The 54,732-nt window shown below is 47.8% G+C and overlaps 1 protein-coding gene across 1 annotated transcript; it reads left to right on the forward strand.

The window, feature by feature from the left end:
- Positions 1 to 1,742: 1,742 nt before the first annotated feature.
- Positions 1,743 to 52,007, forward strand: Btbd16 (BTB domain containing 16; the record flags this gene model as incomplete). Its single annotated transcript, XM_051145428.1, has 14 exons — positions 1,743 to 1,909; positions 7,090 to 7,163; positions 9,152 to 9,295; positions 11,833 to 11,922; positions 13,346 to 13,460; positions 19,219 to 19,288; positions 20,962 to 21,092; positions 30,514 to 30,633; positions 42,444 to 42,535; positions 46,626 to 46,708; positions 48,131 to 48,208; positions 48,982 to 49,080; positions 50,179 to 50,367; positions 51,860 to 52,007. Coding segments are annotated over 14 exons (1,521 nt in total), but the record flags the coding sequence as incomplete, so codon positions are not given.
- Between the last annotated feature and the right edge of the window lie 2,725 nt (positions 52,008 to 54,732).

A 54,732-nucleotide genomic window follows, 5' to 3' on the forward strand; every position in this document is an offset into this window, starting at 1 on the left:
ACACACACACACACACACACATGCAGACACAGAGAGACACACACACACGGCACACACACAGACACAAACGTGCATGTCACGGGAAGGCAAGCAGCTCAGGGCTACAGTGGGACTCCCGTGCTTTCATCAGGGCCAGGACATGCAGCACCACTGAGGGCCTCAAGCTTCGCTGGATTACTGCTGGGAGGGGTGAGTCCAGGCAGAAGCCAGAGAGCAACCCCTCTGCTGAGATGCTTGTGCCTCAGGACTTAAACTCAATACACAGCCTGACCACTATTAAACTCAACCCGCAGCTTACAGTCACCTAGCTAGGCAATGTGCTAAGACACGCTTCCCGAACTGTCTCATTTTATCCTCTTAATAACTCCAAAAATAAGGTGGAATCACCATGATCACCATTACTACTGCCACCACCAACACCAATGCTACAGCGTCATCACCGTCACTGTCACTGGCATCGCTCCCATCACTTGTAACACATCCCTTTAATCATCATCACAAGTGTCACTACCAACGTCACTTTTACCATCATAACTACCGTTACCACCACCACCATTATCATCATGACTACCACCGTCATCATTAGCACATCATCACCACCACATGTACCACTACTACTAGAGCCGTCGTCATCATCATCATCATCGTCGTCATCATCATCGTCATCATCATCATCATCATCCTTTGTCACCGTTCCCCAATGAAGCTAATTCCAATTTTGAACAAGGTCTGAGGGGCTCAGTCAAGTGACTTGCCCGAAGTTGTCATTCAGTAAGTGACAATAATAAGAATCAAAGTCAGACCCCACAGCCCATATTTCCACTATTCTCTTGGTGCCCAGATGGTTTAGGATTGATGGCTTCTAGTCCCTTGTGGCGCATTTTTCTTGCTAAGTGTCTGAGTCATCAGTCTGGGGGTTGGAGCCCTGGTGTTCCGTTTCCTTAATGGAAGGACTATCCCTAGCAGCACAATTCTTAACAGCTAGAGGCAGAAACGGCTCAGATGTCATCAGCTGATGGAAGGATAAACAGATTGTGGCATGATCACACGAGGTGACCTCATTCAGCCTTGAAAGGGAGGGGAGAGCCGAGACATGGATGGACTTTGAAAAGACGCCAACTGAGAGGAGTCAGGCACTGTGAGATCCCACGCTTAGGCTGTCCACATAGCAAAGCTTTTAAAATCAGAAGGCAGCTTAGTGGTTGCCAGTGGTCGCCAAGGGGCAGGATGATGGACAGGGAGCCTGATGGTCCCTTTGATGGGTAATGAAGATATTCAGGAGCTGGGTAGAGGTGATGGTTGCGTAAGCTTGTGACCTACTAAGTTCTAATGAGCTGTATACCATGAATGAATAAGATGGTGAATCTCATAGTCGGTGTTTTACCACAGAGAATGTTAGGCTAAGTATTCAAAGAACAGCACCAGAGGCATCATAGTATCCCTATTTGTGTATTCTTAGCGACCTACAGAAAACAAAACAAACAAAAACAACTGGCCCCTAGCAGCTCTTGTTCCAGACCCTGAATTCTGAAGTGCTTCATAGTCTGGACCACGGAACACAGGCAGCATCTTTACCTCGAGAAGATGCCCCATGACTGACGCTAGGCAGGTCTGAGAATCCACCAGCAGTTTAAAATTTGCATTGATTTTCTTTGTGCTGTGCAGTCAGGGAAATCTGGCATGTGGGTGAAGTTAAAGGTCTCTCTCTCTCTCTCTCTCTCTCTCTCTCTCTCTCTCTCTCTCTCTCTCTGATCAAGCATTGCAAGAAGCGGCTGGAGCGCCGGATTGTCGGTGCGACCAACCGATGGCGTTTTCCCCAAGAGCATTTCTGTGGAGACCTGCTGGCACTCTCCCAGATGTGCAATGTTCTAAACATAGACCTTGATGAAGCACTGAAGAAACCAGACAGGTGAGTGGGGCCAAAGGTCCTTGACAGGGAGGGAATGGCAGCCCTAAAGGGAGAGGAGACACTTGATAACCAGACCCTGCTGACTAGATGGTTCAGGACTGCTACAGGCATGTCCATGAGGAAGCGTCACTGGAGGTCTATGCCTAGGACTGAACAGGGTCTGCAGTGAATCCTTGCTTTGACAAGGTCTGTTGGTGGTGACAAAAGAGCTTTGGACCCTCACAGGATTCTAAATTTATCATCCGGGGACCAAATGATCTCTTGAAAAAGCTCCATGGCTAAGTGTGCAGATGTTTCTCATAAATTCCCATTTCCTCCATCTGTAAGTAGCCTCAGCCCCAGGCTAGACCATCACTTCTCTGAATCATGAGTTCTGCCTGTTCAGAGGACACAGCAATGGATTGGGTGCTTCTGCCCTGGCTTGATGCCATTAATATCTGCGGTGGCGTTGCTTGTCCCATGAGTTCATGACTAAGTCCAGCTAAGCAGAGGTTACCCCATGGTGATCCTCCATCTTCTGGAATAGAAGATCTGCCGGTCCCATGTTTGGTGAGTGACTGGTCAAATGTGACTTTTAGACAGGGCTGAACCTCACTGAGTGTCACTTTTGTCATCTGTGGAATGGTGACGATGGACACTCCCTTGAAAACTCACTGGGCGATTAAACTCACTGGGTGCATTCTATTGGGCTGTATATTAGAAATGCTTGGTATTATTCTTATAAGTAGCAGACTGAATAAATTGAGCAGTTATCTTAGTGGAATCTGCCACAGTGTGGGGGAAATGGTTTTACTTTCGTGAACACGGGATCCCAGTTCTGTCTTTGTGATGGGAATCTATTCCTGGGGCTGTGAGAAACTCTTGGAAAACACCGTACAGGTTCTATGTTTTTTCTGTTTATTAATGTTTTTATATTGATAGACAACATTTAATTTGGGTAATAAAAGATGTGTTCTTAGTAACACCGCATGCCTTTAGATACCGGGAGACTTTCAGATGTCACTCTCCAAGGCCAGTTTGTGTGGCAGTGTCTGGATTGTACTGTGTAGCACACACATGCCTCCCAAAGCATGCACAGTTCCCCAATCCTGGCAATCAGTAAGCCCTAGCCTTGCCTCTGGTGTTGTAATCATGGCTTCTCCCACATGGGGTCACTGTCACTTTGACAGAAGCCAGATCAAACCATAGTAAACATGTCACATCAAGGGTCACTCAGCTCCCAGCTTCCAGTTATTTTGGGTCTGTAGTTGTGCCTTAGACAGGTCAATGCCCTGGGTGTCGTCCAGCTGGCCAGCTCTGTTTGTTGTGTCTGTGGGTTTCCAGGGCGTTGGGCACTCTGGGGCTGCTCACTCCTAGATATTGTCTGGGGCTTTGTATATGGCTTTGCCTAGAGTCCAGAGTGGAGTTAGGGGCTGAAAGACACAGAAGGGTTGACTCCCTTCAGATAGCTATAGTTTCTTATATGCAGATTGAGCATGCTCTCTTATATGACACTGTTCATGGAAAAACCTTGAACAGACACACTGAGTAAAAAGTAAGTCAAGCTATCTTGGGGGTGTTCTGGCGTATGTAGATGTACACCATCACTTACCCAAAGAAGCAGCACAGCAGAAGTGATGTCCAGCCAAGGCATAAAGGAAGAATCCTCCCTCTAAGGATTCAAGCATGCTAGAAAATGGTGGCCCTGGCTGATGTTTTCCTGCTGAGGAATTTTTAACCAGAACATGGCTGCCCTGGCAAGAGATCACATCCAAAGGCCTTCTAGGCCTGTGTGATCCAGCTGGAATACAAACACGCCTTTAATCTAGGAGACAGAGGCAAGCAGATATGAGTTCAAGGCCAGCCTGGTGTAGAGCAAGTGTCAGGCAAAGAGAAGCTTAGGTCCAGGCTTGGTGGGACATGCCTTTAACCCCAAACAGTGAAGGTAAAGACAGTTTGTAGAAGGAAGCACCTATCGTTGAAAGCAGTGTCTAATTGAGGGGCAGAAAAAGTGACTCAGAGAAACATATGCCGGAATAGGATACACCCAGCAGAGAAGATGGGGAAGCTAACTGAAGGGAAAATGCAGGGTGGGGGAGGGGGAAGCAGTTTCACCAGGAGTTTTTTACAGAGAGAGGTTGAATGAGAGAACAATCTAGACATAGGCAAGACAGAATGAGCCAGAGAATGAGAAGGAGCCAGGAGATTAGAAAAGACTGCTGAAGTCAGTTTGAGGCCAAGCAGAGCAATTCCAAGGCCGAGAGAAAAAGCCGGTTTAAATAAGTCAGCTGGGAGAAGAGTTTGAGCCAGAACAGCTGAGTTGAACCAGCCAGCCCAGAGCTTAGTAAGAACAAGAAAGGGTGAGCTTAGTAAGCAGTAAATGTCAGAGGCTGAAAACATTCTAGGCCTAGGTTAGATTGGATGGAGGCTAGAAGCTTCCAGGACTAGGCTTAGGTTAGCAGACAGAGCCAGTGAGCCTCCCAGAGAACAATCGAAACAGGTAAGTAAAGCTCCTTTTACATTTTCCTTTCATCCTGCCTGCAGTGTCAAGTCTGTGTCAAAGTCAGGAAGGGTAAGCAAAGACAACAGGAGACTCCTTGACAATTTATCAGGGCACAATTCTGGGAGAGGAGGGATTTTAGAGATACAGGACTTGCGTTATAGGGAAAACAAAAGAGCAAATAGCAGCCAAGTGCAGGCTTAATGGTCGGCCCCTCAGATATTCACTCTTCTGCTCTGCCCAGGCATCTTTGTTTTATAGGGAAAAGCTCTGAGATCAAGAGGCAGGTCCTAAGGTCATGTGGAGGAAAAAAAAAATGACTGTACTGGAACCCAGGTCTGTGCAATTTTCCTCAGGTAGTCAGAATGGAGCCCTTGACACCCTAAGTATCAAGCCAACATCCCCATATGTGGCTTGTTGCAGGACACCTACACATCCATAAGAAACTTCCTGAATTCCCTTTTTTTCTTTCTGCATCATGGACCACAACTTGAGGGAGCAAGTGCCAGCCTGGGAGCACACTACCATTGCCTTCCACCACGACTTCACAGGGCAGTTTCCCTCCCGGGGATCCTACTGTGAGCCAGCATCCCGAGGTCTACTAAGCCTGTGCAGTAAACAGCTGTCACCCTCAAGAGAGACAGTGTGGCCATTTTGTCACCCGGCATCTGCTGGCTCGGCTGGTCATGGGGATGTTTGTAGGCGGGTTGAGCTCATGAGCAGTGCTACGTATTTTCCAAAACCCATCACTTCCATTTAAGGTGATGGTCTGAACTCTTAACCTCGCCAGCTCCTCTCAGCCATGCCACCTAAGTGATTGAGGGCGGGTATGAGGGTGGTTGAGTTCAGCCCATCACTCCTGCTGGGTAAACAACTCAGCCTCCCAGTACCTTCCTGAGGTTGAGTCATTTGCAGCCACCTCTCTCTTGGAAAGGGTGGCATGCTGTCACTATTATTCCAGAAACAGGCTCCCGCCCAAAGCGCCTCCACGCACCTGGCTCATGAAGGCTTCTGAATCACTTGGGAACAGCCCTGCCAAGTGGACACGAGGTTACACAGACCAGATGTGGTCTCCAAGTATCCCTTGGCTGGTTGGCTTTCTTGGGACAGTCATCTTCTTACTGAATATGTGACTCACGTTTTCGTTTATTTCCACACTCCGTGTGTGGAGTACACAGCGTCTGTGAAAAGCATTATTGCTCTTGTTATTCCTACTCATGGACTCAGCAGACATTGGCCGAACACTTACACAGTGACTTGCGCCAGGGCCTCAGCAGTAAACAGACACCTGGTCTGTTGTGTAGAAGACACAGGAGCAGGGCAGGCAACCAGAAGACATTGCAGGAGTTTTAGTGAGAAAGTCTTGGAGGTATGTGTGGGGCTCGGGGTGCTGGCCCAGAGACAACAACAATGAAGCTTTTCCTAAAGAAGGTAGTAAGAGCCCCAGGAGAATCAGGAAAGCCCATACACAGGTATAGGGCTCGTGGGTGTGTGAGGACTGCATCCCGGAAGGCAGGAAGGACTGCAGTCTGAGTAGGAGGCACAAGCCCACATTGAGATGGAAGCTTGTAGCTTTGCCAAAGAGTCTATGGGGACACAATGGTGGATCCCCCAAGCGGAGAGCCAAGGCCAGTTCTGTATGTTGTGTGGGGTGTGAGTCCAAGGAGAGGATGTGATACAGGCTGGGAGGGTGGCCACATTGGGGAGATGAGAAGTAGCCTGGACTAAGGTTGAGCAATGAAGGCAAAAACACGTGAGCGTTTCATCAGATGGAGGCAAGTGATCAGACGTGACTGTGCCCAGTTTGACTGCCTTGGACCTGGGAGTCCATTTCCTGAAACAGCATGTGGGGTAGAAGAACAGGGTAGGGTTCGGGGTAGACTATGAGGCTAGTTTTCAGATTTCCTGAAATCCAGATGTCCAGATGATTACAGTTAGTATCCTAGAAAAGACCATCCTATGCTCTTCTCCAGAAGACATTTATTGAGTGCCAACTGTATGCCGTTGTTTTAGAGACTTCCCAAAAGGAAGTGCCATTCCACAGGCAGGGATAGCCTAGAACACCTCCTTGGTAAGGCATGCTTAATAGAAACAGACAGGGATTTGTATTTTGGGTCAACCACATTGAGAGTTGGGGAAACTCTCACACACACACACACACAGAGAGATGTGATAAGGTAATGTTTTAGGGATGCATGCTCTAAGGATAGATGACACAGGGATACTGTACTGATGGATGCTGTGGGGGATGGATGCTATAGAGACAGATGATGTAGGGATACTGTAGTGATGTTTGTTGGGGGGATGGATGCTGTGGGGATGGGTGATGTAGCAACTGATGTTTAAGTACAGTATACAGTAAGAGGGGTTATGGTCCAGTGTCTGAACCCTGTTATGAAATACTCTCATGAAGTTGCCAAATAACTGTAGTCATATCGGGAAGAAGAAACAAGTACCCCAGGTCACACAGCCAAACTAACAATAAACCCAGAAATAGCTAGATGGAGCCACATGGCCATCTAGGTCCCATCTGGTGCAGAAATTTCAGGATTTGCGGCTGGTGTCCTTCTTTCTCCAGCTGCTGGTTCCAATGATGGGTTAAGGCATACAGAGCCCGTCACCCATGCTTCTCGTAAGTGTTATAGTTAGAAAAACGACTTACTAGTAACTGGCAGGTCTTCTGTTTGTGTTTTCCCTCAAGATTATGCATCTCAAAATTCCAAAAGCTTCTCTCTGAGAACATCATGAACGGTGGCAAACGAAGCGGGGAAGCAGGTGAGTTGTCTCCCATGGATTCAAGAAGAACTGCGCTGGCTTCGTGGGCCTCCCATGGTCCCCGTGGAGAGGAGCCATCCAGTGGCAGATCTCTGTTCTGTGAACCACAGGTCTTTTGCATCATGGTGTCTGACATGAAACGGGTGTAAACATTCCTGTATGTGTGATGAGTAGAGCCGTACTCCACACACACAGATACATGTGACAACGGGCGCAATACAGACAAGCACACTAACGTCAGTAAGTAGCCTTTAGCGAAGTCCAAGCATAGCATTCGGGCACAGGTAGCTGGGTTTTATCCCTTTGGAATTTGGCCAGTCATGATTGACATGGAGCTTAACAGGAGAATGTCCACTGAGCCAGGTAAGGGAACTGGGAAGATAACTATGGTCTCTCTCTTTCTCTGTCTCTGTCTCTGTCTCTCTGTCTCTGTGTCTGTGTCTGTGTCTATGTCTCCGTCTCCCTCTCCCTTCTGCTCCCTCTCCCTCCCTCCCTCCCTCTCTCTCCTGTATTTTTGTTACGTTGGAGATTTGAACCTGGGACCTCATGTATGCCAGGCCTGCACAGTGTCACTGAGCCACACCCCTCCTCCAAAATCAGCCTCTTAAAGGAGCGCTTTGGGATTAAACATTGCAGAATGGTTGCCTGAGGCCAGAGTCAACCTCATTTCTAAAGGAAAACTAATAATTTATTCTCATCTGCCTCTAATGGACCTAAAGAAGCAGTCTGAGACTTTCTTAAAGTGAGACTTTCTTAAAGAATTCCAGGACTGATTAGTGATGTCTGACATGCAATGGCCATCTTCAAATTAAGATTGATGTTCAGAGAGGGAGAATGAGGGATCTATAACTTTCTTCCTTTCTATAATCACCCCACATATATGGAACTTTTTTCCTAACCAAGCATAAACAAAGTGCCCGAGGTCATCCAAGATTTAACACGCAAACTCAGTTTCTTAACTTCAACATGAAGCAATATCTTAAGTCAGTAAAGAGGAGACAGGGTAAAGGAAGAGAAAACAGGGACCCAGAGTCATACCGTTCAACTTTCTTGCCAAGAAACAGCAAGAAGGTTGGGCGTGGTGGCCTACACCTTTAATTCCAGCACTCAGGAGGCAGAGGCAGGTGGATCTCTGTCAGTTCGAGGACAGCTTGGTCTACAAAGTGAGTCTAGGACAGCCAGGGCTGTTACACAGAGAAGCCCTGTCTCAAAAACAAAACAAAACAACAACAACAACAAAAAAGAAACAGCAAGTAGTCCTCTAGATCATGTCTGGCTTGAAACAATTGTCCCCTTCCCCAGCCTCTCCCCCAGCTCTGTGCTAACCATAAGAATTAAGTCATGCTGGGTGTAGTAGTGCAGGCCTTTAATCCCGGCACTCAGGAGGTAGAGGCAGGTGGATCGATGTGAGTTCAAGGCCAGCCTGGTCTACAAAGTGAGTCTAGGACAGCCAAGGCTACTCAGAGAAATCCTGTCTCGAAAAAACAAAAACAAAACAAACAAGAATTGAGTCATTCAGAGTCCTCTCCCCTCATGCCTCACCTTGGCCTGCCAGCTTTGCATTGGTCACCTGCTTTCCTATCAAGACCTCTTCTTAACCATCTATGGCAGACACAGGCCAGACTGCCCCACATAAAGCATGCCACAGTTTGCAAAGGGCTTTCTTTAGAGCGCCATCTTACTTCAATATAAAGCGCCAAGAGAGTCCACCCAAGAGGTTTCCTAAAGGTCCTTCTGAGCCATTTTCCAAGCCCCTGAGTTAGCAGCTCACATGCCTTGGAAATCTACAACGTTGTCAGCGACACTAGGAATGCTGGCTGCTGTAGCATTGCTCATGTCATGCCCACTCAAAGCCAGAAAGCACTTGGGACCACACTACACTATGGCCTCAGGAAGCCACTTGTCCCCACTGTCTGCTTACTAAGTCCTATGCATCTTCAGGGAGCAATGTTCTTGAACTGTGACTTGGCATCGTTTTCTCTCCTCAGATGTGCTTCTAGAATGCCTCGGCTTCAAGTGGGAACTCCATCACCCTCAGATTTTTCAGTCTGAGACATTGGCCAGGCTTTACCTGGCATCCCTGATACAGAACACAAAAAGCCTCCCAAGGGACCTGGACAAGATTCTGAAAGGTAATCTCCTAGGGGACCTGGGACTGGAGCCACAGATACCCTCGGCATTCAGAGAACCTGGCTTGGCACATAGACATCCTCATTAGTGACAGCTCATGCTCTGTGATGCAAGCTCAGCGTGTGCTGAGCCTTCTTCCTCAGCTGTGAGGTGGGATGTTAGTTCTCACTGAGTGACTCCGGAGCCCAGAGGAGGTAACAGGTGTGGGGTTCTAGGACAATACCTGGCACACAGCAAGTTCTTAGTGCATCTCCCATTATTGTCTGTGCAATCAACATATCTTATCCAGCCACATATGAAATAGATTCTACCTACTTAGAGTAGACAAGATGGGCAATGTTAAACCTCCCAAAGAACTTTCTAGAAGGAAAGCATAGTTCTGAAATCTGTGACACATTTGCCCTGTTCACGAAGGTTAGAAGTTTACACGTGTGTTTTCCCCCTCTGTTCCTTTACCTGATGTTCTTTTTCTCAACTTATCTTCTTCCACAAACACTTTAGGCCACTTCTTTTATTCTCTCCTTTTTGCATCCTAACCACCTTGGGCCTCTTCTTTCCTAGTCCATAATGTCTTCTTCAGTTACAACATCAACTTCTTCGGGCAGCAGCCTGCCCCCCACTCCAGACTGGTTCATAAACAGGTCACATGGAAAATCCACAGTCCCCAAAGCCAGCCAGCATGCTGGTCAGAGTCGGATTGCATTTCCAGGTCATGGAAACAATGCCTTGTTTTGGAGCCAGGCAGGCAGCCAGAGCCCCCAGTCCCTGAGCCTGGAGTGACTCTCCAACCTGCTACACTCCACCTGGTTAAATAGCATCTGACACGGCATAGAGCCCCTGAGAGTCCCCGCAGAAGATGGAGGCCTGAGCCCCTTCTCATGAGGTCTTTGCAGTTTCCCTGTGGCCTCTAGAACAGGGCTGCACTCCTCCATCATCTTTCCAGAGCTCAGGTCAGCTCACTGACAGAGCCACGATGGAGGCTCTGGTGACTTAAAGAGGGAGTACATTGGAAATTAAGAGCCTGCGTGGGAAAGGGGGCCAGTGCTCATGCTAGCTTTAATGGGTCCAGAATAGTGTCACTGAAAGGAAAAGACTAGGTCCTGCCCCTCTAATCCAAGACCCCGACTAGTGACAAGACCTAGCTAAAGATGTCAGAGAAGACGCAGTGATGAGAACTGTGTGCCATGACTATCACTGCTCACATACTGATAAGTGCCAGGACAAGCATTGCCGGGATGTCCCATGGGACAGTCACCACCCTCTCTATGCATTTAGGCATAAGCAGAGCTTCTGTTCCCAAGGCTGCACACTGATTTCACAATCATTGCTTGGGGTCTTGTCGGGAATGTCTGTGTGCTGTGCTGGGGTGGGCACGGAGAAAGCTTCTGGAAGAGTGCTGGAGAGCAGAGCTCGTAGGCTCCTGAGGGGCCTCACATGGGTATTCATCTTCTTTCCACCTAACATCCATGGGCAGCTGACCTAGGAGCTGGCGTTTACTGTCCAGGATGAAATCCAAGGGAAAAGCCTCGTCTACTAAGCGCACCCCAACAGCCTTGATTTCCATAGACCTCGGGAGCATGGCTAGTGAGTGTCCTGTCTGTCTGGGTGTGGGTGACCTAAGCTGGAGGGAAGTTTGAGCCTGTGTGTCTGTCTCTCACTCTGGCCTAGCTGATACGGTCCTTTCCTTCAGCAAACACTTGATGCTCTGCTTACACCAGGCATCTAGGGGAATAGAAAAACACTCCCAAATGATGATGAAATATGGTTAAGTGGCACAAGCCATTATAATACCAGCCATGCCCTCCTGTGTGCCTACTGTGTGTGGGCATTTGTGTATAGTGTCTTTCACTTACTGTAGTGGGGGGGGTGGGTGGGTGATTTGGTGAGAATATCCCACAGGGGTCCATGCAATCAGGCCAAGAGGAAAGTGACCCAGAGCTAAGTAAGACCTGGCACTTAGTGGGTACAGAGGAAGGCAAGGGCACTTAGTGGGGACTTGATAAATATCTGCCAAGTGGGAGTCTGAATGCAGATAAATGTCAGAGGATTGTCAGGGGCTGCATGCCCCAGCCCCATTCAATCCATAAACGAAGGTAACAACATTTTTAAAAAGAAGAGAGCCACCACATGGATGTCATAGCCTCCTACTCATTTGTCACAGCGATCAGTAGGTGGTCGCTGTGTTTCTACTTGCACCTTGCTCTGCCCATGGAGCCCAGGAACCAAAGCCAATCCTAGATGCGGGGAAATGCAAGCGGGGTGGGGGGGGGCAGAGAGCAAGACATAGAAAACACATGCAGCTCAGCGGAGGTTTCAGTCAGCCATTATGGCAATACTAAGAACACTAGGGGGAAGCTGGGACTTCTGGGCCACTTTGCAGCTTCCTGTGAGGCTGAAGCTGTTTCAAAGTAAGTAGTCACCTCTAAAGTACACCCACCAAACAACCAAAGCAAATACAGGCGACTTGCGCCAAGGTCCAGGCTGCACACAGGGTGGCGGGGCCTCATTCTCCATCTCCGTGTTGTATTTCCCTCACTAGCTCAGCCAGCCGGGAAGACCAAAGAAAGGCCCCCTGTAAAGAAGGTCATCATTTCCTTGAAGATCAATGACCCTGCAGTCACCAGAGTTGGTAATGTAACCCACCCTCATGTTTTGAGAAGGCCACTGAACAGGGCACCCCAGAGACAAAAAGCAAAGAGCAAAACACCGGCAAACACGTGATACCATGCCTTTCCTCAAGAGTACTGAGCAGGGACTGGGGAGGTGGCTCAGTCAGGACCGGGCCTGATGCATGAGCATGGGACCTGAGTTCAGAACTCCAGAACACAAGGGAAAGCCAGATGCATGCACATCTGTGACCCAAGTGCTGGGTGGGGTCCGACAGGCAGGCAGAGGCAATCCCTGGTCACTGGCCAGCCAGCTTAGCCAAACTGATGACATCTATGTTCAGCGAGAGACCCTGCCTCAAAAAAAAAAAAAAGTGGTGAGTGTTTGACAAGACACCTGATATTCACACGTGTGCGTGCACGCGCATGCACACACACACACACACACACACACACACACACGTAATGATGAACAGTGCAGAGAAAGAAGAATTAAGGGGCCTGGGACACTAGGAAAAAAGAGAAGAACGCAGATTTCTCCTAAAGACCAGGCTGGCCACTCATTAGGGACCAAGGTGCAGGAAAGGAAGGAAATGCAGGCTTCTCACACCTGGGGCGGGGAGGAGGGGGAACTGAACTTTCTTACAGAGCTCACACCTGTTGGTAAGGGGCACTCACAGGCCCACCCTTTTTTACCAAACAGCATTTGACTTGTCCCCATCCTCACAGTCCCGCTCTGGCTGGCTTCCAGCAGTAGTAGGAGGTCCCTGCAGAGAGTTCAACCTTTCCCCAGATCTCCCAATCGGTCATCTGTGCAAACACAGCGTGCACGACACGCTGTGATGACACAGGTCTGTGGGTAGGTAGGTCAGGAGCAAATGCCCTGGAGCACAGGTGCAGCTTGTAGTCCTCAGAGCACACAGCAACAGCAGAGCAATACTGTCTTGGAACGTGCTGCATTTGAGGGGGGGAGGGGGAGGCCAAGTCCATCTGATCTGTAGCCAGGCAGTCTGGTTCCTAAACCATTAAATGAAACTGGCTCTTCCCAGGAGAGACTGGCTTTTTTTCTGATGTTCTCAGACTCCAAGGGAGACCCATCATTAAACTTTCATGTCATGGATCTCGAGAGAAAGCGCACCTGCCAGTACATAACACTCATTACAGATTCAAGCAGACACAGTCCTGTGGGGCCGTGAACCCCAGGTTAGGGGATACTCAGACTCTGATGGCAGGCTGAAAGGAAGATCTTTATAGTAAAGATCAGGTTCTCAAGGAAGCTGCGGGTCCAGGTGGTCACCTGCCCCGGCAGGGTCTGTACCCAAGGCAGCACTGCCCACCTTTCCCCCAAGCACCTCCACCCCGTCCTGGCTGCAGAAGTAGTGAGGTCTTCGGGTGGGCACACCAAGCCCATGCTAACGGCTCCCCCCTCTGCTGCTATCTCCCCAGCCTTCGCCCTGGCCCTGAAGCACCTCTACATGAAGGACGTCGAGATGAGCGTGGACAACGTGCTGGGCGTGCTGGCTTCTGCTCACATCCTCCAATTCAACAGCCTATTTCAAAAGTAAGGATGGCAGGTGGGGCAGGCCAGCCCGGGCAAACTGGGAGTGCTCTTGGTGGCTCATTTCACAAAACAGTCCTCTTTCTTGGAGTTCCTTTGTACCAAGCATGACTTAGGACCCAGAAAGGGACAACACAGAACTTGTACTAATGCATTAACTGCTTATGGCAGGCCCCATTATTTTTATGCAGGGCAGCCAATGATTCTTTCTTTTGTAAAGACTTACTTATTTATTATGTCTTCATGCACACCAGAAGAGGGATTCAGATTCCATTACAGATGGTTGTGTGAGCCACCACGTGGTTGTTGGGAATTGAACTCAGGACCTCTGGAAGAACAGCCAGTGCTCTTAACTGCTGAGCCATCTCTCCGATTTCCCTGAGTTCATTTTTAAATAAAATGTGTTAAGTACACACACCCCTAAGCTGGCTTCCTTACTTCTGGACCTATCCCCTCACCTCTCAGTTCAGACAAAGCTTTGTTTTATTCTTGAAAATATCTTTATTGTTGAGAGTGTTGCATAGACTCACCGTTTTGCTGCTGTTGTTTTTCGAGACAGGTTTCTCCATGTAGCCCTGGCTGTCCTGAAACTCTCTCTGTAGACCAGGCTGGCCCTGAACTCATAGAGATTGGCCTGCAAGTCTGCCTCCCGAGTGCTAGAATTAAAAGTGTATGCTACCACTGGCTGGCCATTGTAAATCCTTTTCAAGGGGGAAAAAGATGCATAGGTCAGCCAGTGAGTTGCCCAGATGACAAGGGCACTTGCCACAGCCCAGTGACCTGATTTTGTTACCTAAGATGCACCTGGTGGAAGTAGAGACTCAATTCCCTCAAATTGTCCCCTGACCTCCACCTGTCTACAGCGGGACCCTGAGGACACATCTCAGTACCTTTACCTGCCTTGAGTGATGTAGCCCAATGTGGCTTGGTCACTAGCCCCCAGTTATCAAAGGGCGTCTCTGCAGACTTCAAAGCACCTGTGTGCATGAGAGGTGCAGGCGTTGCTTAGTCCTGTAGTAAGCTGCCAATTTACCACATGCCTCTGTGGTTTGTGTCATAAACTGTGGCTCATCATCATCACCACCCCTGCTACTGACTCCCTGGGATTTGCTGAGGACGAGGGGACACCACTCCAAAGCCTGGAGATGCCGTGTTGGCCATTGTCAGATGCTGTTCTCAGCTCTCTGCAGGGTCGTCTTCAGTGTTCCTGATTTAGCTTTACTAACAAGGAGGAGACACCGGAGAGATGCAAAACTTGATTCCACATAGGGCAGCCAGAACCCCAAACCTGTCGTTACTAAGCACACTGCCCCACTCGGCTTGGGCGAGATAGCCATGTTGCCATTTGCTTCTGTAAGGTCCTAACTCCTCCTATGGCCCTGGCCTGGGGGACAGGGGGGTGAGGGGCGGTTTGCTTATTCAGCCCTCATTTACTCTTCTGCTCCTTCCAAAACCATTACTTAGACTTCTCTGGGATGCCAAGGAATCAGAAAGGGACAGATGGGCAGGTGGCTGCACTTGGAAGCTTATGGCTCAAAAGTCCCCACAAGACAGGTAGTAAGTCAAAGAGGGTGGAGTGAAGTCAACGGCTCCCAAATACTATGTTCGGGCTGGGGAGGATTAACTTCAAGCACAATTCGCGTCTGTGATAAGCAAAGGTGCTTCTCTGAAATGCCCCTTTTAGCAGCCTGTGTAGTTCTTCTGTGTTGCTGCGTTTTGAAGGCTACGTGCACCACCTGGAGAGCCTTTTGTGAGATTTGTCTTCCTAGACTACCCTGTTCCCTCTCCAAGCTGCAGGGACGTATAGCGACTGCATGCGGTCAGTCCTGGAGGCGGGAATGGAGAGGGGTTATGCCCTGTCTGATTGTCCATACAACTGTGATGCAATTTGGTACCAAGGCTTAGGGCAGATAGGACCTGCCTGGCTCATTTTAACCTCCTCAGGCCTCAGTGAGTTGTAGTTTGGGTTGTAGCTGATACAGTCATATTGCATAGCCCAAGCTGGTTTTGAACTAGCAATCCTCCTGCCTCAACCTCCTGAGTGCTTGCATCACAAGGACATGCCACAGCTCCTGACAAGGCTCAGTTTGTCTGTATAAGTGAATGACTGTCCCACCCAAGCCAACAGATGACACCAGCTACCCTGAAGAGGGCAAGGGATAGGCTTTCTCCTGAGGAATCTGGAAGGATTTCACTCATTGATTTTTAGAGGCCACATATTTGGATTCAATACGATGTGTTTCCGAGCCATTGAGGATTCCTGGGGGTACCTGAGGATACCTCAGGCCACATACCCCACCTGAAGCTTCTTACAGGCTCACTGGGGATATAACTGCTCCACAAGCCAAGGACCTCAGGTGCTCAGAGCTCTGGACTGATCTGTGAGGGACACACTGAGAGGGGCTTATGGTCTGAGAAAGTCTCCCAGGATGTTTGTATGACCAGACTTGCGGGGCGGTGTAGCTGAGCATGATGGGAGGAGAGCAGCTAAAGCCAGAGTCAGTCTGTGTCTTGCAGTTGTCTAAGGACGCTGGCCTTGACTGTGCAGGCGATTGATCAGTGGGAAAGTCAGACTTTGCCTGAGACTCCCCATACTCCTTATGTCGTAGCCAACACCCACTTCAGCTCGGGCCAAGTCTGTTACTGTAGTAACTGTGGAAGGTGCAGCTTGCTCACTTGGGTCATTTCCCGGGCCCCACATATTGGGAGGGTGGCCTTCCTCTGGAAGGGGGTCTCTGGCCACCATCACTGTCCTGCCTCCAATACTGGAAGCCCTACACGACTTCTAGAACCCTGTTCCCGGCATATCCGTAGATGATCCAAGAAGAGCCGGTCCTCTATTCCCTTCCCTCCTCCCTGCTTTATCCTGAGTGCCAGAGCAGAAAGAACTTTGGTTATAACGAGCCGAGCCTGTTGACCTGCTCATAAGCCTGGGCAGATGGGACCTGTCCCCAGATTCTTCAGATGACCTCAGTGGGCTCAGTCATCTACGTCAGAGGCCATGGCAGGCCTGCCACACAGCTGAGCCTGTGTTTGAGAAGCTGGTGCTCCAATTGACGGGCGTATGCTGGTCGAGCTGAAGAGGGTGGTGTGTGTGACTATGCATATGTGCGTGTGTGCTCATGGAGTAGGACAGCACTGTCTCGGGTCACTCGCACAGCACTGTAACTTTGAGCACCAGGTGTGCAGGTTGTCTCAGCCGAGGCCCTGGTTCGTGAGAACTCAGCCTGTTGCTGAATCACACACATCCTGGAGGTCTTTGAGGGATGGGATCTGTGCACACACGCATGTGTCACGTGGTGATGGTGTGTAGGCTCTCTCATCGGTGTCTACCCTGCTACTTGGCCTGGGCTCACAGCTGAGACCATGGCCACCACAGGATGACTCAGGGTGGCTGGAGAAGAAGAGGAAGGGAAAGGTGAGTCCGGGGTTTAGGATGAGCCTGGGTCATATGGGACCTCAGAGGTCACATCAGCAACATCTTCCACTTGGTTTAGTCGGCAGAGCAGCTGACCCGAAGCATGAAGAGACTATGACAGGGGCCCCTCTGTGCCATGGCCTCGTCCTTCAGGCCCTGTGGGAGGCTGGTACTGAGGTGGAGCTGGGAGGCACAGAGGTCCTGAGCTAGGTTTGGGGAGCAAAGGGACAGGCTTAAGAGACACGAAGATGAAAACAGATGGGCTTTGCATGTTTATGAACCAGAGGTGTTAAAACAGAAGGAAGGGGGTTCTAATAGGCCCCAGCAGAAGTGGAGGTATTCTAAAAAAGACACCGTGTCTCTCAATCTGACTATCAGCCTGTTGAAATGATGGACCACCGAGAAATGAAAATTCCTCCCAGGGATCTCATGTTGAGGGAAGGAAAAGGTGCCAACCAGAGGAGGAAACCTGTCTCCCAGAGAGAGAGTTTACACAGTTCCAATAACTTGTCACGTGACCATATCAGATGACACAGAAGCCCAGACAGTGGTGGACATGGACACACCTTGACTGGGACTGCTCATATGCGCATGTCCTTGATTTTCTAGTTAAACTTCAATCTCACATCCGGACCCCAAAGGCAGAATTGGGGTGGTGTGGTTCACTGGATTGCGTCTCTCTTTCCAATGTGATGTGGCCGCATTGAATAAATCTCCTTTTTCTGATTTCTAGTTTTAATTAGGCTCTTTTTTTAATTTAATAACTTATTTTATTTTATGTGCATCGATGTTTTGCTGCATGTATGTCTGTGTCAGGGTGTTGGATCCTGGAGTTACGGACAGTTGTAAGCTGCCACGTGAGTGCTGAGACTTGAACCCTGGTTCTCTGGAAGAGTAGCCAGTGCTCTTAACTGCTGAGCCATCTCTTCAGCCCCTAATTCGGCTCTTTTAATTAGCTTATTGAGAATGGTGGGTACCCTTGGATTGGGACTCAGGTTGTGACCCTTAAGTTCAGTCACAAGTTCACCATAGACCTAAAATCAACTGGGCACAGTTCTCCTGTGCTCCCACGACCATCAGGGACATGGTCAGTCTCCCTGCATCAGCAAGACCGTTCTAGAACCCAAGGGTGGAGAGTAGCTTGGTCATGACCAGGTTATTTAGCCATTCGCTGGTTCTTACCTTGTTCTGGCACAGGCTTTTAAAACCAGCTCATGACAGCCTGGTCTACAGAGCGAGTCCAGGACAGACAAGGCTACACGGAGAGACCCTGTCTCAAAAAACAAAAACAAAAGCAAAAACAAAAAAAACAGCAGCAACAACAACAACAACAAAAAAAACCAGTGCATGATATAAAACAACTGGACACATTAAAAATATTTTTAGAGAATTAGAAAGAAAAACAAGGATGGGGAAGCTGAAACTTGTCCACCATAACACCCCACACTCTGATCACAGGTCACTACACGTTCAGCTCTGAACACCCTTAGCTGAGCATTCCACTACGGCCAGGGGAAACTTGATGAATGACGTGAGATGGGAATTAAAATCACCTAAGCATCTAGAGACACAAGTTACTTTGTGGAGGTGTAAATGTCCTCAGCGACAGCCAGAGAGAAAATGGGCAGTGAATCTCTCTCTTCTTTTTCACATTGGCAAAGGTGCCACAGCAAAACAAGCTAGTAAAAGCAGTTCTCTAAAGGCACAGGGGCTAGGGACCCCCTGCCCTCTGGCCACTCCGGGGGTCCACGAGATGGCTCGTGGGGGAAAGATGCATGTCACCAAGTCCAAGAACCCGAGTTTGATCCCTAGGAACCCCCAAGGAGGGAACTGCCCCCTACAGGTTGTCCTCTCAATCCCATATGCATGCCTTGACACTCACATACCTACACACATGTACACATACATGCAGTCAATAATTCAAGTCACTGCTTAGCTCTTTTATTTTTTCATTTTTTTTTTAATTATTTTGGTTTTTCGAGACAGGGCTTCTCTGTGTAGCCTTGGCTGTCCTGGACTTGCTTTGTAGATCAGGCTGGCCTCGAACTCACAGTAATCCCCCTGCCTCTGCCTCCCGAGTGCTGGGGTTAAAGGCATGCGCTGCCATGCCCGGCCTCACTGCTTAGCTTTTAAGTGAATTTCAACTGAGTTTTCAATAACCACAGGGTGATAACAAACACAAAGGATGCCTGTGAGCTCACCTCAGGCTCACGTCTCCCTCTCTCTGCACAGCAGCTCTGTCGTCCTTGCTTTTCCTCTACAATTTGCACGTGCCGCAGACCTGCCACGTGCTTTTTCTGACCACATGTGGGGTGGTCAGCATCCGCGGCTCTCTCTCCACAGGTGTGTCAACATGATGCTGACCAGACTCTCACCGAGCACTGTCAAGAACTTCTACTTGGCCGGCTGCAAGGTGAGAATGGCCGGATGGGGTTGTGAGCCCTGGGAGGTGCCCGGGCTTCAAGAGCACCCAGATCCTGAGTGTCACCCACCAGGCCTAAGTCCAAACTATCTACTCAGAAGCACCAACTCAAGAGTAGAGATGTGGGAACAAGAGAACAGCGTAAAAGGCCTGAATCTTGGGATTTGCGAGTGGTTGCTAGCATGGCTTTTCTCACCGAGGCACCACATACCTCCTAGAGCACAGATGGGATCCTGAGCTCTTGTGCCACCCGGGCCCAGTCAGCGTGTCCGTGTTGGGGACAGTAGTGCATTAGCAGGGGACAGTGGACACGAGGAGGAATGCAAGCTGCTCAGAGCTCTAACTGCTGAAGGCCAGTGCTGCGTCCCAAGCCTTACCTCCCGATTCCAGCACCATCACACCCACTCCCCCAGCCACTGCTCACTGTGACTAGAGGCACCCTAGGAGACAGGCTTGTTTCAGGGTGACAGTTGACACAGCCAGCGTGTCACGATGCTGTGTCTCAGTGTGAGTCAAGAATCACCTGGCTCTCCTAGTCGCCACAACAGTACCAGAAAGTCACTCTTGGTAACATCCCTGCATTCTGGTTGCCATTTCTCAGCAAGTCTTTTACTTGGAAAAACCCAAATCCCAGGACATGCAAGGTCTACCAAGACTCCCTCAAGATCCCTCATTCTAAAAGCCCTTTTCACATACCCCTCTCTCTTTTTTTTAAATCAATCTGAGAATTTTGTATAGTATGTTGTAATCACACTCACCCCATCCCTTAAACTCTCTGTTCCTTTTCCCTAACCAAGGGCTACACACTTACACACTTAAAAGGCCTCCCTCCCAGCGGGCATCAACGGCAGTAGCTTCTTAGCTAGAGTGGTATTTTGTGTCCTACCTTCCCTGAAGTCCCTGTCTTTTCATTTCTTTTCTTTTCTTTCTTTCTTTCATTATCATTATCATTATCATTATTATTATTATTATTATTATTATTATTATTATTATTATTATTAATTTTAGTTTTAGTTTTTTGAGACAAGGTTTCTCTGTGTAGCCTTGGCTGTCCTGGACTCACTTTGTAGACGAGGCTGGCCTCGAACGCACAAAGATCCACCTGTCTCTGCCTCTCAAGTGCTAGGATTAAAGGCATGTGCCACCACCGCCTGCTCATTCTTACTTCTAAAATGTATGCCAGAGCAGCGTCTGAGCTCCGCACGGGTTATCCACCCAACCCCCCCAGACTTGCAGTGGGTCACTGAAGGCAGCCCAGGCCCTTCAGCCTACAGGCTTCTGCTCAAGCAGTCTGAACAGTGGCTGGACCAGTTGCTATGTGTGACCACAGAAAGAAGGCATCTTGGAACCTTAGTTTCTCCATTGGTGACATAGCGATTTCTGGGAGCTGACCTCATAGGGGTGGTTTAAATCAGTGGAGTTTAATACTCTAATGGTTGTGAGTATCCTCTGCCACACAAACTCTCCATACTCCCAACCTCCCCTACACACACACACACACACACACACACACACACACACACACACACACACAGAATCTGTGCCAACCCCAGCATACTATGTATGAAAATTGGGCACAGCTGCATGCAGTGACACCACAAGCCAGCAGAGGGGGCTGAGAGCCAAGCATGCTTTATCCCATCCCTTCCTGTTTGCCTCTTCAGTACAAGGAAGAGCAGCTCACCGAGGCCTGTGAGAAGTGGCTGGCAATGAACTTGGTCCCTCTGGTGGGCACAGAGATCCACCTCCGACACATCCCTCGGCATCTACTGCACAAGGTGCTGAAGTCGCCCAGGTCAGCGCTGGTGTGCTACCTCCAGGGTGGAGGGGGGTTGGGGTGGAGGTGGGGGAGGGGAGGGAGAAGCAGGGGCTGCTGGGGAGAGGAGATGTGCCAGTAAAGGCCACACCCACATTCCAGTGAACTTGCCATTTAATTCCCAATTCCCTGCTCTCCTGGACAGCCAGGCCATGGATGGGAGTGGAAACTCAGGGTGCTATATGTGGGGTCAGGAAGAGAGAAATCCTTCAGGCTCCTTCTAGGTAAGGACCTGCTAGTGTCAGCTGTCTCCTTACCTGCCTAGGTCAGAGAAGCAAAAGTCTATTGCTTAAGTCATTTAGGAAAAAGGATCCTGACAATGTTCTTTCATATTAATGAAAATTTGGAAATCAGGGAAAGGCAGAAAAAAGAAAAGAAAAAATCTCTCACCCCAAACAAGATTTCATCTCTAGTCCCAACTCCTTTGCCAAATATTTCTAAACCTGGATGTTCATCTGCCTGCTTGGTCTCTTTGTCAAAGCTAAACACCCCAATTTTCTGAGCCCCCTGCCCTTGCTGTATACCCCTCTCCTGGCACATTGTCCTCAGAATACACTAGAGCATTGGGACACTCTTCTGGACACTGCTTTGACCTCATCTTGACCACGAGGTTGATTCTATTTCCAAACCGAGCACTCCACGGTGCCAGTGCCATCCCAAGGCCAAGCCTCCATCATTTCTCACGGCCTCAGGCAGCAAGGCCGAGATGCTTCTAGTGTGCCTCCTGCTTCTGGCTTTGACCCATACAAGCACAGTCTGTCCCCACAATTGTATGGTCTGACACAGCCCCACCCGCATGGACCGCCCTCAGACTCTCCGCAGAGGCAGCCGCAACTGTGCTTGCTTCCTCCTGCGTGAGCTCCCTGTCCTGTCCTGCCAAGGTCTGCCGTCTCCTTTCTCCAGCCATTCATGGAGCCATGGCCCTTAGCCGATTCCTAAGGTTTTACCAACATTTGCGTCATCTCAGTAACTAGCCTCTGGTGTATGTGTTTCTTCTTCTCAGATTCTTTCCTTACATTATACTTCTAGAAATGATATTGCCAAGATGTTCTTAATTCCTCTTTCTCAAATATTTTATTTGAAAAATTCAAGCGTCAGGGACAACAAGCATGGTGCAAAGAGCACTGGCTCGTCTGACTGTATCTATCACAGACTGAGCACAGCCCAAGGTGAGAATGCATGGGATAGCTCAAATGCTACCATCAGGGTGGGGGTGGGGGGAGATCCGCTGTTTACTGCTGTGATCTCTTGGCTGCCAGGGCTGCCCTGCCAGTATGGTTGTCCAACACTGTGAGGAAGGACTACACCATACTTGGCACTCCTTGAGGCAAAGAGGAAGATGTGAGGCTTGCTTTCTACTGAACGTGGATTGGCTCTATACCATCACAGAGTAGAAAAACTCAATCAACTGTCACTGTCACTCCCAGGGTCACCCTTTGCCCTGAGTCACTCATCTTAGAGTTCTGTGCCTGCTTTGTTTGCATGTATGTGGTTTTATGTACACACACATACACACACACACACACATGCTCTCTCTCTTTCTCTCTCTCTCTCTTTACTCAACTGGAGTAACCATGAATAGGTGCTCCTTCACCCCAAATGCCAGCAGTGATGGTTTCCTAAGAAAGAGAATTTAAAAAAAAATCTAATGACAAGGCAGTTACCAACTTCAGGAAGTTGCCATTGGCATGATACTTGGTTATCACCAACCCAGTTCTGTCCCCACTAACACTTTTTTTTCTCCTTCTAATTCAAGGCTTAGTTTAGGAGTACATTTTATTCAGTTGCCAGTCAGTTGTACTGGTTCGTTTTTGTTGTCCACTTGACACAATCTAGAGTCACCAGGAAACAGGGAACCTCAACTGAGGACCTGCCCAGGTTAGACTGGCCTTTGGCCCTGTCTGTGAGACATGTCTTGATTGATAATTGACATGAGAGGGCCCAGGCCCAGGACCATCCATAGGCAGATGGACCTGGGCTGTATAAGAAAGCTAGAGACACAGAGAGAGAGAGAGAGAGGAGAGAGACAGAGGGATGGAGGGACGGAAGAGAGGAAGGAAGAGAGAGAGTTTGCCAAAAAACAGCATTCCTCCATGGTTCCTGCTTGAGCTTCTGGCTTGACTTGCCTCACCCCTGGACTGTGACCTAGAAACATCAACTGAAATAAACCCTTCCCTTCTCTGAGTTGCTTTTGGCCAGAGTGCTGTGTCATGGCAACAGAAAGGCAACTAGAACATTTAGTCTCTTTGGGACTCTTTTCAGATGGCTCTTGGTGCCCACGGATAGTTTCTAAAGACAGGTTCCCTCTGGGTGGATTTCAAAGGTGGGAAATCTTATTCTACTTTAAAGGAATATTAGTAGTAAAAATTTTATTTAGGAAAAAAAAAAGCCCCAAATGTTTGTCATATTCTTGTGGTAGAAAGTGTCCTGCTTTTAGAAGCTACCGAGATGGCTCCATGCTTAAGAATGCTTTTTGTACAACCATGAGGGCTTGAGTTCAGATCCCAGCACCCCCATAGCAAACTGAGAATGGCCTCATGCATGCCCATAACCCCAGTGCTGGGGAGTGGGTAGAGATGGGATTGCAAGAGCTTGCTGGCTGCCGGACTAGAAGAAAACCATAAGCTTCAGGTCCAGGGAGAGGCCCTGCCTCAAAGTACTGAGGCACACAGTGACACCTGATGCCCTCCTTTGCCGCGCGCACGCGCGCGTGTGTGTGTGTGTGTGTGTGTGTGTGTGTGTAGGGGGTGGTCTCCAAATAGTTGCTCCATGCTGGATCTTAACCTATCCTACTGCTAATTTGGATTCACCAAGTGACCCCCCAATGCCCTCACATCAACAGAGGCAGGAGGGCAACTAGGTAGAGTTCTAGTATCGAGGAACATTATTATCTAGGAAGAGCCTAGAAGGCAGCTCCAGAGCAGCAGGGCACTGGGGGGCCCTAGTCACTCGTGCTGTGATTCCCTATGTTTTTCTCGCTCTTGTACCCACTACCCTCCACTCCACCCTCCAACAGAGCAAAGGTCAGGACACTGAAGAACATGTAAACATGGCATCTGTAGACATTACATAACACCATCCATCCCTCTCCTTGGAAAGGCTGAGCTGTCCCACACTGGTAACATTTCACTGAAAGAGAGGGGAAAAAAACCCAAAACAAAACATCTGACCACATCCAGAACATCGGTGATGGCACAGGCCTGACAACATACTCACCAGGCAGGAAAATAGTTCCAGAGCATTACGTGTCAAATGTCTAGACTTTCCAGCCTGGCAGACTGTCTGGAGGAGGCACCTGTGCCGACAGGTCAGAGTTTACCGCACACGGATCTACGTCCTCAGCCCGCACACCCTGAAGTGGACGAAGACTCAGGCAGCCCAGACTCCCCACATCCTCTTAGGTCGGTATCAATCTTCAGCAGCCACTGGCTTCATGGCAGCTTGCATCTGCAATCCCACACTGGGAAGGTGGAGGCAAATGGATCCCAGGAGCCCACTGGTCGTCAGCCTAGTTCAGTCAGTTAGTAGCAGGCCAGTGAGAGGACCTCTCAGAAAATGAGGTAGAGCAGGGTTGAGGTCAACTTAATGTCAACATCTGGCCCCTACATACACATGCATACACATGAACACATACATATGTACACATACCCACCCCCAAGTGTAACCAGGTTAGAGGCCCTCCCATCAGGGCATTTGTTGAGGAGGATTGGCACCACTTTCTACATGAGGAAACACCTCCTTCAGTAAACGAGCACTTTTGCCAGCCATGATACTGCATGGCCTCCCTTTCAGCGTCCCCACCCCTACACTACTGTAGTCGCTGCCTCTTAGATCAGAGAGCTGATGAGGACCTGGGCAGGCCCTCAGCTGGCACAGGAGCCCACATTCTACCTTCAGCATGGCACCTTTCCCCTCTCCATCATGGCTGTGAGGCCTCCCAGAAAGAGTCAACCAGGTCTGGGTTACCCGCCCTGAAGAGGTTGTGTGAGGCCAGAGCAGGAAGCATGGGAAAAGGCCAACCTTGGGGCCAGGGACAGAGCATTCCTAGGCCCCACTCAGCTGACTGGGCAGCCACCTCTGTCGCTTGACTCCCAGCCTGTCAGAAAGGCACAAGGATCCATAGCCTTTTCTCAGCGAAACCTCTACCCTGGCTGCCCAGCATTTCTCTCTGAATGTCCCTGAGCTTGACTTCATTTTTTGGTGGGGGTATTCTCTATTTTGAAAACAATCTAAAGTAAACTATATGCAAATATGCACTGTTTTCCTGACCTCCTGGGCCTCTGGGCTTAATTTGTTTTCAGAGAATGTGGTTCTCGGTTCATTCCCCTTGTAGAGGTCACTACCAGGTGACCCTGTGCTTGTAACCCCAATTTACAAAACCCCCATTCCAAGTTCTCTGTTCCTGGAAGCCAAGCCCCAAGGCCCATCCAGTTCCCCTCTACACAAAAGTGTACCTTACAACAGGAGGTCCAGTCCCTCTGTCTCCAAGATCCCCTACTTCCTATCTATGACCCGGGGAAGCTCAGAATCTCAGAAGTTCCCTAAACAAAAAGACACAGGTGAGATGGCTTAGCAGGTAGGAAATATTTGCTGAGTCTGGGGTACATAGTGCCACAGGAACAGGGAGATGTTACCTCAACAAAGTGGAAGGTGAGAGCTGTGTCTCCAAAGCTGTTCTCCAAATACAGGTCAGAACATATGTGCACTTGTACACACACACACACACACACACACACACACACACACACACACGTACATGTAGATATGTAACATTTTTTAGAAGAAAAAAAAAAGAGACACCCCTACCATTCTTGTCACTCCTGTCACACACTCTTGACAGTAACCCTGAGCCGTCTCACATGGAATTTCTAAAGCTGGTCCTTCTCTGACAAACAAGAACGATGCCTACCAAATATTGAGCACTTGTCAAACACACAACACTCTGAGTACGTTCTCCAGAGGCCTCATCCTCAAAACAGCTCAGGGTGCTGGTACTGTCACCTATAGTTCTTACCTGTGAGGTCACAGGAAATGATTAGTCAAAGCTGTGTTTCCCCTCTCCCACGCAGTATGCCAACTGGATTTGAGCCCAAGTTAGAATGGACTCTGACCCATGGCGTCCCCAGATTAGAATACCTATAAGGCCTGTCTCCTTACCAATGGTCAAGGTCAATAAGAATGTTGATCTTACTGTTTTGCTCTATAAACATTGAACATTTGTGTTATCCATATGTTCAGGCACATGTAAGGAAGTCATAGGACAGCCTGTAGGGATCAGCCTCCTTCTGCCACCATGGGTCTCGAGGATTGAACTCGGTCCATCAGGCTTGCCGGCAAGCACCTTTGCCTGCTCGTCCATTTCTCTGGCTGATTTTACTGTAAAAGTTTTTTTTTTTTTTTTTTTTTTTTTTTTTAATACAAAACACAATACAGTTACTGATCTAAATGTACAAATAGTGAGATTCTGCCATAAATTAAGAAAGAAATTGTCAGGTAGTGGTGGTGGTGCATGCCTTTAATTCCCAGCACTTGGGAGGCAGAGGCCTGTGAATCTCTGAGTTTGACACCAGCCTGGTCTACAGAGTGAGTTCCAGGACAGACAGGACCACACCTGTCTTAGAGAGAGAGAGAGCTGAGAGAGACGAGAGGAGGAGAAGAGAGGAGAGGAGGAGAGAGAGGGACGGAGAGGAGAGAGAGAGAGAGAGAGAGAGAGAATTAGAAAATATTAGGCCAGGGATGCTCACACACAGGCAGGTGGAGCACTGTGAGGTTGAAGCTAGCCTGGCCTATATAGTAAGCTCCAGGCCAGTGAGACCCTGTCTCAAGCAAAACAAAAACCAAACAACAACAAATAAAACACTACCGATGAAGCCATTCACCTCTTTTCTTCAGTGCTATTCTGTTCCTAAAAGCAAGGAACTGGCTGGTAGAAGCTTGTAGGCACCCCCATCATGTGAGTGAACTCTCTCTGCATACTTGTGCACCCACAAATAATGCATTATATTGTCTTGCAAATCAGCATCCTTACAGTGGTAGGAAGGTACCACAACCAACTCACTGTGTCCAGGCCGTGTGCTCCCTCCCAGCCCATGCTGATGTGTTTAATCAGACTTCTAATTCTAAGTGCTGCACAGGGTTCTGTGGACCAAACCCACAACCATCTCCTTTCATTCCTCTTCTAAAGGCCTTTTATTTTATTTAGTCTTTTGCTGTACAGCATAGCAATGGATTTCCTTGTTCATGGCCCGTTTGTGTGGGCGTGGCTTTCTCCACGGTCAGTGTGCAGAAAGGAGGTTTATTGTTCATGCACAGCATTTTTATTGAAAAATAAAATAAGAAGACAGTGTCTTATGCAAGACAAGGATTTTCTCCCAAAGAACAAGCGTCAGTTAAGTGACATTGTCACGGCTGCAAGCAAATACCAGGAGGCGGACAGTGCAGGGTGGGGGATGGGGTTCCATCTGCACTGAAGTCTCCAAAGCTCTTGGATTAATTAAAAGCAGGTGTGAATGTTCTCCTTGTGGTCACTTCCTGCGGGGGCTAAACCAGCCAAGCCTAACCTTTTGACACAGACAACATTGTCATCCACAGTGCTCAAGTTCAAGGACTGTGCAATGAAGTTACATATATATATATATGTGACAGTGCTTTCAACAAACTTATGGCCTTATATTGGGCTGCACCCATTACTCTTCTGGGTCCACGTGACATACAGGCTGCAGGTCGGATATGCCTGGATATGAATCCAGAGTGAGTGATAGTGTCCTAAAGGCAGAGGCCTGGACTTCAGCAAATGCCTTCATAGAAGCCAGGACCTAGTGATGGAACCGTGACTGTCCCTCCTGTTACTGCTGACCCCTCCTTGGTATGATCTCAAGAAACTTTCTAGGCTCAGGCCTGGAAGGGCAACCGTGGCTCTAGAAGCTGCTTGGTCTTTTTCTGCTATTTTGTGGGTTCTTTTCTGTCTGGCTGTCTCAACTACCTTCTCTTTGATGGACCCCACTCAATCCTGTTTCTCTTCTCTAGCCCTAGTGAGTCTTCTCTCTCCCTGCACCAAATGTCTTCTGTGGACTTACTCAGCAGTCCTTCCTGCATGTGCTCTCTAGGCCTGCTGCACTGCCACCTGGACCCTACTCCAATCCTACTCAATCTCTCTCAGCCTCTGCTGGCTTTTTAATATCCTCTCCCTGTTCCCAGAAATCCAAGAGGCAACTGACACCGAACCTCACAGCACTTCTAAGAAGGGCTAAGAATTCCCAAAGGACCAGTTGACTTTAAAGGGCCAGACACACAAAACAGATGACACGGCTTCCCCCACCCAGTTGACTAAAGTCTCTACAACAGTGGTTCTCATCCTGTGGGTTGCAAACTCCTTCACAGGGGTTGCATATCAGATATCTACATTACGATCCATAAGAGTAGCAAAATTATAGTTATGAAGCAGCAAGAAACTAATAACTTCATAGTTGGGGGTCAACTCAACATGAGGAACTGTATTAAAGCGTCACAGTGTTAGAAAGGTTGAGAGCCACCGTTCTATGGGGATGTGACATCTGCCTCTTTGTGGTCTAGATAGTGACCAGCTTGGTTCTGTCTGGTTCTGCCCAGAAATAGCATAAGAGGTGGGAGGGTTCCATTTGCATTGCTCTTCAGAGACATGGTTTAGCTTGGTTTTCACCTACAATGACCCTGTAGGGTGGGAAATGAAGAGCCTATGGCATATTTTATAACCAGGTGCTGTGCCCAGGGTCAGACACCAGAAGTATCAGTAGGCTTAAGAACGTTGAGACAGTTCCTTTGATAGTCAAGCCAGCAGAAGCTGTTAGAGAGGCCGCAGAGAGGATTGAGGTGGCTTTGGGCACCTGTCCTGAAACAGGCTGTCCTGTAGACCAGGCTGGCCTCAAAGCCACAGAGCTCTATCTGCCTCTGCCTTCCCAGTGCTGGCATTAAAAGCATAAGCTGGATGTGGTGGTGCACACTTTTAATCCCAGCACTTGGGAGGCAGAGGCAGGTGGATCAATGTGAGTTCGAGGCCAGCCTGGTCTACAAAGTGAGTCCAGGAGAGCCAAGGCTAACACAGAGAAACCCTGTCTCGAAAAACAGTAAGTGGTCCTTGAGGAGATGCCTCTTGCTGCTGTGCCACAGCCTGGTCTCTGGATCCAGAAGTCATCCTGCCACTTTGAGTAAGACCTGCCACTGCTGAGCACATTGTCATGTGTCAGACACTGTCCTAGGCACTTTATCTGCATGTGGCCAACACAGTAATAGCCCCAAGGATGCCCACATAGCTCTAGAACCTGTGCCTATATCAGAGTACATGACAAAGGGGAGTTGGGGTTGCAAGTGTGACAGGCTACTCTGGGGTGTAGGGGTCAGCCCAGTGCATCCCAGGAAGGCTCTTTTCCATGTGCAGAAGACTCAGAGACAGAAGGCATCAGAAGATGCTGCAGTGCTGGACCAGCCAAAGAAGGGGCCAAAAGCCAAGGAATGACAGTGCTTTCTGGTGCTGAGGAAGGCAGGGGAAAGATGCTCACTAGAGCCTCCAGGAGGCTAACTGATCCTGTTCATCCTGTTCATCAGAGCCCAGCGAACTTCACTTTGAACTTCTGACCCCCAGAACCATGATGAATTTGTGTGATCTTAAGCTGTTCTGTGTCAGTTACGGCACCAGTTGGAAACATGGGCACTGAGTCCTCTCCTCTGGTCTTCACCGCCGGCATTCTGAGAAGTGGATATGCTTGCCCTTTGACGGCTGAGCGGTCACAGTCGTACCCCAGAGATTAATGACTTGGGATTGAGCCCAGATCTGTGTGCCCTGAGATAAGTCATTCATTTCAGCCTCAAGCCAGAAGGAGGTCCAGTGAGGCTAATGAGAGAGACACTTCGGCTGTAAAAGTTAGCAGGCAAGAAAGGATAATGGCTGACTGAAAAAAAAAAAAAAGAACCCAACTTATTAAGTATAGCTGTTGCAATGCATTCAAGCCAAGAGTAATGCCCAGAGCCGCAATGAGTGCTGACTGAAATGTTAAATAACGTATAAGGGCAAGGACCAACTTCAACAGCTCTCAAAGCAAGGTGCATCTATGTCAATTTCATAGTCTTATGCCACGGGTTTACAGTTAAAACCTATAATGACTTAGGGACACAGAGCATCAGTGAGAGCTCCCTAGATGACAACCTCATTTCTACAGCAAGTGTGGCAGGTGACTGAGAGCTCAGTGCCCAGCATCTCATTCTCCCTTGGAGCTGAAAACAAGTTAGTAGCTCATTGTCTGAGGTCACCTACGGACTTGGCTGGCTTTGCCTCCTTCCTCAGACTCACTTCTACCTTTTCTTTTTCTTACAAATCGTTTTCTCCCACTAGTCCTGACCCTTCTTCTCTGCCTGTTGTTTTGACCAGGTTGTTTACCTTTAGTGAGTTCCATCTCCTGAAAACCTTGCTCCTGTGGGTTTACCTGCAGCTGAACAGCAAAGTCCAGGTCATCCCGATCCACGAGACCGTGCTGGCATATTTTAGCAGGTAACACACCTCCGTGTTGGTCGATAAGATGTATGTATCTTGGTTTAAGCTATTTTAATTAATTAGTCGTTCGCTTATTTATTGCACGGGTGTGCATGCCACCAAATGCACATGGAGGTTAGAGGGCAACTTGTCAGTTCTCTCCTTCCATCATGTGAATCCCTGAGAGCAAACTTGGATTCTCAGGTTTGGTAGTAAGCGCCTTTACTCACTGAGCCACCCATCCATCCATCTATCTATCTATCTATCTATCTATCTATCTATCTATCCATCCATCCATCCATCTATCTATCTATCTATCTATCTATCTATCTATCCATCCATCCATCCATCCATCTATCTATCTATCTATCTATCTATCCACCCATCCATCCATCTATCTATCTATCTATCTATCTATCTATCCATCCATCCATCCATCCATCTATCTATCTATCTATCTATCTATCTATCCATCCATCCATCTATCTATCTATCATCTATTTATCTATCTTGCTTAAAGTATTATGAGGAAAAGGAGACAGTAATATAATTTTAATTAGCATCATCTGGATAGCATAGGGTGACTGTGACTACGGAATGCTCTAAACCACTTAGAATAGACGGTAGCACACAGTTGTTTTGCTGCGAGATGCTTCCAGGAACTGGTGCGCCCAGGAGCGGCCATGATGCAGAAGGTAATAACTCTTTTGTTCAGGAAAATGACTGTGCTACACTGACCTTAAAATATCAGGCCAGATGTTTTCATTTATATTTTTTTAGATAGCATATAAGATTCTGGGTTTTCTGGAAATAAATGGAAAGCATTTGAATATGCAAATGTTTCCTAGGATGAGTCCAGTTTCTTATACTCTCTAAACTTAAATGGTCTAAAATTAGTATACTTCAACGTTCAAATGAAAAATAATAGAATGATAACACTGAGTACCTTTAAGTGTGTCTTATTGGCCATGCCTGAGAATGCTTTATCTGCACAATACTAAAGGGATCTTGTTTGTTTCTCTCTCTCTCTCTCTCTCTCTCTCTCTCTCTCTCTCTCTCTCTCTCTGTCTCTCTGTCTCTCTCTATCTGTCTATCTGTCTCTCTCTCACACACACACTTTATCTCTGTGTGTACATGTTATGTATGGTGTCTATATGTGATGTTTAGTGTATGTGTTAATATGTGTGTGTATGTGCATGTGCACATGTTTATGTATGACTGCAGGGATGTGTATGCCACAGAACACATGTGAAGGACAACCTTGTGTGCTAGTCTTCACTTTCCTCCTTGTTTGAGACAGAGTCTCCTGTTGGCTGCTAGATGGAATACATTTGCTGGCCTTCAAGCCTCTGGGGATTCTCTTGTTTCTGCCTCCCATCTCACCACAGGAGCATGGAGTTGTACAGACACACATGCTACTGTGCTGGCTTCTCATGGGTCCTCAGACTCAGGCCCGCATGCTTGCACGGCATTTGCCCAAGTTAAGGTCCACTCTGGTTCTGTAGTAATGGTTTCAAGGCTCTGTTTCCTTTGGGCCTGTGTTGGCACAGAACTTCATAGTGGGTGCAAAGCTGCTCACTTCCTGGTGGCCAGGAAGCAAAAAGAGAGAAAGGATTAGAGTCCTACTGTCCCTTCCTACAGCACACATTAGAGACCTATTTCCTCCCACTAGGCCCAAACTGAAGGTTTCTTCATCTCTAATGTCCAAATCTAACATATGCACTTAGGGGAATATTTAAGAGCAAACCATAATACTTCTACATTAACTGTAAAAATCACACCCATATTTCCAAGAAGGTGGACGAGTCTAGTGACCCAGTAGCTAAAGACTATCCTAAGTGGCTGTAAAGAGTCTGCCCTAGAAAGAAAGCCATGGGCTACCTTGCTTTCATCTCTGGCCCACGCACCTCAAGGAACAGAAACTGGGGCCTCTTAGCATCATGAGCCATATTCTTTGCACATAGGGGTTTAGCAGATAAGTATGTCTTCACATATTAATGAGCAAATTGACCTGTTTGATCTACATTTTATCTGTGTCCTTTTGAGCCATTTTATCCATTCCGGGAACAGCTGTGCTCAGTGTTAACCACACAGTCTATTTTTTTCTTGTCTTGTTATCTGGGGAAAGCTTTATTTGGTGGCAGAATTGTGGGCACTGTGCTTTGTTTCTATATAATTTGTGTTGGACCCAAATGTTTCAGCCCCACCTCTCCCCTCTTTTAATATCCCATAGACAACCCTTTCCAGTGAGTCATTGCCCACCAGGAAAAATTGCTACTTGGCTGCAAGTTCCCTCTTGTCCTAGCACAGGGAGATGGGAAGTGAGTTATCATGCAGTGACTAATTGGAGCTGTGGTTGTGGTGTGCACATGAACCCCTCTACCAAGGACGGGCTTCGAGGCGCTGGCCTCCATGGGCCTTCTTTCCAGTGTGCATTGCACATGGGCCCTTCTCAGCACACCGATTCACACTTGGTCCCACATCTCACACTTCTACCTACCCAACATTGCCCCCCAAACCCTAGATCCCTCAATTTCCTTTGGGAATGCTTTTCACCTGTATTCAGGGCATCTCACTGGCCCAACCTAAGCAGAGATAATAGTGTCTTCTTCTGGGGCAGTGCACATATTGATAAAATCATTTGTTTTGTTTTATTTTATTTTATTTTAGTGTGTAGATATTTACTTATTTTTCAATTAGTAACCATTTATTTTTTTTCTTTTTTACATATAAATTTATATTATTCCACATATATACAATAAACTACCTACATCAAGAAAACCACAAAACAATCAAGAATTATATAAATGTTACATTCATAGTGTTTTGGCTATTTGTGTTTGACAACCTTGAAGAGAACATCTTTCCTATCTTGATGGGTCTAAGATTCTTAATATAAATCAATATCTATTTCTTTATCAACTTGAAACATCTATCTAGACCTAAAAACATCTTAACCGGTAAATAGCTAAGCTTAATTGTAAAACTGAACTATCTGGTTTTCAACCCCTTCAGAGACTTGAGAAGGGATAAAATTAATTATCTGAGTAGACAGGAAGTGCAGGTAAGCAGCTTCTAGAATGAGAAAATGACAGGGACAGTTTGCTGCTTGAGCAGTCACCCAACACTCTCTGTAATGTTGGAGCATCATCTTCAGCCTTCTGGCCCAATATATCTGACAGACATATTTGCGAGGCAGGAACTATTGAGGACCTGTTTACCCTGTATTGGCAGAGTTTGGCCATCGACTCTGCCTGCATCCAAGCTTGCCCATTTTTAGACAGAATTCTGTCTGTGGCAGAAATGTTACAATTACTGTCATTTAAATTGTAAGGCATCTTGTCCAGAAGGGATGGAATACACAGGGAGCACCAGGCATTATGGGAACCTCTGGCACAAGACAGTCAGAATGTGGCAACAGTGAGACAAGCTGCATCACTACCAGAGAGCAGGGGTTTGCGCCACAGAGCTACAGCTGTAGGAGTGGTCTGGCTGGCGTGGCACCCTAACGAAGGCTAAGAAGAGTAACCATGCGCAATAGCCACATAGCTCCTTCCTCACCTGTTCCAGCCTTGTCCTAAGAAAGGCTAGAAGCGAATGTAAACATTTATGTCTGAGCTATTTCTACTCTATTTTCTTTCTTTCTTGGACTTCTACAAAATGTTCCATTCACTCGCCAAATCCTTACTGAATGTGTGTCACGTACACTGACGCAGGAGGGGGGTGGTGAAGGCGGGTAGGGGTGTGTGTGCACCATGCACACTGATGCAGGAGGGGGGTGGTGAAGGCGGGTAGGGGTGTGTGTGCATCACGTACACTGACGCAGGAGGGGGGGTGGTGAAGGCGGGTAGGGGTGGTGAAGGCGGGTAGGGGTGTGTGTGCACCATGCACACTGACGCAGGAGGGGGGTGGTGAAGGCGGGTAGGGGGTGTGTGTATCATGTACACTGACACAGGAGGAGGGTGGTGAAGGCGGGTAGGGGTGTGTGTGCACCATGTACACTGACGCAGGAGGGGGGTGGTGAAGGCGGGTAGGGGTGGGTGTGCATCATGTACACTGACACAGGAGGAGGGTGGTGAAGGCGGGTAGGGGTGTGTGTGCACCATGTACACTGACACAGGAGGGGGGTGGTGAAGGCGGGTAGGGGTGTGTGTGCCTTGATTCAACCAGGTGTTTTTGGAGTATCATCAACTGTGCTTTTCTTCCTAAGTACACGGGTGTAGGAAGGGAGCCTGTGCTTCCCCTAAGCACACATGTGACACACACATGCATATATATATGCATGCACACACTTATATACTGAATGTACATGAGCACTCAGACAGACAGACAGACAGACAGACACACACACACACACACACACACACACACACACACACACACACCTTGGCACCTCACAGCTGTTTCCTCCCAGTGATTATTTTAGAAAAGTAAACAGGCTATCCAGAATTAATCTTAACATCCCCTTATAAGAAAGAATAGGTAAACAAAGTTGGTGCTTTCCTCCACTGAGCAGAAGTTTCCAGTCCAGTCCACTTACTAAAGAGTTCAGGAAAGCTGGCGCATACGTTTGCCTTTCTGTTGCTGTGCTAAAACGCTGACCAAAAGCAACCTGGAGCAAGAAGAGCTGGTCTTAGCTTACAGACTATAGCCCATCATGGAAGAGAGCCATGCAGGGTCTGTGGAAGAACGCTGCTTACTAGCTCGCCCAGCTTGCTTTCCTATACCACCCAGGACCACTTGCCCAGGGGTGGCACTGCCCACAGTATCTCGGGTGCTTTCACATCAACTGTTAATCAAGAAAATGCCCCACAGATGTGCCAATCTGATGGCGACAATGCCTCTACTGAGGGTCCCTCTTCCTAGGTGAGTCTGGTTTGTGCCAAGTTGACAAAAACTAACTAGACAGCTGGTAAAACTCATTAACTTGGAGGGACCAGAGCAGGAAATGTCAAAGCCCTCTTAAAATAGCATTTATTGCTGGGCAGTGGTAACACACACCTTTAATCCCAGTGCTTGGGAGGCAGGGGCAGGGGATCTCTATGAGTTCGAGGCCACCCTGGTCTACATAGTCAGTTCCAGGACAGCCAAGGGTACACGGAAAAACCCAGTATTGAAAACAACAACAACAACAAAAATAAAGTTACTTATTTGTTTGTTTCTTATGTGTATGGGGGCTTTGTCTGCATGTATTTAAGCAAAGCACATGGATGTAGTACCTACCTACAGAAGAGATCATGAGACCCATTAGGACTGGTGTTAAAGGAAGTGGTGAGCTGCCATGTGGGCGCTAAGAATCCCATTCCTGCCTTCTGGAAGAACACCCAGGGCCCTTAACTGCTGAGCCATCTCTCCAGCCCCTAAAGTATTTGTGGAAACCAGACTGTAGAACAAATTTGTGGAGAAGCACACAGACCTTAAGAGAATTTTCACGTGTGAATACACCCGTGTGACCAGGCCCAGCATGTAGCATTAAGCTGTTCTGTCTTAGACCAGCTTCCCAGGCCCTGCGCTGTGGGGAAGGTGGCATGTTCTGGGACAAGGGGTTTTCAGCTCCCACCTCCCATGTTCCTTGCCTGGCCTATATCTTCTCTTGCTCTGACTGAAGCTTCTGCCTCAGTTTCCCTTCAGCATACCTCTCTGGAGCCTGAATTTTCCTTTTCCTCAAGTCCCCTGGTATTGTGAGTCTGAGTCTTTCCCAGCTCTCTACTTCTTCAAGTAACTTCTTAGCTTTCAGAATATGGAGAAGCAGCAAGACACCTTACAATGTCCTACAGAAATGGAAAGTGCATGGGGAGCCTGGATGTAGGAGGCCCTTCCAAAGGACACCTATGGCTGTCATTAGATAGCACACAAGGGAGTAAATCTTGCCCAGGTTCCCCTTTTGGGCAATTGCCAAGAGCCTGTCTTCACTATCGGAAAGCTTTAATACCAGGTCTTGCTGTGTGGATGATAGGGCTTGGCTCGACAAAAGAACATGGCGACAGCAGACCGGGCCACGTGGATGCGGAGGTAATCACACAAACCCACCTCCTAGCAGGACATGCACCGCTGGCATTACTACTACATGTACGCATGATGGGTTAGTGGAGGGATGGAGAGTCGGCAGGAACAAGATCATGCTGGTCGATCCACCCAGCACACTGCACGACAAACACAATGACTGTGAGAGGCACTGTAAGAAGGAAGAGGCAGGCAGGACAGACTAAAATCCCTCTCCTGCTAGACCTTAGAAGGGGGAAGCAAAGAGAAACTGTAGGTAAGGTGCCGGAGAGGTCCTCGGTCTGCATCCTACACCTGCCATTTTTTCCACAAAGGCTTTGGACCATGTGCATGGAGATGATCACACTCACATCTCAGACATGAATTGAGGAGAGGGACCCACGAAGCCCTTGGCAGGAGGAACTGAGCAGCAGTAGGCATCTTTGGAGCACTGTGAAGCCGTGTTGTTTACCCCGTGTTGGGGTTAGGAGTGAAGGGTCCATTTCCTACCTCCTTGATCCCATAAGATGTCTAGGTCTTCTGCACTGAATTAACATTTTGACCAAAAAGCCACGTTCTCTCCTCATCGGTAGCTATTGCCCCCAAATGTGCTTTTTCCCCCAAACTGTACCTTAATATTTAATATACAGCTTCAAACGTTTCTCAGATAAACAAAATAATTTTTAAACCTTAAATATTTTTTTAATCGCGGTCAAATGTACACTGCATAAAACTTGCCACCTCCACCGTTTTTCTGCCCACACTTCGGTGGCATTATGAACTTTCATATCATGCAGTTATGCATTCATTTTCAGAACTCTCTTGCCTTCGCAAACTGAATATATCCATTAGCCTAGGCCATGTCCTTCCTCTCCTCGGTTCTCTATAGACTTGACTGATCTAGTTCCTGAAGGAGTGAAAGGCTGCGTTATTCCCCTCGGTGTCTGGCCTGGGTCATAGTGTCTGTGGTGCTATGGTTTGACTCCGAAATGCACCCCCACAGGTGCCCAGTCTTTGCTGCACGTGTATGCAGGAGTGTACCCACACGTGTGTGTGTCGAGGGGGTAGGGGCGTGAATTCTGAACCTAGTGTCACACGTGTGCTTGTCATGCCCTGGGACGCTGCGCTGTAACTCAGCCCTTTATTAATTTTGAATTTTGGGATAAGGCCCAAGTTCCTCAGACTGGCCTTAACTCACTGTCTAGTCCATGTATGGTTTGCCATCCTCCTGCCTCAGCCTCGAGTAGCCTGGGTTGCAGGCCTGTGGCTCCAGACATGTTTTTTGTCTTTTTTGTTTGTTTGTTTGTTTTGGTCTGGTTTGGTTTTGGTGAGGGAGTGACAGAGTGTTGGTTTATTTCTTCTTCTTTCAAAAACACTTCATCCTTGGTCATTTTTTTTTTCCAGTTTCTTGGCATGTAGTCCAGATCTTTGAGGTCATGATGCTTTCAGTTAGTACTTAGAATATTGGGATTATGGGTCTGAGACACTTATTTTGCTGTCTTTTTTTTTTTTTTAATGAACCACAGTTGGACTACAAATGATTTTTTTTTCTTTTTTTCTTTTTTAAAATTTTAATTAATTTATTCAGACTACATCTCAATTGTTATCCTATCCCTTGTATCCTCCTATTCCTCCCTCCCTCCTGCTTTTACCCTATTCCCTGGCCCTATGTCTGTGACCGAGGGGGACCTCCTCTCTCACTATATGGTCATAGGCTATCAAGTCTCATCTTGGGAGCCTGCTTATCCTTTCTCTGAGTGCCACCAGGCCTCCCCACAACGGGGAAGTGGTCAAACATGCGGCACCAGAGTTCACGTCCGGGTCAGTCCCCGCTCTCCACTCAACTGTGGAGAATGTCCTGTCTATTGGCTAGATCTGAGAAGGGATTTGATGTTTACTGCAAGTATTGTCCTTGGTTGGTGCAGTAGTTTGAGCAGAACCCCTGGGCCCACATCCACCCATCATGATGTTCTTCTTGTAGGTTTCTAGGACCCTCTGGATCCTTCTATTTACCCATTCTCCCATACTTTCCTCACCTAGAGTCCCAATAGGATGTCCTCACAACTATTCCAATCTCCCGGTAAGTGAAGACTTTCGTGGGACCTGCCTCTTGGACTAGTGTCCAATTATAAGTTGAGTATATACCATGTGAGTCTTTCTGCTTCTGGGTTAACTCACTCAGTATCAAATATTTATTTACTTTCATTGTAGATGTATGAATGTTTGCCTACAAGTAAAGTTACATACTTCGTGCGTGCGCTTTATTCATGAAGGCAGTACTGGGTGCTGGATGAACTGGAATAGAGTAGGTATGGGCTTGAGCTGATATGTGAGCACTCAGACTTCTCGCCAGCACTGGGCAGTTTTATTCCTTTTATTTTGGTTTTACTGTACATTCACATGAAAAAAATTTTTACATTATTTGTGTGTTTTGTATTTGTTCATGTATGTGTGTAGGATAGATTATAGGTACTGGTTCCTTTTTTTTTTTTTTTTAAACTAATATGTGAGTTTCTGAAGATTGAACTCAGATCTTCAACTCTGTCGAAAGAACCTTAGCTGGCATCACAGCATGCAGTTCAAAATGGTCCACAGGTGCTCAGCAGTTCAAAGCACTTTACTGCTCTTGTAGAAGATCTGGGCTTGGTTCCCAGCATACACATCTCCTGGCTCTTCACTGCCTAACACTGCAACTCTAGGGGATCTGATGCCCTCTGGTCTGTGGCTACCTGTACACACGTGGTGCAAATAAACACAGGCATGCACACGTGCACGCACGCGTGCGTGCACACACACACACACACACACACACACACACACACACACATTTAAAGAAAATCTTGCATTAAAAATGTTAAAGAGTTCTTGTGAACAGCTAATACAGTTTTCTCAATACTAACATCTTGAAAATATGATGTAGAGCAAGTATGGGTGAAACAGTGAGACTCAGCCTCAAAGCAATGATAAAATGTCCGTGTATTTGACTATTAGGTCTGCTATTGAGGGTGTTTTTTGTAAATTTAATGTTATTTATATTTGAATAGGTTTTTAAAATTAGAATGGTTCGTTCATTCATGCGTTCGATTAATTTTGTGATTTTTTTTTCTTTCCACTATGGAATTTTGTTTCTAATCTTAGTTAATTTGTTGTTGTTGTTGTTGTTGTTTTGGTTTATAGAGACAGGGTTTCTCTGTGTAGCCTTGGCTGTCCTGGCCTCACTTTGTAGACCAGGGTGGCCTCGAACTCACAGCAATCCGCCTGCCAATACCTTTCTGAGTGCTGCCATTAGAAGCCTGTGCCATCAAGCCTGGCTCCTTAATTAATTTTCTGGTTGTTGGTTTTTTGTTCAGACTTGGTTTTTTTGTGGTGTTCTTTTCAAGGCTATAGAATCTTTGTTTTTGGCTTTTCGAGACAGAATTTCTCTGTGTCGCCTTGGCTGTCCTGGACTCTGTAGACTAGGCTGGCCCTGAACTCACAGAGATCCTCCTGCCTTAGCCTCCCGAGTTCTGGGATAACAGGCGTGCGCTGCCACCACCACCCGGCGGGCTATAACTCTTTAAGAGATGGGTCCTGACTGGAGGAAGTTCCCGGCCTCCAAACATCATGCCTGATCCTGGTTCCAGCCTGTGTTCTCAGCTTCCTGTCTGCCAAGATGGAAGGCGCCCTTACCACACAGTCCTGCCCACAGAGCGTAGTCCACCACGCCTTCTTTTCTACGAGGGGTTGAAATCCCTCTGAAGTTGTGAGAGAGAAAAAAAAAAAAAAAAATCAAAAAGCGCAAACACCCTTTTCTCCTTTCAGATGCTTCTACAAGATCATGGCAACAAACAAAAAGTAACGAATACAACCAGGTGTAGCATCTTCAGAGTCGTGGGCCCCCCCCACGACCACACTCCCCCCGCCCCCGCCACCGCCTGCTTCCCCCTTAGGTGTAGCGCATGTCAGAACGCTCAGCTCTGTACCTTGTGGCTCAGATTAGAAACGCAGGGACATTAGCACTACGAGTCCCACGCTGATTCGTCGGGAAGGGAAACTGACACCAGTGGGTGATGGGAAGGAGAAGTGAGAGAACTGTGGCCGGAGCGATCTTTACAATTACAGTCTGTGACCTCAGAAGGGGATTTGCCTCCAGCACCACCTCTCAGAAGGTCTGAGGGGGGACATACCTGGAAAGCAGAACCCAGAGGCGACCAGTTTGTGTTTCAGTTTCCAGGAACTGTCCTCCCCTAGAGGGGTCAGTCCCCGAGGCTCACTGCGTGTTGGGCTGGAGCTCTGTCTTGAATTTTGGGCTCCAAAATCTGGTTGCAGTCCGAACGAGGGCATTGTCATATACACTGATTAATGCTGTGTAAACTTTGCTCCCCAGTTGACTCTGATTGGTTAATTAAAAACAAAACAAAACCAAACCTGGACAGTCTGTAGCTGGGCAGAAGAGAGGTAGGCAGAGCTTTTGTTCCTGGTCTTAGAGTCTCAGGTAGGGATCACGAGAAAAGGAGAGAGAAAAGGCAGAAGAGTAAAAGAGGTAGAGAAAGTAGTGGCCTGATGGAACAGACCACACCAGTCACGACCAATATGGCAAGCAATTTGGGGCACGCGGCTGGGAAGGGGCCAGGTTAGTTTAGAGGATTCATATAAATAGATCATATCTGTCCAGTTATTAAGCCTAAAGCTTATTAATAAATCTAATAAGTCCCCTTGTCATTTTGGGGGGAGTTAGAGTGGGTGATTAGAAAAAGCCTCCCCACTACCACCACCTCCAAAGAGAAAGTATACCTTCAGACGGTTGAGGAACTTTAGACAATTTGTTCCTGAGAAGTGAGTGCTGAGCCGTCAGTGGGCACAGTGGATGGGAAACCCTGGAGTCCACCAGCACAGCCAAGCAGGAGATTTCTGCGGCAGCCCACCTGCTCCTGCTGTTTGACATCAGCCAGGTAAAAAGGTGGCCGACTAGACCTGGGCGGTGGCACAGACAGAGGATGTCACCAAGTCATAAAAGAAGAGGCCGATTGCTTCCAGAATGTGGGTCACACACCCCGAAGACCCTTTGAGAGTTTAGAAGGTCAGAGGCCGCTGGGTGATGGTGGCGCACCCCTGTAATTCCAGCACTCAGGAGGCAGAGGCAGGCCTTGGCATGTGTGCAGGAGCCTCTTCAGGCAACTGAATGCATTTTCAAAGAGGCTTGAAGCATTATTCCCCATTGTTTCCCATATGAAGAATGACAGTTTTTTTTTTTTTTTTTTAATTATTTCAAGGTTGGTAGGTGGGTATGTGTCTCCATGGAGACATTTTTTCCCCCTTGGGAACCTGAGCTTCTTTACTCATCCCTGATCTTCAGCCTGTGTTGCAACTAATCAACTTTTAACAGGGACACAGGCCAGGGACTCATACTTGGCTCCAGGGTTCTAGCTAATTCTGCCAGCAGTGCTTTGAGCAGCCTAATTTGGTTCTTACTGCAGGGGCAACATCCATAAAGGAGTCAGATGTTAAATTCTGGAATTCAAGACCTAGCCAAGGCTCAGATTTCTAAAAGACGGAGCTGACAGAACATACTTTTTCTGTTCCATGGATTTATGAAACTCAAAGAAGAAAATGTGGATTGAACTTCTCTGTGAGCTGCATATATCGCTGTTGGTCATTTAACACACATGTTCTAGGCACCTACTATGTGCACAGCTCAGAGGTAGAGGGGAGGTAGCCACTCATCTCTCTGTGTTATTATCTGAGCTGTGCCTGGTTCCACACGCTTGCCTCATCCAGCCTTGCTGGGGTGTCTACGTCATGGATTCCAGCAGTTTGCTCACTCCAGGGAGGAGTTTTCTGAAGGCTTTCTATTCTTCTCTTCCAAGCTTTCCCAAGACGTGCTGCTTCCTGGAACAGGATACAGGACAGAACTGGACGCAGCTCTTCCTTTGCCTGCGTTTGCACGGCATCACCAGTGGTAAGTGTCACCACCTGTGTGACATATGGGAAGGGTGTTTGGAATGAAACCCCAGCAGATACCGTCTCAGCTGCTCCCCAGGATCCCCAAGGAGACAGTGCTGCAGGAACGCTTCCTGGGACTGTCACTCCTAAGACGTATGACTTCAGCCTCAGTAACCCCATCTATAAAATGGGGGATAATCAAAAATTCCACAAAGAGCATGACAGGGACATAGTTTGCTTTCTGTTGTTGTAATAAACATCATAACCAAAAGCAAGTTGGGGGAGTGTGAGGGGAGATATATTTGGCTTACACTTCCAGGTGACAGTCCCTTAGTGAGAGAAGTCAGGGCAGTAGCTCAAAGCAGACGCAGAGGAAGGAACCAGAAGGAAAGCTGCTTATTGCCTTATTCCCAGGCTCACGCCCAGCTAGCTTTCTTATCCCTGCCATGTGCACCTGTGGCACCGCCCACAGTGGGACGGGCCCTCCTACATCAATCTGCAATCAATCAAATGCCCCACAGACATGTCCGCACGTCAACTGATGGAGGCAAGTCTTCAACTTGAGGGGCCCTTTTCCGGGGTGTGTCAAGTTGACGGCCAAGACTGACTGACTGACCTCACACTTGTGATGACTCCTGCCTTAGCCTCCTGAGTGTTGAGATTACAGGCCTGTGTAAGGCTCCCAAAGGCTCCCACTTCTCATCTCTTTCTTTATACCCCAGGCTAGCCTCAAACCCAATATGTACCCAAGGATGACTTGGAACTTGTGATCCTCTTGCCTCCACCTCCCCAGGGCTAAGATTGTAGATGTTTCCTTCACTCCGTTGATGTGATGCTGGCGTTCTTCTGATCCTGTCTGCATGCTAGGCAGGCACCGTGCCACCTGGGCGGTACAATACACTCACAGCCCAGGCCTGTTTTCTTGCCATCTGATTGAGTCACCTGCTGTAGCATGGCATTAGTTTCCAGGTCATTTGTTTGGCACTTTGGGAGAGAAATTGACTCTCTCTTAAGGCGTTTCAACTGTTGTGACCCACCTGTGAGCTACTCCGTCTTTGGTTTTTAGCATGCTCAGGCTGAGCATGTCAACCTCAGCTTGATTTCCTGTCTCCCTCCTGCGGTGCTTATGAAACAAAGTATGGGCCAGGAGAGCTCACCATCCTTCATCGGTTTTATAATTGGCTGAACTGAAGTGGTCCAGCAGGCTTGGGGGTAAATGCTTTCAGTTCCCCCTTTGTGACACACACTGGGACAGTTTCCTACAAACTTACAAACGTCCCTGCATACACCCAGGGATGTGTTTTGTTCATCTGAATGCACCAGAGGCATTGTTCAATGAATCCCAAAGCCCTGAGGCGATGCCCGAGGCTAGGCTTTTATAGCCCGGACCTCATCTGCTAGGGGGAGGGAAGGCAACATGATTCAGAAAGAGGAGAAAAATATTGTCCATGTGTTCTGGGTGGCCCAGGAGGGCCGCTCACTGAGATAGCTGCACCTGAAGGGACTTCTGAGAACTGTTTCAAAGCCATTCCCAGATCTGTAGATGGGGCAATACCCTAAAACCTGGGAGTGAGCAACCAATGGAGTCAGGATACTCTGGCCAAGTTGCTTCTAGGTGCCGTAGTGACCTTGATAATGTCATTTTAACCTCGGGCCCTTTGCTAGGCAAGACTGCAGCCAGGACACTGGAGTGCTTGGGCTGTGGGGGTGGTGTATCCTGTAATTTATGAGTATCTTAGGGACTCTAGGAAAGTGGAGTTGCATGGGGAGGTGGGGGAGACAAAAGCAGAAGCAGGTCAGTGGAGAGTCACAGCAGTTGATGGTCTCCCTTCTACCTTATGGATCCCAGGGATTTGAACTCATATCATGAGGCTTAGCAGCAAGCACCTTTTTCCCCTGAGTCATCTCACTGACTGTTTTGTTTTGTTTTCTGAAGTAGACTCTCATGTCACTCAGGATGGCCTTGAACTTGCTCTGGCTGGCCTCAAACGTCTGATTCTTTTGCCTCTGTCTCACAAGTGCTGGGATTACAGGCATGTGGCACAATACCTGGTCAGAAGAAGATTTTTTAAAAAATTTTTTTAATTGTATTGGGGGTGAGGAATGAAGTTGTCTAGGGAAGCCAAAAGAGGACATTGGGATCCCTGGAGCTAGAGCTCTAAGTGCTCCCAAGCTGACTGGTGGAGGTGCTTGTATTGAACTCAGGTCCTCTACAAGAGCAATAAGGACACTTAACTACTGAGCCATCGTCTTTCCAGCCCTGCCAGAAGCAGATTCTAACAGGACCAGTGCACGGCCTAAATTGTTGCTTCCCTTTTTCTCTGTAATGTTTGTTGATAATAATGTTAAGAGGATGGGAAAACCTTGGCAGTGTGTGGTGGATTGTTCAAAGGGAGAGGCCTTGCCTGTGTCAGAGGCACTGACGTCAACCTCCCACTTTAACGTAGTTTCCTGAGAACTACTGAAGGTTTGCTTGGCAGTGACATGTTCTTGCAGAGATGTTAAGAACATGTTTCTTTTTTTAACATTTATTTATTTTTTAAATTTATTTATTAATCCATTCATATTACATCTCAATTGTTAGCCCATCCCTTCTATCCTCCTATTCCTCTCTCCCTCCCACTTCCCCCTATTCCCCTCCCGTATGACAGTGACTGAGGGGGACCTCCTCCCCCTGTATATGATCATAGGGTATAAAGTCTCTTCTTGGTAGCCTGCTATCCTTCCTCTGAGTGCCACCGGGCCTCCCCATCAAGGAACGTGGTCAAATATGGGGCACCAGAGTTCGTGTGAAAGTCAGACCTCACTCCACTCATCTGTGGAGAATGTTCTGTCCCTTGGCTAGAACATGTTTCTTTTAAAGGAACCTATATGCTAGAATTATTTGGGTTTTTTGTTTATTTTATTTGTTTTTTTGTTTTGTTTTGTTTTTGTTTTTCCCGAGACAGGGTTTCTCTGTGTAGCCTTGGCTGTCCTAGACTCATTTTGTAGACCAGGCTGGCCTCAAACTCACAGTGATCAACCTGCCTCTGCCTCCCAAGTGCTGGGATTAAAGGCGTGCGCCACAATGGTTGGCTTGTTTGTTTGTTTTAATATAGGTCTCACTATGTAACTTTGGCTGGCCTGGAGCTCACTAGAGTATACACCAGGTTGGCCTCAGACTCACAGAGATCGTCCTGTCTCTGCCTCCCAAGTACTGACCTTAAAGGCATAAGCTACTATGTCTAACTTAAAGTATGTAATATGGGAAACTTCTTCTTCTTTTTAAAAAACATTTATTTATTTATTTATTTATTTAGTATTTATACAATATTCTGCCTGTGTGTGTGCCTACATGCCAGAAGAGGGCATAAGATCTCATTATAGATGGTTATGAGCCACCATGTGGTTGCTGAGAATTGAACTCAGGACCTTTAGAAGAACAGCCAGTGCTCTTAACCTCTGAGCCATCTTATTAAATTAAAATTGTCCTCCAGTTTAGATTGATTCACTTATTCCTTTTGAAGTTTATTTGTATAAAGTGTGTGTGTGTGTGGTGTATGCATGTATGTGTAGATCCATGTTCACATATGCATAAGCATACAAGCATGTGCATTTGTGTATTTGTGTAGAACTTGACATCGTGTCTTCCTCATCATTCTCCATCTTATATATTGAGACAGTGTCTTTCACTGATCTCCTGTCTCTGCCTCCCCAACCCTGGGACTACAGATGCTCAGAACTCTAGTCCTTACACTTGCATGCCATGCGCATAGCCAAAGGCCTATGTCCTTGCATCTGTAAGTTGTTTTTCTTTTAAGAATAATTTTGGAATATACATACACACACACACACATATATGTGTATGTATGTATGTGTGTATGTGTGTGTGTGTGTGTGTGTGTGTGTGTGTATATATATATATATATATATATATATATATATATATATATATATATTTGCATACAGCCATAGTGATTTCTTAGGTGTTGTCTTCCCATTTTATAAACACACAAAGGAAACTAGTCCTGTTTGCCTGATGCCTCCCCTTTTCTTTCTGTAAGTCAGATGTTTGAGGTTGTGTTATGAATAACCCTGTAACCACTTCCCCCTTGTGTTTCTCTAAGGCAAGGATCTGGAGGAGTTAAGGCACATTAATTTCTTCCCCGAGTCCTGGCTGGTCCGGGTTGCAGCCAACCATTATCACGCAGTGAGTCGGCTTCTCAAGGAAGCAATTAGCAAAACGTCTTGCCTCCCGAGCCTTGCTGTTTCTGGAGCTCTGTTCCTCATTTGAAATCTCTGGGCCTCTGAGGTCAGGGCTTATCTGAGTCTCCTGCAGAGGAAGGGGAGGGGGGAAAGTCCCACATGGCCTCGGATCTGGAAATGTAGCCGGGGTCGAAGAGCTCTGGCCATACCTTCCTCTAAACCCAGGTCCTACTAGACACAAATATAAGTGTGCTTAATATTGAAACTGTATAAAAAGAAGTCCCCTAGGACCACCACCACAAAGACAACAGCCACAGCCAACACTCTGTTGTCTCTACTGCCTGTCAGCAGGGGTCACATTGTCACATAATAGTTTATTTTTCTGTACTTTGAATTATTTGCTTGTGGGAGATCCTCCACAGTAGAACTGCTGACACCATAACATATGCACAGTTTTGCTCCTGGTACATATTAATAAATGTTGGGGTCAAACGGCTCTGCCCCCAGAAAGAAATGAACTCACCCCACTGTACACACGCTTGGCAGCACAGAGCATTTAAATTTCAAATCACTTTTGTCAATTGAGGAGGGAAGAGTGACATTTCATCTTTAAGCATGCATTTCCTTTCTGACTGGCAAACATGGGTGTTTTTCCACGTGTCTGCTTTGTGGATTGTCCACACAAACTGCTGTGCTTCTTGTCCGTTTCCAGTGGTGCGTTTTCAGAGATGAAGCAGAGCAGTGTTTGAGTTCTGAAGACGGCCTGAGTCATGAGTTAAAATTTAGCCAGCTCCACAAGTGCTTCTTGTGAGGCTGGGGGCTGGCCCCCCTCAGCTCCCTCCTTCCTGCACACTGCCAGCGCCCCCCCCAGCTCCCTCCTCCCTGCACACTGCCAGCCCCCCCCCCCCCAGCTCCCTCCTCCGTGCACACTAGAAACAACTTCGTGGGAGGCTCTGCTTCCCCTAGGACAAAATTCGGAACTCTGCTCTAAAACGGCCAAAGAGACTGACACTGAGAAAGTTCCCAGCTCCATCTTCCCACCCACTGACCCTGCCCAGTCCGTTCTTTCACCCCTGGCTCATGCCCCTGAGGTCCACACCCCAGCTTTTAGTCTTCTCCATGAAAGGCCACGCAGGGGTCCTGCTCCCTCTTGATTGTGACCACGGTCATTCCCGTGAATGATGTATACGCTATTGATGTACATCCTTTATTCCCCTGCGTAGCCGTTTTCCTCTCTCTCTCTCTCTCTCTCTCTCTCTCTGCTCTGCATATTCTGGAAACACTAGGACTAGTACTTGGATATAATAGATTTTCAGCAAATGTCTCAAGACTCAGCCACGGGGCCTGGGGAACCAGGAGTGCATGGGAAGCGATAAGGGATCTTCCTGTCCACACATCAGGTAAGCTGTGTGCATTTCCCTTCCAGCTGGAGAGTGGGGGCAACACGGTCCACCTGCACGATCTTTCTACACAGGCTATGAGGTTCGGGCTGCTCTTTAGACAGGTACTCAAAACTTGACCCAGTCAAGGGGAAGGGAAGTCCCTTCTATGCTGAGGGAAGGAGCTCTGTGGGGCCACCCATGACCCCTCTGACCTCTGGTAGGAGATCCAGCAAACTCTTAGGAAATTGTCAGATGGGAGGCTGGAGCAGACCAGTCAGTAAGTTTCCGGTCTACGTGCATGTTGGAAGAGGCAAGACCTGCCTCATTCTGGTAGCTGGCTCAGGGGATTTCAGTGCAACCATGGCTGGCCAAGGAGTGCCAGAGGGAGGCATCTCAGTGCACAATCACAGGACAGGGGCTGGGGTTGGCGGCTGTGCTTTTTCTAGGGCTTGTTGTGAAAGGCAATATTTTTTAAATAAATGCTGCTGTCTGACGTTTTAAAGGTAATTAGGCATCTTAAAAGCATCCATGTTTCAGGGGCTTGGGACCTGCGTCTGTCATCTGAGGGAGTGATTCGGTGTCAGGTTGCAGCCACCCACCAAAGTAGTATGGCCCGCCGCAAACTAGTATGGCATGTCTCCTAAAGCTGTCAGATTGAAACAAAATACACTGGGACAAATATGGGTCATTCAAGACCATATATAACCCGTTATTTCTTCCACATAAAATAACGATTAGAAATGTTAAAAGAAGCTAGTAGCTGTTTCTGAGCAGTGACGGTTTTTGAGTGAGTCACTCTGGTTGTCACGAGAGCTAATCTTCCTGCGCGTCCTCTTACCTTTCAATACTGATAGGATTTCCCCTTTCACTTTGTCCCTTCTCCATCCCAATGTAGGAATACACCACTTACTCGGAAAGGATTTCTATATATGGATACTTCTTTGAGATAAAGGGAATCAAACATGATACTACCTCTTACAGTTTTTTTATGCAGGTAAGAATGCAGGAACACAGGGCCAGCCGGTCCATCTGGAATGGAAAGGAATTGAAGAATCATTAGTTCATCATGCATACAGACTGTGTTGTAAGCGCTGTCCACATTTAACCTATGTGACACCACATGACTTCCCACACCATCTGAGGAGGTTGGCTCTAGCAGCAGACCGTCAACTCTGAGGGCCTTCACTTTCGTGTCATGCAGCCTCGTGACAGAGCTAGGGCTCCGTTTGCCTGAGCTGGGAGTCAGACCACCATCAGTTTGTATGTGACCCCTGGTCACTCTCTGAGGAAGTGACAGGTAGTGCCTAGAGGTGGTGGAGGAGACGGGTCTGTCTAGCATGACACAACAGGACAGTGTGCGGGACATCTGAGGAATCGGGTGAGAGAGTGCTGTGTCCCTGTTCTCTGTGAGCCCTCAGCAGAGGCTGACGACCATTTAAGGGCACGGAAGTGCAGTTAGACTGCCCGATGTGCTACAAGTCCTCAGCAAGGTCCATGAACCTCCTGCCTTTGAGATGAAGACAGGAAAAGGAGTCAGGCAGTGGTGGCACACACCTTTAATCCCAGCACTTGGGAGGCAGAGGAGAGGGTGGTGATCTCTGCGAGTTTGAGGTCAGCCTGGTCTACAGAGAGAGTTCCAAGACACACAGGGTTCCTCTATTACACAGAGAAACACTGACTAGAAAAACCAAAGGAAGAAAAGAAAATTACAGGACCAAGGGAGGTCCCTTCTCTTCCTGGGCCCACCATTCCTGTTCACCAGACCCTCAGGCATCTTCCTAAGTGAACGGAACAGATGGATGATGTAACACCACCAGTTCAAAGGCCCTCATGTATACACTGTTGGAGCTTTATCCTAGCAAAGCAATAAGGAAACCTGATTTGCTGGCCAAGCCCTAGTCTATTGAAAGCGGTTTGCATATGGAGAGGTCTTGGATGCCACAGAAGTGGCCCTCAGGAAATTAACCCATTTGGACAATGGCCTTGTGCTGTCTGTATAGAATTGAAACAGAAAGGCTATGTGTCAGGAACTTTTGCTAGCACTGGTCACCCCGGTTACAGGGCTACATGGGATGGCTCACTCTCTTTGCAGAGAATAAGACATACAGACTTTGAGTGCCCCTCATCAGTCTGCGAGCACAGTACCATCAGCCTGAGAGCTGAGCGTATGGTGAAGTACGAGATCAGAGCCCAGACGCTGGTGGATGGCAGGTGGCAGGAGTTCAGGACAAACCAGATCATGCAGAAGTTTGGGTTCGTCAAGCCGGGCTGCAAAAGCCATGTGAGCATGCCTCTCGGCCTCTGGCTTTTCTCATTTGCTTTTGTTTCCTTTCTGCCCTTTCTCCCCACCCCACCCCCACCCCACCCCTTTCACCGATTTTTGGGTATTCTTACCTTAGCATCACCAGTTATCTAGGAGAGGATTGTGTGCAGTTTCTTAAGGGTTCCCATGGCTCCATATGACGCAGAAGAGAGCCCTTCTGAAATGAAAAGCAGTAGTTGTTGATACTCTAACCCATTTCGTAAATGTCAATAGGTATTTGTGTCTAGATGTAAGGAGTCACAACCTGTCAATTCCTCTGAAATCCTTTCCAGGCTATCTGCCTCCCTTTGGCTTACCCAGGAGGACAGAGCCCATCGACCCTAGAATGGTACCAACATCTAGGCAGATGTAGTACCTTTCTGGCTTTTGGCAGCTAGAGTCCCTAAATAGCCGGGGGGGGGGGGGGGGGAGGGGAATCTTTAGGCTGTGGGTTTGAGGTTGGGGCTGACAATGGTACCCTATTGGAATGGAGCTAGATCACAAGCTGCAGAGTCAATTCTCAGTCCTGACCCTGGGGACACATTAGAAAAACCTGGGGCTTTGAGATGCCCCTGTTGGAGAGCAAGAGACCACATAAGTGGTGAGAGCCAAATGCTCCACAGATGTAGCCTAGGTTTAATCCTTATAAAGGCTGCCCAAGATGTTTCCTTGGAGCTGGGATCAGCACAGACATGGTTGTAGGATATTTAATCACACTGTGAGCCTCCGAGATTGTGTTGTTTACTAGAAAAACCTGTTTCTAGTTGTGGTGTGCTCTAGCATATACCTTTAATCCAAGAGCTTTCTGCTTGAGTATTATTCAGGATTAAATAAAGTTAACCCTACGCCAAGAAGCAGAGCAAGCAACCACTTGGCAGGGAACGAACACAGGAAAAAGCCATAAAGAGTAAGAGAAAGTCAGAAAGATGGATAGAGAGACGCACAGGAAGTAGAAGAGAGGGACATGCAGTTTGTGGTCTTTTTGGAGACAGCATGGGGAAGGAGGGTCCTTTTTCTTTTGGGGATGTTGGCTGAGGAGGAAGGTCAGCTGGATGCTTTCTCTGCCTCTCTGAGCTAGCAGGCTTTCACCCCAGCATCTAGCTCCCAAGACTTTATTGGTAAAATCGAATATTGACATTTTGTTTAAAAACAAGACCTTGTTTCTGCGGGAGGCTGGGAGAGGCTAGACTGGGGGTCGGAACGTGAAGGAGGCCTTGAGGGCAGGAAATGTGCTTCACCTTCATCAGGTGACAAGCCCAGGTGCAGCCTTGAGAGAACTCCCAACGATTTCTGCACTTTATCTAAAATATGCCTAAAATGCAGCGTATTTATGCTCTCCACGGGATGCTCTGCTGTAGCCAGGGTTGGGAACCACCAGCTTATGCAACTGTCTTCGTGCAGCGGCTTTATCCTGAAAAACAAAAACAAAACAAAAAACCCTCATTTTCTATCGCCTTGTTTCTTATTTTAGGCCTTGAAAATCCAAACCTTGGGCATCCCAATCCATGCCAGCTTTGCGTTCATCTTCCCAGCATCTTAACAGTTTTCAGAGGAATCTATGGGATCCCCTGCCCTGACCGACCTGTCTCCATAAGAGGAAATAAAAATGACATTAAAGAGGGGAGCCCAGTGTTTGGCTGCCTGTGCTCCTTAGTGCCACCAGGTCCTCTGCTTAGACCCTCACGTAATAGTTTAGTGGCAATCTGCTTCTGTTTTCATCCAAAGATACGATCGGGGAAAATTCATGTCTATCGTGTTCACCTGGGCTGTTGACAGGCTAGCTAAGCTTCTTCCAGCTGCGGGACTAACAGCCTCACACGGTGTGCTGCAATTCTGGGTGACATCCTGTCCCCTCTGGATTAGAAGTTACGTCACATGCTGCGCCCTTTCCTAAGAGAGATGGTTGTACCAAGGGTCACTTTCCGTGTCATCTATTTTCTTTGAGAACATGAAGAGCCGATGGTGTCGTACAAACAATAAGGTGGGCACACTCATTCTCAAGGCGTCTGTGGGATGACACACAGCTGGGGAAGTTTACCTTCCAACTGAGAACCTCAGGGGGCTAGAAGGGGGTGGCAGGAACATGGAAAAGTGGTCCTGGGGAAAGAACCAGAGGAAAAAGATCTGTACTTCCAGGTCTGTCCCCGCCCTCCTGTGTCCCACACTTCTACGTTGTTGACCCCACTCAGGTCCAGTCAGTGAGAAGTAGTAGTGGGAGCTGGGAAGACAAGAGAGGAGAGAAACTGGGGTAGCTATCACCTCTAGGTCCATGCGATGTCTTTCTGGGTGACTGTGTCCCTCTGTGGTTCCAGCTTGCTCTGGCACCTCCATTTCCCACGGCAGTTTCCCGCCATCATTTCAGGGTCTAGCACAGGGCTCAGTTCTTGTCTATTACCCACCTCAAATCATGTCCTACCAGCCCTCAGGAGATGGAGGCATCTGCCAAAGTTATCCTAGGCTGCATTAATCTCTCCTGCTTGGCCAACTAGATCTTGCTTCGTTGGTATGACTGGGTCTCCATATTGTATTTACTCTACTTCAACCACCTGGGGGGTTGTTTATGTTTTATGTTTTTCTGACTCCACAACAAGGGTTTGGGAGAGTTGGAAATATGTATGACTCAGTGATATGGATATTAAAAACATGGCCTCGACAATTCAGATTTAGGTGAGGACTAGTAAGACACTCACTCAGGCACAAAGCCGATGGGATTTCACAGCCCCATAAATGCTCAGTAACCCAGACAAGTGATATTCGGATGCAATGTTCTAAAAACTCAAAACCAATGGGAGAAGAAGCCACTATAATATAGATGGGTGAACTGTTGTGATGTGGACACTTACATAAGCAATGCTCAGATAAAAATGGAACTGTCAGGTCCCGCATGTCCCAACCAGCTTCATTCAGGCTCCCCCATGCTCAGCAAACACTACCCAGACATCCAACACCACCAAGTAGTTTTGGCATGGAGTCTAACTGAGTATTTTACAAACGGAAACACACCTCAGCCATTGTACTAGTTACTTTTCTTGTTGCTGTGATCAAATACCCGACAGGAAACAACTTAAGTAAGAAAGGGTCTGTTTTGGCTCACAAGTTCAAGGGTGCAGAGTAGTCATGATATCAGGAACTTGAGGCAGCTGCTGACATCATATCTGCAGTCAGAAAACAAATGCTGACACTCAGTCACTTTCTCCTTTCTCTCCAGTCTGGGACTCCCAGCCCATGGATGGTGATACCCAACATTTAGGGTGGGTCTTCTCACCCCAGTTAACCTGTATTGAAAGGCACCCAGAGGTTTACCTCATAGGTGAGTCTAGATCCTGTGTGGGTGACAACCCAGATTCACAGTCACAGGCATTTCATCCCACACATTCACTCAACAGCACATCTAAGAGATTTGACCTCAGAGGCCTGGAGGTGCAGGTTACTAGCCAAACATGGGAGTTTCATTCCTTGGAAAACCAGCGTTGCTTAGTAGTAGGCCACTAAATAACAATGAGAGAAAAAAATAGAATGAAGGTGCCCACCATTGCTGAGGGGCTAGTCAAGGAGACCCCCTAACATGGTTTGAGGAGCTCTTTAAATTCTTTCCCTGCCCCCCCCCCTTCCCTGGCTCAAAATGGGTTACGCAATGCATGATGCAGATCTTTAAGTGATGCTAAAAAATACTGCAGGCTAGAAGCTTCCATTCTAGGTGAGGATCCTTACACACACACACACACACACACACATGCATGCACACACACACATTTAACTTCCTTCCCAGTGCTCCCAAACCCCCACAAAACAACAGGCTTAGGGATCTATTTCACCACCCTAGATGAAAAAGAAAAAAAAAATCATCCTCTAATACAATATAAATATCCTCCACAAGAAAGCACCCCCCTCCCAATCCCCCACCCTCCCACAACCACACACACACCATGGGGAGCGGTTGCTCTAATTCTGAGTCCACTCCTGTCCACCAGAGGGCACAGTTGACCCCAAATTAGGGAGCCAGGAATTCCAGTGGCTGAAATTGGCAATCTGGAAAAACCCACTGTCCTAGTTAGCTGTACTTGTCAACTTGACACAGTCTAAAGTCATCTGAGAAGGGAGTCTCAGCCAAGCATTGCCCACATCAGATTGGCCCGCGTGCATGTCTGTGGGGCATTGTCTTCTATTCAGTTGATGTAGAAGGGTCCAGCCCACTGTGGGCAGTGCCATTCCCTGGGCAAACAGTCCTGGGTTATATGAGTTTGAGAACGAGCCGGAAGGCAGCATCCCTCTATGGGTTTGGTTTCAAGGTCTCCCTTGGGTTCCTGCTCCGGTTTTTCCTGGGTGATGGGCCTGGCAGTGTAA

The sequence above is a fragment of the Acomys russatus genome, chromosome 5, assembly GCF_903995435.1.
Source record: "Acomys russatus chromosome 5, mAcoRus1.1, whole genome shotgun sequence".
Lineage (NCBI taxonomy): Eukaryota > Metazoa > Chordata > Mammalia > Rodentia > Muridae > Acomys > Acomys russatus.